Source organism: Oncorhynchus masou, chromosome 3 (genome assembly GCF_036934945.1).
Source record: "Oncorhynchus masou masou isolate Uvic2021 chromosome 3, UVic_Omas_1.1, whole genome shotgun sequence".
Classification (NCBI taxonomy): domain Eukaryota; kingdom Metazoa; phylum Chordata; class Actinopteri; order Salmoniformes; family Salmonidae; genus Oncorhynchus; species Oncorhynchus masou.
In genome coordinates, this window is record NC_088214.1 from 38,965,105 (window position 1) to 39,037,193 (window position 72,089).

Sequence of the window (72,089 nt, forward strand, 5' to 3'; positions counted from 1 at the left end):
GCCAGGATTAAGGTTTCTATATTACTATGGCCTGTGCTAGTGAGACGGAGGCTGTCCTAATATGGATTCCGCACACCATTGACACTGTAGATTTGTACATAGGCCTACAGGGTAGCCGCCGCAATATGCTATATAACTTTAGTGAATGGACGGACCACAGGTAGCATTGTCTTATTTGCATGCAGAGTGAGAGGGGGTAATTATTGCACTCAATTCATTAAAGTTAATTCAGTAAGTGATTGGATAAGTGAAGTATTGTTTCCACCATATTACTCTCACCAGTCCTACCTTCTTAAATAAGTGGACGGGAAGGAAGGAACATAGGAAGTCTGCCTTTCGAAGGAATTCTAAGAGGGTCAGAGTAGCACACATAGCTATGCATGGATGCAGAAGAGCCTTGATGTTAAAGTGATCTATGTCTCATTGAAGATCTAGATAACTTGTCTGGGCTCTGGACTAAAAAGTATACAATATTACATATTAGATCTTTAAAAAATACAACTTTTACATTACCCTGCAGTTTACCTATAAAATGGGCTGACGATGAAGTAGAGACATCCTTGGTATTCATATCACAAAGATATAAATGAGCTCTCTACAATTAATTTCAATAGAAAACTTGTAAAAATAGACAATATCATACAACCATGGAGAGTGTATTTACCTGTGTATTTATGGAAAATTGCCCTGATAACTCCTTAGTCAAATATCAGTTTACTTACTTATGGTGCGGCCTACTCCTGATAATTCGATTTTTCAAATCATATGGGCAACATTGTTTCCGCTTTATCTAGGATGTTAAACCAGAGAAGATAAAGGATGCCTATCTATATAATGAATATAAACTGGGTGGATTGAGTTTATTTAATATAAAAGCACCAAAACTCTCTTAAAGCTTCACTTATCCAAAAGTTTTACCTGAACCTTAAATGGTTCTCAAGTAAATTACTAAGAAAAGCTCATCCATTGTTTAAAAATAGCCTTTTTGTCTTTGTCCTGATTACCATGTCTCCTGAGTACCATGTCTCATTTTCAATTAATTGAAAATGAATCATTTTTCAAAGTGGCTCTCTTTCACAAACAAGCTGGATACAATCTCAATTTCATCCCCCTGAAAACATAGAACAAATATTACAAATGTAATGGCAGGTTGATAAAATACTTGTATTTATGGAAAATATGTTTGAAAAGGGTATTTTGTTTTTAAATTATTGTAAATTGGAATGGTAGAGTTATGTCTTGTATTGGAGTGATCAGAATTGTATTGGAAGGTCTGCTCAATCCAAGATTACAACCAATTGATTACAGCGTTACCCCAAAAATGGAGGAGGCTGGTGGCAGCAGGATGTAGGGAACTGGTCTGTCTGCCCAATATGAAGGATAAAAACTGGCGGACTAATAAAAATAGCATAAATTGGAAAGTATACCAGTTTCATTTGAGGACCAGGATGTTGACAGCTGTGCCATACAGATTACAAAATAGTTGGGAAGAGATTTTTGATTTTTGACACGGTGTATGATTCGATATATAAAATGGGGAATGGAATTTATTCTTTTTCGGGGACTGTGGGGGGGTGGGATCTCAGATGGATAAGGGGCATCTCTTGGGGAACTGTAGGGGCGATCTTGGAGGGCTGGTGACCTAGCGGTTGGGAGCTTGGGCCGGTGGCTGATTGGTCGCTGATTCGGGTCCCCGTTTTTGACCTCGGGTCCGGAACGGCGACCCCAAATCCGGCCCACGGCCAATCCTTGTGGAGGCATGCCCTGCTGTCAGGGAGCCTACCAAGGTAAACCACAAGAGGGGGGAGGGGGGGGCACAACGGTGATCACCAACCAGGACATCCCCTGGCCCTCCCTGGGGTACTTTGCAGCTTCCAGGGAACCTACCAAGGTACATCACTAGAGGGGACCGCAACGGCGATCACCAACCGGACATCAACTGCCATCCTTGTGGTGGACTGCTCTGCTTTCAGAGAAGCCTACCAAGTTCAACCAACATAGCCGTCTTTGTATCTAAGACAATTGTGTAGTCTAGAGTGATTTTCTAGGTTAGCTAGCCAGCTATTGTCGTTCTTTTAACGTAACGTTACGTAATCAACACTGCTAGCTAGCCAGCTAGCCAGCTAGCCCCCGAATAGCAGCACTGTAGAAACTATTACACTCGACGGAACGACTTGATTAGTGTAGTGTCAACAACGCAGCCACTGCCAGCTAGCCTACAAAGTCAACAACGCACCCACTGCCAGCTAGCCTACTCCAGCAGTACTGTATCATTTCAATCTTTTTAGTCAATAAGATTCTTGCTACGTAAGCTTAACTTTCTGAACATTCGAGACGTGTAGTCCACTTGTCATTCCAATCTCCTTTGCATTAGCGTAGCCTCTTCTGTAGCCTGTCAACTATGTGTCTATCTATCCCTGTTCTCTCCTCTCTGCACAGACCATACAAACGCTCCACACCGCGTGGCCGCGGCCACCCTAATCTGGTGGTCCCAGCACGCACGACCCACGTGGAGTTCCAGGTCTCCGGTAGCCTCTGGAACTGCCGATCTGCGGCCAACAAGGCAGAGTTCATCTCAGCCTATGCCTCCCTCCAGTCCCTCGACTTCTTGGCACTGACGGAAACATGGATCACCACAGATAACACTGCTACTCCTACTGCTCTCTCTTCGTCCGCCCACGTGTTCTCGCACACCCCGAGAGCTTCTGGTCAGCGGGGTGGTGGCACCGGGATCCTCATCTCTCCCAAGTGGTCATTCTCTCTTTCTCCCCTTACCCATCTGTCTATCGCCGCCTTTGAATTCCATGCTGTCACAGTTACCAGCCCTTTCAAGCTTAACATCCTTATCATTTATCGCCCTCCAGGTTCCCGCGGAGAGTTCATCAATGAGCTTGATGCCTTGATAAGCTCCTTTCCTGAGGACGGCTCACCTCTCACAGTCCTGGGCGACTTTAACCTCCCCACGTCTACCTTTGACTCATTCCTCTCTGCCTCCTTCTTTCCACTCCTCTCCTCTTTTGACCTCACCCTCTCACCTTCCCACCTACTCACAAGGCAAGCAATACGCTCGACCTCATCTTTACTAGATGCTGTTCTTCCACTAACCTCATTGCAACTCCCCTCCAAGTCTCCGACCACTACCTTGTATCCTTTTCCCTCTCGCTCTCATCCAACACTTCCCACACTGCCCCTACTCGGATGGTATCGCGCCGTCCCAACCTTCGCTCTCTCTCCCCCGCTACTCTCTCCTCTTCCATCCTATCATCTCTTCCCTCTGCTCATACCTTCTCCAACCTATCTCCTGATTCTGCCTCCTCAACCCTCCTCTCTTCCCTTTCTCCATCCTTTGACTCTCTATGTCCCCTATCTTCCAGGCCGGCTCGGTCCTCCCCTACCGCTCCGTGGCTCGACGACTCATTGCGAGCTCACAGAACAGTGCTCCGGGCAGCCGAGCGGAAATGGAGGAAAACTCGCCTCCCTGCGGACCTGGCATCCTTTCACTCCCTCCTCTCTACATTTTCCTCCTCTGTCTCTGCTGCTAAAGCCACTTTCTTCCACTCTAAATTCCAAGCATCTGCCTCTAACCCTAGGAAGCTCTTTGCCACCTTCTCCTCCCTCCTGAATCCTCCTCCCCCACCCCCCCCTCCTCCCTCTCTGCAGATGACTTTGTCAACCATTTTGAAAAGAAGGTCGACGACATCCGATCCTCGTTTGCTAAGTCAAACGACACCGCTGGTTCTGCTCACACTGCCCTACCCTGTGCTCTGACCTCTTTCTCCCCTCTCTCTCCAGATGAAATCTCGCTTCTTGTGACGGCCGGCCGCCCAACAACCTGCCCGCTTGACCCTGTCCCCTCCTCTATTCTCCAGACCATTTCCGGAGACCTTCTCCCTTACCTCACCTCGCTCATCAACTCATCCCTGACCGCTGGCTACGTCCCTTCCGTCTTCAAGAGAGCGAGAGTTGCACCCCTTCTGAAAAAACCTACACTCAATCCCTCCGATGTCAACAACTACAGACCAGTATCCCTTCTTTCTTTTCTCTCCAAAACTCTTGAATGTGCCGTCCTTGGCCAGCTCTCCCACTATCTCTCTCAGAATGACCTTCTTGATCCAAATCAGTCAGGTTTCAAGACTAGTCATTCAACTGAGACTGCTCTTCTCTGTATCACGGAGGCGCTCCGCACTGCTAAAGCTAACTCTCTCTCCTCTGCTCTCATCCTTCTAGACCTATCGGCTGCCTTCGACACTGTGAACCATCAGATCCTCCTCTCCACCCTCTCCGAGTTGGGCATCTCCGGCGCGGCCCACGCTTGGATTGCGTCCTACCTGACAGGTCGCTCCTACCAGGTGGCGTGGCGAGAATCTGTCTCCTCGCCACGCGCTCTCACCACTGGTGTCCCCCAGGGCTCTGTTCTAGGCCCTCTCCTATTCTCGCTATACACCAAGTCACTTGGCTCTGTCATAACCTCACATGGTCTCTCCTATCATTGCTATGCAGACGACACACAATTAATCTTCTCCTTTCCCCTTCTGATGACCAGGTGGCGAATCGCATCTCTGCATGTCTGGCAGACATATCAGTGTGGATGACGGATCACCACCTCAAGCTGAACCTCGGCAAGACGGAGCTGCTCTTCCTCCCGGGGAAGGACTGCCCGTTCCATGATCTCGCCATCACGGTTGACAACTCCATTGTGTCCTCCTCCCAGAGCGCTAAGAACCTTGGCGTGATCCTGGACAACACCCTGTCGTTCTCAACCAACATCATGGCGGTGGCCCGTTCCTGTAGGTTCATGCTCTACAACATCCGCAGAGTACGACCCTGCCTCACACAGGAAGCGGCGCAGGTCCTAATCCAGGCACTTGTCATCTCCCGTCTGGATTACTGCAACTCGCTGTTGGCTGGGCTCCCTGCCTGTGCCATTAAACCCTCCAACTCATCCAGAACGCCGCAGCCCGTCTGGTGTTCAACCTTCCCAAGTTCTCTCACGTCACCCCGCTCCTCCGCTCTCTCCACTGGCTTCCAGTTGAAGCTCGCATCCGCTACAAGACCATGGTGCTTGCCTACGGAGCTGTGAGGGGAACGGCACCGCAGTACCTCCAGGCTCTGATAAGGCCCTACACCCAAACAAGGGCACTGCGTTCATCCACCTCTGGCCTGCTCGCCTCCCTACCACTGAGGAAGTACAGTTCCCGCTCAGCCCAGTCAAAACTGTTCGCTGCTCTGGCCCCCCAATGGTGGAACAAACTCCCTCACGACGCCAGGACAGCGGAGTCAATCACCACCTTCCGGAGACACCTGAAACCCCACCTCTTCAAGGAATACCTAGGATAGGATAAAGTAATCCTTCTCACCCCCCCCCCCTTAAATGATTTAGATGCACTATTGTAAAGTGGCTGTTCCACTGGATGTCAGAAGGTGAATTCACCAATTTGTAAGTCGCTCTGGATAAGAGCGTCTGCTAAATGACTTAAATGTAAATGTAAATGTAACCACCAGAGGGGACTGCAATGATGATCTACAAACAGGACATCACATGTTCATGTTTTGAAGTTGACTTGTAACTTGCAGGACAAACCAGATCCAAACCACCAGGGGGGTATGTCATGACGTTGGCCTCTTTGGGTATAGCATGCCCCATCCCCCTCTCCCTGCCTCCCCCTTTTCTCCTTCAACTAGGTTGCTGTGGTCAGAGAGATGTCGTAAATTCCTGAGGATCTCCTCATGGACACACAGTATACATTTTCATAGAGGACAAAGGAAATCATTCCACCTCACAGAACTTGAGGTACGAACAAATTTCATGTTCCGGAGAAAGTATAAAAGATCAGTGAAGAATCCAGCTATGAACTGGTCCGTTTGTCACAACTTGGGGAAGCTCATGGGAGACGGCGTGTCCACATTACCATAAAGCTGTTTATATAATAGCCACAGATATGAGGTTTACATCTAATTGTTGTATAAGATGAATGAGTGAGTATGATACTGTTTGTATAATTGTGTAATATGATTTTGGACTGTTTAATGAAGAAAAATACAATTCCCTTTTGATTTGAACTAAATCAGAGCACCGCCCCCAAGCCCAGTTAGGGTTGATCTCATGCTAGAAAAGGTTGGAGACCAAATTCCAATGAAAAACAATGTCTGCTTTTTGGTTTATTTTTCACCTAAATGGGTTATCACTGCACTTTAAACCCTCAACAATCATTCTCATGATAGCACGTTGGTCATAGTCATTGACAAATATATGACATATCCTCATTGGAGTAGGCTCTTCCAGAATACTAAGTTTTAAGTCTTTATGTTTAGAATTGACTGATCTACACAGGGTTGAATGCACTGATTTTCATAAATGCAGGTTATGTATATCAAAACACTTTTAGGGTGAATAATCACTTCCGGTTGCTTCAGAAAGCTTAGAATCAACACAGGTAGACCTCATAGTGGCCTGATGGATTGTCATCGAAGACAGGTTCATACGGCATTCATAACCCACATAGATTTCAGGTTGAATTTAGGGGTGCAGGCAATGTATTCCTATGGGGAGAGAAGTCAGTGAAAACTGTTTGATGGAAACACCTTCTTTCAACTGTTTACCTCTTGGAACTCTAGCGGCAGTATTTCATTTTTGGATAAAAAAACGTTCCCGTTTTAAACAAGATATTTTGTCACGAAAAGATGCTCGACTATGCATATAATTGACAGCTTTGGAAAGAAAACACTCTGCAAAGATATTATCTGTGAGTGCCACAGAACTGATGCTACAGGCGAAACCAAGATGAAACTTCAAACAGGAAATGAGCAAAATATTTGAAGCGCTGTTTTCCAATGTCTCCTTATATGGCTGTGAATGCGCCCTGAACGAGCCTACAATTTCTGACGTTTCCCCAAGGTGTCTGCAGCATTGTGACGTATTTGTAGGCATATCATTGGAAGATTGACCATAAGAGACCACATTTACCAGGTGTCCGCCCGGTGTCCGCCCGGTGTCCGCCCGGTGTCCGCCCGGTTTCCGCCCGGTGTCCGCCCGGTGTCCGCCCGGTGTCCTGCGTCGAAATTGGTGCGTAAACTTCCATGTGATTTCAGAGGAGAAAGCAGACTTCCACGAACGATATATCAATGAAGAGATATGTGAAAAAAGGATTGATTCTAAACAACATTTGCCATGTTTCAGTCGATATTATGGAGTTAATTTGGAAAAAAGTTTGGCATTTTGGTGACTGAATTTTCGGGGTTTTTTTTGGTAGCCAAACGTCATGTACAAAACGGAGCGATTTCTCCTACACAAATAACTTTTCAGGAAAAACTGAACATTTGCTATCTAACTGAGAGTCTCCTCATTGAAAACATCCGAAGTTCTTCAAAGGTAAATTATTTTATTTGAATGCTTTTCTGTTGCCCGCTAAATGTTGCCCGCTAAATGCTACGCTAAATGCTGCAACTGGATCTGTAACTTTTATTTTTTTGAACATCATCAATTGTACATTGTACGATTTCTCTTAAATTACGATAGATAAAATGCTGGTTCTTTTTTTATTGACCCCGTAGGTTCATTTACTTTGACGTGAAGCCGGAAAAATTAGCTCTCTATTTTCATTTTGGACCTTTAATCGCAGAACTCAAAAACCGTTGAGGCCTCGTTGGCATCTGGTTCGGGGCCAACTGCCCATTATGCCAAACCTATGCTCATCAAGTTTCGTCTTCAAAGTATTTTCCGTTTAGGAGAAAGGTCACGTCGTGATTGGTGATGTTTTGTACATTTGCAATATGATTCCACTCGCCCTCTTGTGGGATTTACCGGGACAGCGGAAAAATGACCAAAATTAGAACATTTTATAAAACGGAAACAGAATGTCCGAGAGACTTCGTTTGATGACACGGTCCGCTGCCGTCTGCGAATTTTAGAAATGTTGTCGGAAATGTTGTCTAGTAAGGGACCGTACATTTGCAATGTGGACTTTCTCACTAACCATAACCACTAACCATTGTCAAAATGTTCTCTTAAGTTATGTTAACCCTCGCAAGGCTGCAGGCTCAGACGGCATCCCCAGCCGCGTCCTCAAAACATGCGCTGACCAGCTGGCTGGTGTGTTTACAGACATATTCAATCAATCCTTATCCCAGTCTGCTGTTCCCACATACTTCAAGAGGGCCACCATTGCACCTGTTGCAAAGAAAGCTAAGGTAACTGAGTTAAATGACTACCGCCCCGTAGCACTCACGTCCGACATCATGAAGTGCTTTGAGAGACTAGTCAAGGACCATATCACCTCCACCCTCCCTGACACCCTAGACCCACTACAATTTGCTTACCGCCTCAATAGGTCCACAGACGACGCAATCGCAACCACACTGCCCTAACCCATTTGGACAAGAGGAATACCTATGTGAGAATGATGTTCATCGACTACAGCTCAGCATTTAACCTCTTTGGGACAGGGGGCAGCATTTTCACTTTTGGATAAATAGCGTGCCCAATTTCAACTTCCTGCTACTCATGCCAAGAATATAAGATATGCATATTATTGGTATATTTGGATAGAAAACACTCAAAGTTTCTAAAACTGTTTGAATCATGTCTGTGAGTATAACAATATAATAAATAATAATATATCCCATTTAGCAGACGCTTTTGTCCAAAGCGACTTACAAGTCGGCTGGGGCCACTACTTTTACATATGCGTGACCCCAGCGGGAATCGAACCCACGACGCTTGGCGTTGCAAGCGCCATGCTCTACCGACTGAGCCACACAGGAGGGGGGAGGGTCTCTGTAAAGGTGTGTGTGTGTGTGTGTCAGGGTCTCTGTAAAGGTGTGTGTGTGTGTCTGTACGAGTGTGTGTCAGGGTCTCTGTAAAGGTGTGTGTGTGTGTCTGTACGTGTGTGTGTGTGTGTCTGTACGAGTGTGTGTCAGGGTCTCTGTAAAGGTGTGTGTGTGTACAGGTGTGTCTCTGTAAAGGTGTGTGTGTGTACAGGTGTGTCTCTGTAAAGGTGTGTGTGTGTACAGGTGTGTCACTGTACGAGTGTGTGTCAAGGTCTCTGTAAAGGTGTGTGTGTCAGTGGAAGCCGATGCGCAGCGCCTTGTTCTTGACCATGGTGAATTTGGAGACGAACACGGCGGCGTGGGAGGGGCTGACCAGGTAACGGTAGGTCTTGGTGACGGCGGGCGGAGGCTCGGCCGGGGTGATGGGAGGAGCCTGCTGGAGGGACGAGGCCGACGGGGAGAGGAACGCAGAAGCACGAGTCACATAGTCCACCAGGCGACCGTACTGCTGCTCTGACAACCACTCCCTCCCACTGTCACCCTCTACATCGTTGAGTCTCTGCTGCTGCAGCGTGAGGGTCAGCGCTCCCAGGTGGTGGGGGTCTTGTTGACAGGCCACCTCGGTGATGGGGAAGGCCTGCTGCTGTGTGTCTTCAGACAGACTGACCACAAACACCACCTCCCCTGTCAGCAGCAGACACCCAGCATGCTCCTGACCCGACCCGGACACGATCACCACCTCCAGGGACATGTGAACCTCTGGACGACCCAGGGACTGGAGCATCTTCCAGACGTATTTAACGTGACTGTTGGGCGCGAGGGCTGACTTCTGGTCTACTGGGAGGTACAGCTGTTTGGGGAGCTGCCAGAGACCAGCCCCATGAAGGATACCGTATCCCGTCTGCGAGACCAGCTCTGCAGCGCCCCCTATCGGTTTGGTAAAGACCCCCACAATGCCTTTCCCCACCCCAGAGATGACCCCTTTGGCCTTGGTGCCTGCTGAACTCTGCATCTCTGAACCCCGCTGGAAGTTCTGCATGGGCTGGTCCACGATGCCAGCTATCGCTCCCAGTAGGCTGATGAACAGAACTTATGTAGCAGGCAAAACCCCGTTCAGAATTTTTATTCTGTCTGTTCAGTGAAGTCTCGTTGGCAAACAATATTTCTTAGGAACTGGTTCAGTTCCTACCGCTTCCACTGGATGTCTCCAGTCTTACGAATTTTGTTGAGGTTATTCATTTGTGCAATGAAGAAGTAGGCCATCTAGGAACTGAGTAACACTGTTGAGAGTTGCTAAGACGTGAGAAGTAGCATGGTTTGCTGTCTTCCTGTATTCAACACAGATAGACCCGTCTACAATTTGATCAATTATTAACGTTTAAAAATACCTAAAGTTGTATTTCAAAAATAGTTTGAAATATTTTGGCAAAGTTTATAGGCAACTTTTGAAAAATTTTGTAGTGACGTTGCACATTTTGGAAGCTGTTTTTTTCTGGATCAAACACGCTTTATAAATTGACATTTGGATACATATGGATGGAATTAATCGAACAAAAGGACCAATTGTGATGTTTATGGGACATATTGGAGTGCCAACAAAAGAAGCTCGTCAAAGGTAATGCATGTTTTATATTTTATTGCTGCGTTTTGTGTAGCGCCTGCAGGGTTGAAATATACTACCCTCTTTGTTTACTGTTGTGCTATCATCAGATAATAGCTTCTTATGCTTTCGCCGAAAATACTTTTTAAAATCTGACATGTTGGCTGGATTAACAATGAGTGTAGCGTTAATTGAGTATCTTACGTGTGATTTAATGAAAGTTTGATTTTTATATAATATATTTTTTTTTTCCCGCGCTGCATTTTCTCTGTTATTTTGCCCAAGTGGGACGCAACCGTCACCTATACCATAAGACGTTAACACCATAGTACCCTCCATACTCGTCATCATGCACGAGACCCTGGATCTCGACCCCGCCCTGTGCAACTGGGTACGGGACTTCCTGATGGGCTGCCCCCAGGTGGTGAGGATAGGTAACAACATCTCCACCCCACTGATGCTCAACACTGGGGCCCCATAAGGGTGCGTTCTGAGCCCTCTCTTGTACTCCCTGTTCACCCATGACTGCGTGGCCATGCACGCCTCCAACTCAATCATCAAGTTTGCAAATGACACTACAGTGGTAGGCTTGATTACCAACAACGACGAGACGGCGTACAGGGAGCAAATGAGGGCCCTTGGAGTGTGGTGTCAGGAAAATAACCTCACACTCAACATCAACAACATCAACAAAACAAAGGAGATGATCATGGACTTCAGGAAACAGCAGAGGGAGCACCCCCCTATCCACATCGAAAGGACAGTAGTGGAGAGGGTCGAAAGTTTTAAGTTCCCCGACGTATACATCACAGACAAACTGAATTGGTCCACCGACTCAGACAGCGTGGTGAAGAAGGCGCAGCAGCGCCTCTCCAACCTCAGGAGGCTGAAGACATTTGGCTTGTCACCAAAAGTACTCAAACTTTTACAGATGCACAATCGAGAGCATCCTGTCGGGCTGTATCACCGCCTAGTACGGCAACTGCTCCACCCAAAACCGTAAGGCTCTCCAGAGGGTAGTGAGGTCTGTACAACTCATCACCGGGGGCAAACTACCTGCCCTCCAGGACACCTACACCACCTGATGTCACAGGAAGGCCATAAAGATCATCAAGGACAACAACCATCCGAGCCACTGCCTGTTCACCCCGCTATCATCCAGAAGGCGAGGTCAGTACAGGTGCATCAAACAGGGACCGAGAGACTGAAAAACAGCTTCTATCTCAAGGCCATCAGACTGTTAAACAGCCACTACTAACATTGAGTGACCTCGCCTTCTGGATGATAGCGGGGTGAACAGGCAGTGGCTCGGATGGTTGTTGTCCTTGATTATCTTTATGGCCTTCCTGTGACATCAGGTGGTGTAGGTGTCCTGGAGGGCAGGTAGTTTGCTTCCTGCCAGGATGCTCTCGATTGTGCATCTGTAGAAGTTTGTGAGTGCTTTTGGTGACAAGCCGAATTTCTTCAGCCTCCTGAGGTTGAAGAGGCGCTGCTGCGCCTTCTTCACGATGCTGTCTGTGTGAGTGGACCAATTCAGTTTGTCTGTGATGTGTATGCCGAGGAACTTAAAACTTGCTACTCTCTCCACTACTGTTCCATCGATGTGGATAGGGGGGTGTTCCCTCTGCTGTTTCCTGAAGTCCACAATCATCTACTTAGTTTTGTTGACGTTGAGTGTGAGGTTATGGTGGTCAGTGGCTGTGGTCAGTAGGTTTTGTTGTTTAGTAATTGTGTTCAGAAGTTGTGTGGTTGTGGTCAGTAGCTGTGGTCAGTAGTTGTGGTCAGTAGTGTTGAATCCAAAATTGAATCTAGAATCAGCTTCCGATTTCACAACAAAGCATCCTTCACTCATGCTGCCAAACATACCCTCGTAAAACTGACTATCCTACTTCGGTGATGTCATTTACAAAATAGCCTTCAACACTCTACTCAACAAATTGGATGCAGTCTATCACAGTGCCATCCGTTTTGTCACCAAAGTCCCATATACTACCCACCACTGCAACCTGTATGCTCTCGTTGGCTGGCCCTCGCTTCATATTCGTCGCCAAGCCCACTGGCTCCAGGTCATCTATAAGTCTTTGCTAGGTAAAGCCTCACCTTATCTCAGCTCCCTGGTCACCATAGCAGCACCCACCCGTAGCACGTGCTCCAGAAAGTATATCTCACTGGTCAACCCCAAAGCCAATTCCTCCTTTGGCTGCCTTTCCTTCCAGTTCTCTGCTGCTAGTATCTCTACTTGCACACTCATCTTCTGCACATCTGGCACTCCAGTGTTTATTGTTGTATTGTAATTATTTCGCCACTATGGCCTATTTATTGCCTTTATATTGCCTGTATATAGACTTTTTCTATTGTATTACTGACTGCATGTTTGTTTTGCTCCATGTGTAACTCTTGTGTTGTTGTTTGTGTCGCACTTCTTTGCTTTATCTTGGTCAGGTCGCAATTGTAAATGAGAACTTGTTCTCAACTAGCCTACCTGATTAAATAGTGAAATATATATATATTTTTAAATTGTTCATTAAATTGTGGTCAGCAGTTGTGTGCTTGTGGTCATTAGTTGTTTGGTTCAGTAGTTGTGTGGCCAGTAGTTGTGGTCAGTAGTTTTCATTAATTGTGGTCAGCAGTTGTGTGCTTGTTTTGGTTCAGTAGTTCTGTGGTCAGTAGTTTTGGCCATTAGTTGTGGTCAGTAGTTGTGTGGTTGTGGTCAGCAGTTGTGGTCACTAGTTGTGGACAGTAGTTTTGTGGTTGTTGTCAGTAGTTGTGGTTCCATTGCCATGGCTCAATTTTGTCTGATAAGGATAATTCCTGTTAAGGATATGCACAATACTGCCCCCTTTGGAGGAATTGCGTGCCCATAGTAAACAGAAAAGAAATCTGTCCAAAATTGCTAATATATGCATATAATAATTATTATTGAATAGAAAACACTCTAAAGCTTCTAAAACCGTTCGAATTATGTCTGTATGTAAAGCAGAACTCACAGGGCAGCCATTCTCCCAAACTCTCTCTCTCATCAGGAAAGTTACCCAAACTTTGACGTCATCGCCCCCAACCTTCCCAACCAGCTACGGATCTGGGAACAATTTCTGTGTGTTCAGCGTGCTGTGTCCTTTCAATGGGGCGAGTAATGGAAAAAATCCCTCGAGCTTTGACCGGTTGGCGGGCAAAATAGTGACGTGTCACTGGAAAATATCTGTGCATCCGTCCTGGTGCAATTGTATACAGCCTATTCTTTTGTTCCATTTCGTTTGAGAAGAGTTGCGTTCATTCGGTCAAATCGCCAATTGTTTTGTACGCGTAGAACATCCTAAAGCTTGATTCTGCACTTAGTTTGACCAGTTTAGTCAACATATAATATGTAATTTTGAAGTTTTGATGCGCAACTGTTCGTGACCAGAAGTAATTTTTGGTAGCATTTCAGCTGGAACTTGCAGCATATGCTAATACAAAGACACACGAATTGAAACCAAACGATGTTTTGGGTAAGTATGACTTCTTCCACTACATTCTGATCGAAGACCATCAAAGGTAAGGGAATATTTATGTTGTAATTTTGTGTTTCTGTTGACTCCAACATAGCGGAGGAATATTGCTTATATGTCTGAGCGCCGTCTCAGATTAGTGCCTAGTGAACGAATTCTGTAACGTTAAAAATAAATGTAACACAGCGGTTGCATTAAGAAGCAGTGTATCTTTCTAACTATATGTAGAACATTTATATTTAGTCAAAGTTTATGATGTGTATTGCTGTTATCTGGCGTTATCTGGCGGAGCTATGTATAATTTCTCAGGACATTTTTGTAGCATTTTTTGAACATGGCTCAATGTAAATGGAGATATATGGATATAAATGGCATATTATTGAAAAAAACATAAATGTACTGTTCAACATGTCCTATTACTGTCATCTGATGAAGATTTTCAAAAGGTTACTGAATTATTTTTCTTTTAATCCTGCGTTTGTGATTGTGTTTTTTGCTTGACAATATGGGGCGGCAGGGTAGCCTAGTGGTTAGAGCATTGGACTAGTAACCGGAAGGTTGTGAGTTCAAACCCCCGAGCTGACAAGGTACAAATCTGTCGTTCTCCCCCTGAACAGGCAGTTAACCCACTGTTCCCAGGCTGTCATTGAAAATAAGAATGTGTTCTTAACTGACTTGCCTGGTTAAATAAAGGTAATATTAAAAAAATATGGCTACATATTGCATGTGGCCTAGTGGTGGTTTGATATACATATATGCTATGTTTTTGCCGTAAAACATTTTAGAAATCTGACTCACTGGGTAGATGAACAAGGTGTTTATCTTTCATTTGAGCTATTGGACTTGTTAATGTGTGGAGGTTAAATATTTCTAAGAATATTTTTGCATTCTGTACGCCATCTTTTGAGTTGAGCTTGGGGGGGGGTGCCTTTGGGAAACGTGTACCGTGATGTAGATAAGACAGAGAGCTGTCAACTGATGTTACCTAACTTGTCACTCTAATCTTCGACAAAAAGCTTTAACTTTTTATTGGTAGAAGACATTTCTCTTCCCATTTATTTTGAGAAGCAGAGAAGTAGAGGGAGATTTCATATGCTCTAATATTTTGTCTGACTTGTTTGGGGAGTTGTCTAAATTGCTGTTGTTTGCAAAAAGATGTGTCAATGAGATTACTGAAACCGCTGTATCGTTAGATCCGTAGAATATATTTTTGTTCTGCAAACAGATTTGAATAGCAGAGATGTAGATGAAGATGTCATACCATCTAACTTTTTGTCTACCTTGTTGAGGAAGTGATCAAAATGTCAGTTGTTTGTAGAAACAGAAAATGTTGTTGATGCGGTTACTTAAACAGCTGTCATTTTCTGTCAGAATAAGATATTTTTGTTCAAATGCAAGATCTGAATAGCAGAGAAGTAGACGAAGATTGTATTGATTTGTGCAGGCATGATAGGAATGCTATATAATAATGACTATGCCTATGCATTGCGTGCAGAACCTAAGAATGAGTAACAATCAATATCGTCAGAGAAATATAGGCTAATCATGAATTATACTTGTGAGCCACTACCAGCAGCATATATAGTTCCTTCAGAAAGTATTCACACCCCTTGAATTTAAAATTGATTAAATTGAGATTTTGTGTCACTGGCCCACACAAAATACCCCATAATGTCAAAGTGGAATTATTTTCATAGAAATTTTTACAAATGAATTAAAAATGAACAGCTGAAATGTCTTGAGTCAATAAGTATTCAACCCCTTTGTTAAGACAAGCCTAAATAAGTTCAGGACTACAAATTTGCTTAACAAGTCACCAAATAAGTAGCATGGACTCACTCTGTATGCAGTGATAGTGTTTAACGTGATTTTTTATTGACTAGCTCATCTCTGTACCCCACACATAGAATTATCTGTAAAGTCCCTCAGTCAAGCAGTGAATTTCAAACAGAGACCACAAAGGCCAGAAAGGCCAGGGAGGTTTTCCAATGCCTCCAAATGAAGGGCACCTATTGGTATATGGGTAAAATAAAAAAGCAGACATTAAATATTCCTTTGAGCATGGCAAAGTTATTAATTACACTTTGGATGATGTATCAATACAAAGTCACAACAAAGATACAGGTGTCCTTCCTAACTCAGTTTCCAGAAAGGAAGGAAACTGCTTAGGGATTTCACCATGAGGCCAATGATGACTTTAAAACAGTTACAGAGTTTAATGGCTGTGATAGGAGAAAACTGAGGATGGATCAACAACATTGTAGTTACTCCACAGTGTTAACCAACACTAAACAAAATATAAACGCAACATTTAAAGTGTGGGTCTATTGTTTCATGAGCTGAAATAAAAGATCCCAGAAATCTTCCATGCGCATTAAAAACGTATGTCTCTCAAATGTTTTGCACACATTTGTTTACATCCCTGTTAGTGAGCATTTCTCAGTTGCCAAGATAATCCAACCACCGGACAGGTGTGGCATATCAAGAAGCTGACTAAACAGCATGATCATTCCACAAGGTGCACCTTGTGCTGGAGACAATAAAAGGCCATCTTAAAATGCCACAATGACCGGAATGCCACAGATGTCTCAAGTTTTGAGGGAGTGTACAATTGGCATGCTGACTGCAAGAATGTCCACCAGAACTGTTCATTTCTCTATCAATGTCGTTTTAGAGAATTTGGCAGTACAACCAATTGGCTTCACAACCACAGGCCATGTGTCGTGGCAGAATCAGAAACCTTTAGGTAACATTTATAAATAAGATATTTTATTAATTTTCATGTGTAAACGTATCTTTTTAACATGTGAAGGGATGATTGAGGGGGAACCAATTATCTCTTGGCTCCACAATGTCTGTATGCCAGTCACTCCCTACTTTTCCCATTGGGGAGACACTGAATTGATCTTTGCTATAAAGGATCTCAGTTGTAATGTGTAAGCACTCTCAGAGAATTCATTTATAGACACTGAATTGATCTGAGAGTCACAGGCTTGTGATGAGCTCATATAATTAAAGATGGACTTTGTGATAACTCTGACATGTGTGGGTGTTGCTCTCTCATGATTTGGTAATACAGGAAATTTCCACTACACATGCCAACCCAGGACCTCCACATCCAGCTTCTTTACCTGCAAGACCGTCTGAGACTAGCCATTGACCAAGTTTGGGAGCTCTGGATCGATGTGTACGACAGCATGTTTCAGTTCCCGCCAATATCCAGCAACTTCGCACTACCATTGAAGAGGAGTGAGACAACAGTCCACAAGCCATAATCAATAGCCAGATCAACTCTATGCGAAGGGAATGTGTCCCGCTGCATGAGGTAAGTGGTCGTCACACCAGATACTGACTGGTTTTCTGAGACACACCCCTACCTTTTTTTGTATCTGTGACAAATAGATGCATATCTGTATTCCAAGTCATGTGAAGTCCATAAATTATGGCCTAACACTTTGTAGTAAAACGCCAAATGGATCTACCTCCTGGTCCTCTTCCCCTGTCTTACCCACCAAGGGTAGAGACAGAGATGACCTCGCCTACTGAAATACCGGATTGGGCAAAGCCACCAGAAGACGACTCAAGCCAACCAACTACTGAACCTGACTGGTGTCAGGAAGAATCACCCTCTGCCTCAAGTGACACCTCTGAATGGGAACAGCTGATAGACTCATTGCTGATAGAGTAAGGGCACTGTCATAACCAGAGGCCCATATATGCACTGTAAGAAAAGTATTTCCTGTTGTAAGATATGTCATCACCCTCTCTGCTCTGAGGGAATGGGAGGAGCAGCAGATCGGGTGCAGAGAATCAAAAGGTATATAAAGAGACATTTGCCATTACTTTGGCGCTGACTTCTTGAATTCTGAATTCATTTAGGCAACCATTTGACTTCGGGTAAATTGACACCTGACTCAAATTACTTAAAAGATTCTAACTTGTTGGATCTGAGAAGTGACTCTCCGATATACCGTTTAACTATCGATCAGCTGTTTTGTCGCTTTGCGCCAGGTACGTGGGTGCTGATGCAAATATATCCAGAGAGTTCTCTGTAGCCTCTCGATTGAGCTCAGCATCTCGACCTCGTTGCGAGCCGCTGACACTGCGGTAGTTCAACGGGGTTGAGAGGCACTCCAGTCCTTAAGGTTATCCCTTGCTTTCTCTTATGGATGTCTGAATTGACCCTGTGATTTTGCGCCAGGTACGTGGGTGCTGATGCAAATATATCCAGAGAGTTCTCTGTAGCCTCTCGATTGAGCTCAGTATCGCGACCTCGTTGCGGACACAGACTTTTTTGATATTCCATTTGGGGCAGGGAATCACCAGCGGGTGCTCTTATCCAGTCCAAACTTGAATCTCTCAATTTAGCAAAGCACCGACTCCAAGTCAACCTCTCAGCCAGTAGAGGGGAGTCGCTACTAACTAAATTCTAAAAGAACTCTGACCGATTGAAACTCTGCTCCTGATCTTGTGGGTCTCCTCGTCATCTCTCAAAGGTAATTAAATAACTATTATACGAATTTAATATAGAGATAAGTGTTATCATTGTACCAGGCATCTTATAAGAGCATTAAGTCAATTGCATGTTTTTGATTAACGCTGTGTGTGACCGAGTAACAATTGTGTATTTTGGAGTGTGTTTGATTGTAAAAGACAAAAAACAGAGTGTTTTTAAAAATAAACGGTAGTCTTATTTTGTCTCGAGTAAACGGTTCTCTCAAAGACAGTTAACGGCACGGGAGATAACAACTCTGACACTCCCCGCTACCGGGACACTGGAAACGGAGATCAGTGTTCGATGACAGAATGAGTTACCATTAAAAGACAAGGAGGAAGGTGTGTCCAGTAGTGACTCATTTAATTGTCTTATCGATCTATCTAAGTTTTATTTTCCAAGCGATACATAGCCGACGGGCAGAGTAGTGAGACTAAGTTGACTAAAGGTCTTCACACTTTAAACTAGATACATCACAGAGGGGAAACACTCAACCACAGGGAAATGATATAGAGACTGGTAGGACTAGTGCTTAATAATAACTCAAGGACCAATTAGTGGTGAAACAAAGAGTCTAGAGGATAAAGGTGGGGTTCACACATCCCAGCTAGAGCCAGACCGTTGAGAGTGACAAGGCAAAAGACCTCTCTACGCGGTCAACGCTTCGATATAGAAAGAGAGGCAGGGCTACGCGAGCGGTCCTGGTTATACCGAGATAACCTGAAGTACCTATAGTGCCCTGTCCAATCCAGGGAACGGGACGCTAACCACCTCTAGCACCCCGCTGCCGGCCAAGGGGCGGGGCTGAAGGTTTCGTATCGCGACAACTTCTCAATTGACTGATTTTCTTATATGAACTGTAACTCATTGAAATTGTTGCATGTTGCGTTTATATTTTTGTTCAACATACAGTGAAAAAAAGGAATTCTGTATCAAAAAAATCTAAAACGTGCATCATGTTTGCAATAAGGCACTAAAGTAAAACTGCAAAAAGAAAGGAATTATCTTTAAGTCCTGAATACAAAGTGTTATGTTTGGGGCAAGTGCAACACAATACCGAGTAACATTCTTAATATTTTAAAGCATGGTGGTGGCTGCATCATGTTATGGATATGCTTGTCATCCTCAAGGACTAGGGAACTTTACGAAAAAAAATCCTAGGCACAGGCAAAATGCTAGAGGAAAACCTGGTTCAGTATGCATTCCAACAGACACTATGAGACAAGTTCACCTTTCAGGAGGATAAGAACCTAAAACACAAATATATATATATATATTTTATATAAATATATATAAATATAATATAAAACACAACATAACAAATATATGCGAGTTGCTTACCAAGATGACATTGAATGTTCCTGAGTGGCCTAGTTACAGTCTTGACTAAAATCTGCTTGAAATTGTATGGCAAGACTTCAAAGGGCTATGAATACTTTCTGAAAGCACTGAATGCACCTTTGTCCCTGCAGAGGTTATAGAAATAACTCGCTCCCTACAAAATAAAGTTTATGGCGCATACATATCGCATACATATAGACAACATATCGTTTAGCAAACAGTCATAGTAAAATATTAATGAATCTCGGATGTAAAGAAAGCCTATCGGTTGAGTATTTTCCATGACTATGCGTAAAGTGAGCATTAACAATAAATCCAACTGGATCTGTCAGCTGAAGTTAATTGAATATATACCAACGTGGAAGGACGCTAACTTTAGTAATAAGAATACCCCTCTCCCGGCCTCCCGGGTGGCGCAGTGGTTAAGGGCGCTGTACTGCAGAGCCTGGGTTCGCGCCCAGGCTCTGTCGTCCGTGGGGCGACGCACAATTGGTCCAGCATCGTCAGGGTTAGGGAGGGCTTGGTCGGTAGGGGTGTCCTTGTCTCATCGCGCACCAGCGACTCCTGTGGCGGGCCGGGCGCAGTGCGCACTAGCCAAGGTGGCCAGGTGCACGGTGTTTCCTCCGACACGTTGGTGCGGCTGGCTTCCGGGTTGGATGCTCGCTGTGTTAAGAAGCAGTGTGGCTTGGTTGGGCTGTGTATTGGAGGACGCATAACTTTCAACCGTCATCTCTCCCGAACCTGTATGGGAGTTGTAGCGATGAGACAAGATAGTAGCTACTACAACAATTGGATACCATGAAATTTGGGAGAAAAAGGGGTAAAATTCTAAAAAAAAATATCCCTCTCCCCACCGGTGTGATTACTACCTCTGAGGGTTTAGAGCTTAAAGTAGTCACCTAGGAATGGGTGCTTTCGAGCGGCTGGATTTTCTTTACCCTTCGGCCATCAGATTTGCCACCAATGCTCCTCATAGGACACATCACTGAACTCTATACTCCTGTGTAAAGTGATCATCTCTGTATACCCTTTGCAAGACCCACTGGTTGATGGGGGTTGCACATTTTGGGGAATATTCAGAGGTGGAAACTTTCCTTGGGAATTTACGGATATATATGCAAATTAATATTAATACCATGTAAATGCAGATATTTTTTGTATTGGATATATTTACCATATTATTGAACTTTAATTAAATGTGTTGACTCTTCACATGGATGATTTCACGGAACAACAAAAGAAAGGGAATAATGAATGATCACATTTCCACACACATCTTATAGTCTAGAAACTAAAGCTTTGATTGTCTTTCTCTCAGGCTTCCATGTCTTCTCCCTGGACATCCTCAATGTCCACCTTTTGAACATCAGACTCTGAGGCCTAATTTTCACTGTCACTTTCCAACCTTGAGGATGGCTCATTGTCAGGCTCAAAAAGCCTCAAATTTGCCCAATTTTTCAACCCTTATATTGGTGAGCCTGTTGCGTGTGTGTGTTCCCAAACAAGGACCAGTTGTGGGCTGAGGTGGCTGATGTTGTTCGTATTTGGAGGATGATGGAGGCAACAGCGGAAAGAGCCTCAGATCCACAAAGTCCCTTCCACCATGTGGCTGATGAGATATTTTGGCACGACTGCCATATTGCATCTCCAACCCAAAGCCCTTGCTTGGAAGTGTACTTCGCCAGCCTGCCAAGAACCTTGCCCTCATCCAGGCCAAGGTGGCGAGACACGGAAGTGATGACACCATAGGTCTTGTTGATCTCTCCACCAGATAGGATGCTCTTGCCGGCATACTTGGGGTCCAACATGTACGCTGCATCGTGTATGGGCTTCAGGCAGAAGTCTTCATGCTTTTGATGTATTTCAGAACTGGAGCAACAGTGAATTGGGCAAGGGCAGTATTGATTTAGTCTCTTACATCTGCAAGCAGAGTCATCATCAACATCAGACAGGATGACATTGTATCCCTCAATCTGTGCAATGGCTTCTGCTATAGGGTTCAGGAGTTTCCAGCTGCTTACCACTCAATCATGGACACTGTTAATGACAGTTGTGGCTGCTTCGCATGATGTATTTTTGTCTCTGCCTTCCTGCCTTTGTGCTGTTGTCTGTGCCCAATAATGTTTGTACCATGTTTTGTTCTGCTACCATGGTGTGCTGCTGCCATGTTGCTACCATGTTGTTATCATGTGGGATTGCTACCATGCTGTGTTGTCATGTGTTGCTGCAATGCTATATTGTTGTATTTGGTCTCTCTTTATGTAGCGTTGTGGTGTCTCTCTTGTCGTGATGTGTGTGTTGTCCTATATTTTTATTTTTAATCACAGCCCCCATCCTCGCCATAGGCCTTTTAACTTTTTGTAGGCCGTCATTGTAAATAAGAATTTGTTCTTAACTGACTTGCCTAGTTAAATAAAGATTAAATCAAGTAAAATAAAACACGCCCGCAAACCTTACAGAGAGATGTAAATATCAAGCTCTCTTCTCCTGGGGTTAAACATGGATCTAAACCTTGCAGCAATTGATACATGTACCAAAAACTGCAATGAAAAGGATATGCTGTAGTGTGGGATCAGAGGTTTTAAAGACAACTGGCTGGCCGCGAGCGCCGGTTCCTTGGGGCCCAGCGAGAGGGGTCTGGGTGGAGGAGGCCGGAAGTCTTGAAATATACATTCCAAGATTTACACCCATTGGTTGAGAGACAGAAAATTGATAATTGTAAGATTGAGCCCATAGGTTACACAGCAAGCGTGCAGAATATGCATTATTGTTTCTTTTTTATAAACTAAAGGTAAATTGTTGAATGACGTTTTGCACAGGCTAATAGGAAAGAGAAGAAGAACAAGACACTATGCTGATGATACATTTGTATTCATTCCCACTATACCAAACAGAGGGAATTATTTTATGCTTACGGAATAAAGTTAAATGAGCATACAGACCAGCCTTCCAGATTTAACTTCGAAAACCTCATTTTATGGAGTTGTATAGGGGATGATGCAGATACATTTCAATTGCCTAGTCATTGTTGACTTACAACTGAACAAATCAAATCAAATGTATTTATATATCCCTTCGTACATCAGCTGATATAACATAACAGAAATGGATGGTGTTGTAATATATTGGTGATAATTGCAGTTCTCATTCATGCCACAAGGTTTTGTAGACCTACCAGGTTTATTACAAAATCTACTACAATTATGACCTAAGTCAGAGCTTTAAAATCTTTCTTGGATAACAATTGGCTTCCCAAAATAAGGCTTGTAGGAGTTTGGATCAGCCTGAAATATGAAACAAATGTTAATTATGTTCTATTCTTACCTTGATTGTCACCTGTGACCACACATGGTTTTGATGTTACTGATGGACCGCTCTGAAGGCCCTCCAGAACACGGTGCTCCACTGGCAAAAAAAACAGTGCCGACATGGCTACACACCTAACATCACAGAGTAAGTTACTTTTTGTTTGATTAGACAGTGTGTTGCACATGTAAGTTCTAGTAAGACGCCCAATGAAACATAGCTAGCTAGCAAAGTAAACCAAAATAACGTTACTTACCCTGCCTTACATGTGCGTGTTGTAACGGTTTTGACTTGAGGTTATTATTTATAGGGGTGCCAGGTAGGTTGTGGGTAACGGAGAAAACATTGGTTTCTCCTTTTGGTTTGGGAGGGAATGAGTCCCATCTGGTCCGTCAAGTCTACACCAATACGAAGGACTTATGTAAAAGTCAGGAAGGAAATAAACTTTTCATAAACCCTTAAAACATTGGAAATAACTTCAAAAACAACTATATTCTTTTGGGTGGGTTGTATTAGCAACATCAATGATTACACACATATAATAATATAACAATGAGTTCTGGTTCCTCCAGAAATGTCCTGTACCTCGGGCCTAAAAAGAGTCCAGCCCGGTAAAGGAGTTCAGGGAACTCAAGTGACTTCTGTCACGCAATGTTTGTCCGTTCATTCAGTGTAGCGTAAACCCAGTATTAATCATACAATCAATATAACAATTTTACTACAGAACTTTAAAGCGTATCAACTCTTACTAAGTCCTCAACTACAACTAACTACATAAATCATCACCGTATACATGACATCAAAACAAATGAAATACCGTATACAAAAAGGTTGTAGTCAGTCAGTCAGACAATCCAATCCGCCAACAGATCTCCAGCGGAGAAAGGCCACGGAGAACAGAGAGGTGTAGTCCACGGAAGCAAAGAGTGGATCCGATCCTGGGTAAACTCTATTAGGCTACAAAACAACGGAATAGAGAAGCTTCGGAACGGAGGCTTGACCACATCCTCATTCACGTCTCCATCAAAAACCCCACTTTTGCGCAGCTGATGCTGGCTATTTAATTGGGAATTAAAGGGAAAGTGCCCTATTGGAAGGAGCTGCACTGAGACGGTTCAGAAAAATTCAGCGCCGGCACAGTGTGTAGCAAAATGTTTGTGTTTCTAGCTCCAACAGTGCAGCAATATCTAACAAGTAATATCTAACAATACACACAATCTAAAGTAAAGGAATGGAATTAAGAATATTGTAACGCTCGTCATTGCATGAAGAAGGAGTGGACCAAAGCGCAGCGTGGTATGTGTTCATGATAAACTGAACACTGAGACAAAATAACAAAATGGACCAAAAATGAAACAGTTCTGTCTGGTGCAGACACAAAACAGAAAACTACCCACAAAACACAGGTGGGAAAAAGCGAGACAACGATAAACAGCTGCCTCTGATTGAGAACCACACCTGAACGAAAACATAAAAATAAAGAAACTAGAATGCCCACACTAGTCACACCCTGGCCTAGCTAAACTAGAGAATAGAACCCTCTCTATGGCCAGGGCGTGACAGTACCCCCCTTGCCATGACTACTCACTGGAGGCTTCTTGCCATGGATCATCACTGGAGGCTTCGTGACATGGATCTTCACTGGAGGCTTCATGCAATGGATTATCACTGGAGGGAGGAGACGTATGGGCAGTCTGGTACGTGGAGCTGCCACAGGGCTCACCAGGCTGGGGAGACATACAGGAGGCCCTGTCCTTGGCAGAGGCACAGTGCGCAGAGCCGACGCAGGATATCCTGGGCCGTAGAGATGTACTGGAGGTCTGGGGAGCAGGGCTGGCACCATCCGTCATGGCTGGATGCTCACCCTAGCCCGGCAGATGCGGGGAGCTGGGATGTAGCACACCGGGCTAAGAACGAGTACTGGAGACACCGCATAGCACGGTGCCTGACCAGTACGATGCCCGCCACGGTGAGCATGGGAGTTGGCTCAGGTCTCCAACCCGACTCTGCCACACTCTCCGTGTGTCCCCTCCCAAAAAATGTTTGGTGCTGCCTCTCGGGCTTCCTTGCCAGCTGTGTTTGTCTCGCCGACTCCATCCTCCGGTATCCCTCTTCGCACTGCTCCATAGAATCCCAGGCGGGCTCTGGCACTCTCCCTGGGTCAACCAACCACCTTTCTACCTCCTCCCAGGTTGTCTCATACCTCTGACCATGCTGCTCCTCCACCCTGCTTGGTCCTTTGGTGGTGATGTGTAGTTCTGTAATGCTCGTCGTTGCATGAAGAAGGAGTGGACCAAAGCGCAGCGTGGTACGTGTTCATGATAATCTTTTTCAACTGAACACTGAGACAAAATAACAAAATGGAACAACATGAAACAGTTCTGTCTGGTGCAGACACAAAACAGAAAACAACTACCCACAAAACACAGGTGGGAAAAAGCTGCCTAAGTATGATTCTCAATCAGAGACGATAGACAGCTGCCTCTGATTGAGTACCACACCCGGCCAAACACAAAGAAATAGAAAACATAAAAATAAAGAAACTAGATTTGCACACCCTCGTCACACCCTGGCCTAACCAAACTAGAGAATAAAACCCTCTCTATGGCCAGGGCGTGACAAATATATAAATATTTGGATGAGCAAAATCAGAGCGGCATAGACTATGACACAGAACAGCAGTCTCAGTGTGATGATGTGGCAGGTGGCAGCGTGGTAGGCACAGCTTGTCCCACGAATTAATCATAAAAATTGAGGATTAGCTGATAACTGCAAAACAAGCATTCTGAATAATATAGAGAATCTGGAACTATTTATTGATCGGCATTTTGATATGCTTGAAAAAGAAACCGATACATCGAAGCAAACAAGAGAAGACCTTTCTTCAAGTTCTGCTAGCGAAATGGAAGGGAAGCCTTCGTCTAAAATTAAAAATGTAACATTGGAGGGCGATGTTTTTATCTCCAGAAGATAGAGCATTGCCTGCATCCATGAGCTGGATCTATTGCCTGGCTACCGAGGGACGTTGAGGCCTTATAATCAGGAATGGATTATAGTAATAAAATGATGGAAGAAATACGAGTGGAAATTAAGATATTGAAAGCTACTGTGGACTCCCTAAAAGACACTACAGATAGGCTACGGTATAATAATAAAACAATGAAAGCCAAATTACTTGATCTAAAGTGCAGAATTATGAAAAATAATATTTTGTATAATGGGAATAAAGGAGGATGAAAATGAAAACTATCAGTCAACGGAGGAAAATTCAAGGTGTTTATGAAACGTAATCTCAAGATGACCGACGAACAGGTGGAAACAATTGATTTGCAAAGGGCTCACCGTATTGGTGACAGAGCAGAGGCAAGGCCCCATCCGATCATAGCTATGCTAACCCACTACAAAATGAAAATTGCCTCATTACAACAGGGTAGGGAATTGAAGAACACCCTATTCTCTATAATGATCCATTTCTCCATTAATTAGTGGAGAGACGACGTGCCCTGTACCCCACTTTCAAAAGACTCCGAGCAGAGATGCAGAATGTTAGTCTCGTGGTCGATAAATTTTATGTAAACAATCAAATGTTCAAGGACTCGAATATTACAACGAAGCAGTCTCCGATACATATTTGCAGCGCATTACACAGTACAAATATGGATGAATTCGTTTTTTACCAAAACATTTGTTTGCATGATGGACTTTTTAAAATGTTTTATTCATGCAGCATGGAACCGTGGACTATGTGGAATTAAATTAAGGTTGGACTTGGTAATGCAGAATGGCTATGATGAACTAATCCTTTTTCTATTTAGGCAATATGGAACTTTGGACTATATGTACTTAAAATCAGGTTTTGATTTAGGGGAAGGCAAAGATGGCAGCAAAGGCTGACCTTTTTTCTTTATGGATGTTTATTTATTTCATTTGAAGATTGTACATTAGAAATACCAAAGTTGTTTTTTGTTTTTGTTTGATATGATATGGCCTAATTGTAGATGTTGGGTATATTGTGACTTAAAATCTGTTAGTGCAGCCCTTGTTCACGGATGTGAATCTGACCGATTAGCTTTTAAGATAAAACATAATAACATTACATTACATTACATTTAAGTCATTTAGCAGACGCTCTTATCCAGAGCGACTTACAAATTGGTGAATTCACCTTCTGACATCCAGTGGAACAGCCACTTTACAATAGTGCATCTAAATCATTAAGGGGGAGGGGGGTGAGAAGGATTACTTATCCTATCCTAGGTATTCCTTGAAGAGGTGGGGTTTCAGGTGTCTCCGGAAGGTGGTGATTGACTCCGCTGTCCTGGCGTCGTGAGGGAGTTTGTTCCACCATTGGGGGGCCAGAGCAGCGAACAGTTTTGACTGGGCTGAGCGGGAAATAATAAATATGAATAGATTTATTGTAGGGCTAGGATAAAGGATTATAGAATTTAATACCTGCCTAGGTTCAATCCTAAAATAATTGGTGTCATTACTCTTTTACAATTAAAAAATAAATCTCAATATAAAAATGTAAAAGATGATTATTGTTCCGATACACACGCAAAGGGAATAGGTATTGTCAACAGGGTTGTTATTGTCAACAGGGTTGTTGTCTCTATTAGTGTGTGGCGTGCTGGTTAACACGGGGATAAACTGATTAACGTTCGAAATAACACAATAACTGGCTTAGGGAAGCAATTCTCTAAGCGAGAGATAAGTATATTACATATTTCTATAAGCTTTTTATGCTACCTTTTATATTCTTGATCCTAATGATATAGGCCTAGGTGTAAAACAGCCGAGGTGATATAGCAACCACCATGGAATAAAATACTAAACGTGGGTGGTTAGAGAGAGGGTTGGTTTTACAGGTTTCCTCGCTCTGGATTATCAATACTGTATTCTTGGCTATCATTCCATGGCTGTGTCAGAGTTGAGTGTAAGTTAAACTTGGGTATTCCTTTATGGGCAGTGTGATGCCTAAGACAAATTTTTACTTGCAGTCATTAGCGGCCGTTAGAATCTATGTTAATTTATCCTTTTTTGTCGGAATACAACATGATACAATGAGGATTACATTGTCACGCCCTGGTCTTAGTATTTTGTGTTTTCTTTATTTATTTGGTCAGGCCAGGGTGTGACATGGGTTTTGGTATGTGGTGTGTTTTTGTCTTGGGGTTTTTCACAGGTATTGGGATTGTAGCTTAGTGGGGTGTTCTAGCTTAGTCTATGGCTGTCTGAAGTGGTTCTCAATCAGAGGCAGGTGTTTATTGTTGTCTCTGATTGGGAACCATATTTAGGCAGCCATATTCTTTGAGTGTGTCGTGGGTGATTGTTCCTGTTCCTGTGTTAGTTTGCACCAGTATAGGCTGTTTTGGTTTTCGTGTTACATTTGTTGTTTTTTGTATTGAGTTGTGTTCCTTGTTTCATTAAAACATGAATATAAATAGCCACGCCGCATTTTGGTCCGACTCTCCTTCACCTAAAGAAAGCCGTTACATACATGAAAAATGTATTGCAGTTGTGGACATAAAAAAGGACTGGTCTTGCGTTATATTTAGTTTGTTTTCTATAAATTTTTTCCCAAAAAATTTAACAATTGAATCCAATGAACTGAGCATGCTGGGCTGACATGCTTATATCCTTTGCTAGGACATTCTAAATATGAGCATGCATTTATAAGATTGTGCTGTTGTTATTTCTATTAATAGGATCTATTAATAGAGATATTACCATTTATTTTTTGCGGTTTCCATGTTATTTGGTTAGTTCTCTTAAAAACTTGTTGGGATAGGGGGCAGTATTTTCACTTTGGATGAATTGCGTGCCCATAGTGAACTCCATGCTACTCTGTCCTAGATTGCTAATATATGCATATTATTATTACTATTGGATAGAAAACACTCCGAAGTTTCTAAAACTGTTTGAATTATATATGTGAGTATAACATAACTCATAGGGCAGGCTATCTTCCAAACAGGAAGTGAAATTCTGAATGCGGGTCTAATTTTAAGTCATTGTCTCTTCACTTCCAAATAAGATATGGATCTGTTAGCACTTCCTACACCTTCCACTAGATGTCCTCATTCAGTAGAATGTGGAATGGAGCCTCTGGTGTGAACTTTGACCGAATGGGAGGGGAATGAGTCACTGTCCCGACAGAATGCCATTTCCTGGTTGCGCATTTGTCTGTAGATATCACCATCATTCCATTTGGCTGCAGACGAAAACGTATGCTCCGGTTGGAACGTTATTGGATATATATGAAAATAACATCCTGAAGATTGATTCTCTACTTAGTTTGACCAGTTTATTCAACCTGGAATATATATTTTTGAAGTTTTCGTCCGAGTTCTCCTGGACCAGCGTCAGCTTTTGGGCACGTGAGCTGAAAGTGCTAGCAAATGCAGCTAATTGGACACTAGTATTGGACATTATGGAACAAAACAACGATTTATTGTGGAACTAGGACTCCTTGCACAGCATTCTGATGAAAGATCATCAAAGGTAAGGGAATATTTATGATGTAATTTCGTATTTCTGTTGACTCCAACATGGCGGAGAAATATATTTACGTCTGAGCGCCGTCTCAGATTATTGCATGATAGGCTTTTTTCGTAACGTTTAAAATAAATCTGACACAGCGGTTGCATTAAGAACCAGTGTATCTTTAATTATATGTAGAACATGTATCTACATATATGTAGAACATGTAATTCCTCCAGCTATTTTGGAGGCATTTCTGAACATGGCGTCAATGTAAACCAGAGATTTGTGGATATAAATATGCATATTATCGAACAAAACATATATGTATTGTGTAACATGTCATATGAGTGTCATGTGATGAAGATTATGAAACGGTTAGTGATTCATTTTATCTCTAATTCTGCTTTTGTGACTCTTTGGCTAGGAAAAAATGGCTGTGGTTTTTTTTGGTGGTGGTCTAACATAAATATGTTGTGTTTTCGCTGTAAATCATTTTAAAAATCGGACATGATGGGTAGATTAACAAGTTGTTTATCTTTCATTTGCTGTATTGGACTTGTTAATGTGTGAAAGTTAAATATTTTGAAAGAATATTTTTGAATTCCCCACGCCACCTTTTCAGCTGAATGGGAGGGAGAGAGTTCCCCTAGGGGAACGCCTCGCCATAACAGGTTTTAAAAAGCACCCTCTTAGATATTTATGTTATCATGGGACTGCCCATATATCCCTCTGGCCAATGGCAATTGGTAGCCAAGGGTTTGCCTTAGGACGAAGAGGTGTGTCATGAGTCAGGGAGATGGGAGGATGTTTTAGTGGGTGGAATATTAGGACAATTGGAGGGTTACAAATTTGCAGCTTTTAGTAACACCCTGTTCAGGCTAGGGACAATACTGCCCCCTTTGGATAAATTGCGTGCCCATAGTAAACTGAAAAACAATCTGTCCAAAATTGCTAATATATGCATATAATAATTATTATTGAATAGAAAACACTCTAAAGCTTCTAAAACCGTTTGAATTATGTCTGTATGTAAAGCAGAACTCACAGGGCAGCTATTCTCCCAAACTCTCTCTCTCATCAAAGAAAGTTGCTCCAACTTTGACGTCATCGCCCCCACCCTTCCCAACCAGCTACGGATCTGGGAACAGTTTCTATTTCTTCAGCGCGCTCTCGTCTTTCAATGAGACGTGGAACGGAGAAAATTGTACGAGCTTTGACCGGTTGGCGGGAAAAATACTGAGGTGTCACGAGCATTTAGCTGCGCGTTCTGGCAAAAAGGGTCTCTTTGTTCCACATCGCCTGAGGAAAGTTACGTTCTTTTGATTTAATCGCCAATTGTTTTGTACGTTAATAACATCCTAAAGGTTGATTCTGCACTTAGTTTGACCAGTTTAGTCGACATATAATATGTAATTTTGAAGTTTTGATGCGCAACTGTTCGTGATCAGAAGTCCTTTTTGGTGTAATTCACCTGAAGCTGTTAGCATATGCTAATACAAAGACACACCAACTGAAACCAAACGTTATATTAGGTAAGTATAACTCCTTCCACTACATTCTGATCGAAGACCATCAAAGGTAAGGGAATATTTATGTTGTAAATTTGTATTTCTGTTGACTCCAACATAGCAGAGAAATATTACTTATGTCTGAGCGCCGTCTCAGATTATTGAATAGTGAACGAATTCTGTAACGTTAAAAATAAATGTAACACAGCGGTTGAATTAAGAAGCAGTGTATCTTTCTAAATATATATAGAACATGTATATTTAGTCAAAGTTTATGATGTGTATTGCTGTTATCTGGCGTTATCTGTCGGAGCTATTTATAATTTCTCTGGACATTTCTGTAGCATTTTTTGAACATGGCTCAATGTAAACGGAGATTTATGGATATAAATTGCATATTATTTAAAAAAACATAAATGTACTGTGTAACATGTGCTATTACTGTCATCTGATGAAGATTTTCAAAAGGTTAGTGAATTATTTTAATTTTAATCCTGCGTTTGTGATTGTGCTATTTGCATGACAATGTGGCTACATATTGTATGTTTTCCTAGTGGTGATTTGATATACATATGTGCTATGTTTTCGCCGTAAAACATTTTAGAAATCTGACTCGCTGGGTAGATGAACAAGGTGTTTATCTTTCATTTGAGCTATTGGACTTGTTAATGTGTGGAGGTTAAATATTTCTAAGAATATTTCTGTGCGCCATCTTTTGAGTTGAGCATGGGGGGTGTGTCCCTAGAGACCCCTGTATCCTCAACAAGTTTAACAGTGCAAGTATTATGCTACAGCTGTATGGACACCATCATCATGGTGCTTTCTAATGGTAAGTTTGCAAACATTGGTTGTGGTAAGTATAATTGAAAATGGGGTATCATTATGGTAAGTGGGGAAATAAGTATAGCCAGTTGTAATTCTAATGGCTAAGCAGATCATAAAAAATAAGATACATTTTTACATGGCTAAAAGAGAAAGAATATAATATCTATTGTTTACAGGAAACTCCTACAAATATAGATGAGGTTGGGTGATGTAAGGGATTTCCTCCTCTTCGTCTGAAGAGGAGAGGTGAGAAGGATCGGAGGACCAATATGCGGCATGGTACCGTAATTGCTGGACTATTAAGCGCACCTGAATATAAACCGCACCCACTGAATTATTAAAAAATATGTATTTTGTACATAAATAAGCCGCACATGTCTATAAACCGCAGGTGCCTAATGGTACATTGAAACCAATTAACTTTACACAGCCTTTAAACGAAACACGGCTTGTAACAAAAATAAATAGGCTTTAACAAAACACGGCTTGTAACAAAAATTAAAACAGTAGCCTACCAAGAAAGTCATTGGTCACTATCTTCCTCCTCCTGTGCACTGAAACCACTGAAGTCATCTCCTTCGGTGTCGGAGTTGAATAGCCTCAGAATTGCTTCATCCGATGTTGGATCATTTTCATTGTCGCTCTCGTCACTTTCATCCAGAGGCAAATACCCCGCTGAGCTCATGCTGCCCCTTCAACACGCAGCAGTCCAGCCTTTCGAAACCCGTTGATGATAGTGGATTTTTTTACAATGCTCCACGCTGTCAGGACCCACCGGCAGACTTGACCATAAGTTGCTCTTCGCATGCGGCCCGTTTTAGTGAAGGATTTCTCCCCACTTGACATCCAAACCTCCCACTGAACACGGAGCACCACCTTAAATGCACGATTTACACTGATGTCGAGTGGCTGCAAATACTTTGGGCCATCTGCTTTTCTTCCCTCTGAAAGGTTTGTTGTCTTTTTGCACTGAGTCAGTTCCTCACGCTGCTGTTTACAAAGTCTTATAATCGACTCATTAAGGCCAATCTCCCATGCAGCAGCTCTATTTCCTTTTCCAACAGCCAGATCGATCGCCTTCATCTTGAAAGCTGCATCATATGCATTTCTCCGTGTCTTTGCCATGATGAGGATGACAAAATTACTACCGTAATCAGAATGATGGGAAGTTTGAGCGCGCTCGATTTACGTCACATTATGTGACGGTGCTCAGTTTTTTGGCAGCATGAATCTTGTGAAAGCGGGAAAAATCCATAAATTAGCCACGTCATTGTATAAACCGCGAGGTTCAAAGTGTGGGAATAAAGTAGGGGCTTATAGTTCGGATATTACGGTAAGTGTCCATGGTTCCTTTTAATAAGAAATTCTCAACATGAACAACTGAATACAAAAACAATAAACGTGGAACGAACGAAAACCCAAACAGTACCGTGTGGTGAAAAACACAGACACGGAAACAAACACCCAAAAACAAACAGTGAAACCCAGGCTACCTAAGTATGATTCTCAATCAGAGACAACTAATGACACCTAATGACACCTGCCTCTGACAAGGCCAAAACATAGAAATCCCAAAATCATAGAAAAACAAACATAGACTGCCCACCCTAACTCACGCCCTGACCATACTAAATAATGACAAAACAAAGGAAATAAAGGTCCAAACGTGACAGTACCTCCCCCCCTCAAAGGTGCGGACTTTGGCCGCAAAACCTTAACCTATAGGGGAGGGTCTGGGTGGGCATCTGTCCGCGGTGGCGGCTCTGGCACGGGACGTGGACCCCACTTCACCACAGTCTTTCTCCGCCTCATTGTCCGCCTCCGTGGCCTCCTAAACACGGTGACCCTTCTAGTGAGGGGCAGCTCGGGACTGAGGGACAGCTCGGGACTAAGGGGCAGCTCGGGACTGAGGGGCAGCTCGGGACTGAGGGGAAGGTGGGGACTGAGGGGCAGCTCGGGACTGAAGGCCAGATCCTGGCTGACTGACGGCTCTGGCAGATCCTGGCTGACTGGCGGCTCTTGCAGATCCTGGCTGACTGGCGGCTCTTGCAGATCCTGGCTGAATAGCGGCTCTGGAAGATCCTGGCTGACTGGCGGCTCCGGCGGCTCCATGCTTACTGGCGGCTCCGGCGGCTCCATGCTAACTGGCGGCTCTGGCGGCTCCATGCTGACAGGCGGCTCTGGCGGCTCCATGCAGACTGGCGGCTCTGGCGGCTCTACTAAATAATGACAAAACAAAGGAAATAAAGGTCAGAACGTGACAGGTGGAAAAAGGACTGGGAGGGAGAAAAGAAATTCTAAGTGTTTCCTTTCAAATGGTACTAAGAAAATGCATATCCTTGCTTCAGGGCCTGAGCTACAGGCAGTTAGATTTGGGTATGTCATATTAGGTGAAAATTGAAAAAAGGGGTCTGATCCTTAAGAGGTTCATATACGGTGGGGCAAAAAGTATTTAGTCAGCCACCAATTGTGCAAGTTCTCCCACTTAAAAAGATGAGAGAGGCCTGTAATTTTCATCATAGGTACACTTCAACTATGACAGACAAAATAAGAAAAAAAATCATGGTGGAAAAATAAGTATTTGGTCAATAACAAAAGTTTATCTCAAGTTTATCTGAAAAATTTGTAATATACCCTTTGTTGGCCATGACAGAGGTCAAACGTTTTCTGTAAGTCTTCACAAGGTTTTCACACACTGTTGCTGGTATTTTGGCCCATTCCTCCATGCAGATCTCCTCTAGAGCAGTGATGTTTTGGGGCTGTTGCTGGGCAACACGGACTTTCAACTCTCTCCAAAGATTTTCTATGGGGTTGAGATCTGGAGACTGGCTAGGCCACTCCAGGACCTTCTTACGAAGCCACTCCTTCATTGCCCGGGCGGTGTGTTTGGGATCATTGTCATGCTGAAAGACCCAGCCACGTTTCATCTTCAATGCCCTTGCTGATGGAAGGAGGTTTTCACTCAAAATCTCACAATACATGGCCCCATTCATTCTTTCCTTTACACGGATCAGTCGTCCTGGTCCCTTTGCAGAAAAACAGCCCTAAAGCATGATGTTTCCACCCCCATGCTTCACAGTAGGTATGGTGTTCTTTGGATGCAACTCAGCATTCTTTGTCCTCCAAACACGACGAGTTGAGTTTTTACCAAAAAGTTCTATTTTGGTTTCATCTGACCATATGATATTCTCCCAATCTTCTTCTGGATCATCCAAATGCTCTCTAGAAAACTTCAGACGGGCCTGGACATGTACTGGCTTAACAAGCCATAAAACAGAAAAGATAGAACAAATATTACAACAAATGTTATGGTTAAACTCAAATATACTGATTAATGAAAAAACATTCATCTAACATTCAGCCATCAATCCACGGTTTCTGTTTAGGGTAGGTTTTAATAGTCAAATTGGGTACAACATCTCATTTACATTTACCTTTAAGTCATTTAGCAGACACTCTTATCCAGAGCGACTTACAAATTGGTGAATTCACCTTCTGACAACTCCTATACACTTCCTGATAAACTCTGTCACCGTATCAGTATATTTGTCTATGTTGTTCTTGTGGGCTGCACGACACATATCCCAGTCCGCTTGATCAAAACAATCTTGAAGCATCGATTCCAATTGGTCAGACCAGCGTTGAATAGTCATTAGCATGGGTACTTTCTGTTTGAGTTTCTGCCTATAGAAAGGGAGTCGTGATAGGCATCCCGGTAATGTTTTCCTCAAATTTGCTTTGTTGAAATCCCCAGCTACAATACATGCGGCCTTAGCATATGTGGTTTCCAGTTTGCATAAAGTCCAATAAAGTTATTTGAGGGCCATTGTGGTATAGGGTTGAGGAGGAAGATACACAGCTGTGACTATAACCGAAGAGAATTGTCTTGGGAGGTAATGTGTTTGGCATTTGATTGTGAGGTATTCTACAGTGGTTTGTCCTTTATTAAAAGTTGCAGCGTACCGCAACGCAGCTTGCATGGTGACGCAGAATTCTATGGCACGTTATTTATGTGTGAACCACTTATACCATTAATGCTAGTTAGTGCTAGTTTGACCACCAGAGGGCATCTCTGAGAAGCATTTGATAGCCTTCAATTGTCACTGTGCTAGAGCATTTAAAACATTTTTTGTAAGAACATAGTATATGGGACTGATTTTAAGAAATATTGCTTAATTAATTTGATCAATATTATGGTGTTTCTATTCCAAGAAAAATTAAAAAAAAATCATCTGGGTTTCCATTAGGATGGAATGAAAAATATGGTGCTGTACACTGTGACGGTCGCGAGTAGGCTACAGTACTGGGCTATTTAGCTAAAGAATCCCTGTGTTGTGCGGGCACATGGGAGACCGGGGTTCAATTCCCCAATGGAGAGGAAGGAGTAGGCTGCCCTTGAAAAAAAAAATTCTTAACTGACTTTCCTAGTTAAATAAAGGTTACTCTAAGAACATAACATTTCTACACGCTAATTGTATAATTGTAGTCTAACCAATACACAAACAGATATCCATTCAAAATAAAATCTCATTGATTTGTCAAGATCAGTCCCCATGCTTGTCTCAGAGCAGTGTGAAATGGTGCTAAAATAGTTGTAGGTTATTGCTTCAAATCCTTTTGCTTCTAACTTCAATTTGCTCTTCAAATAAATAAACCTACACCACTTTTAACAGCACATTGCTCAACACTAGTGAGACTCATATCGCCTAGGCCTACAGCATATCGGCCTACAGCATATCGAAAAATATGACGTGAATCTCCGCCAATAATTACATATGGAGGATTGGAGGATATTCCCCCCCCCTTCCCCATGGGCTAGGTCTGTCTTCTGTGCATGGCTCTGCGGCTCATCCCGTGCCCCCGGCCTTGAACCTCCCTTGCTTTCAGTGGATACACCTGGAGAACTGCAAGGCAATCCTGTTGTGCGCCACATGGGAGCCATGACCAATAAGACCAATATATATTGTCCTGCTGTCCCTGACCATAGTTTGCTTTGTATGTTTCTATGTTTTGGTTGGTCAGGGTGTGATCTGAGTGGGCATTCTATGTTGGATGTCTTGTTTGTCTATTTCTATGTCTGGCCTGATATGGTTCTCAATCAGAGACAGGTGTTAGTCATTGTCTCTGATTGGGAACCATATTTAGGTATCCTGGGTTTCACTGTGTGTTTGTGGGTGATTGTTCCTGTCTCTGTGTTTTCACCAGATAGGACTGTTTAGGTTTTCACACATTTATTGTTTTTTGTTAGTTATTTCATGTCGAGTTCCTTTATTAAAGAACATGAATAACCACCACGCTGCCTTTTGGTCCACTTCTCTTTCACCAGAGGAAAACCCTTACACCTGCTACTAACAGGGTAAATAATATATCTCTGAGAACGTCCAAGGAGCTTTTATATAAATTAATCATAATAATAATCACTTTGTTTCAAAAAATATATATATTTTGGAGATTATTTTGTTTTCAAATAACATAAAATGAGCGATAAAAAGGCCATTCTTGAACATGGGGTGAGACATTGTTACATTGTTATTTGTAAATAAAGCTAGTTTGTTATTTAGAATTATTTATTTCTGTTTCTAGGGGGAGAGAAACTAAAAAACTACAGTCATCTCATGAGTCTCCCAGTCGAGGCTGACACAGGTATTGAACCAACATCTGTAGCAACACAGCTTGCACTGCCTTAGACCGTTGCACCACTCAGGCACTGTACAACATGACCGGTCGGGAGTGGGCTACACTACTACAGCAAGAGCAAAATAATCCTAACAAAATTAAAAAAATAAAAAAACCTTAGTGTGATAGTTTTAGTAAGTTATACTGAAGTCGTGTACAATATTCAGTTCCTATTTAGGCTTATGTCGCCCATTCATTGTCAGTTAGAGACACATTAGGACCCAAAAGCATAATCAATGCTCTAACTCCCCCTTGCGCTGGTCTGGAGCAATGAAGTGGTGACACAGGGTACAGTACTAAATCACAAATGACCTCTATGTCCAGAGAGGCTCAATTGCTCAAAGTATTTGAAAGGAAACACATACTGTTTGAACCCAGGTCTGCTTTTCATACAGGACTTGTATGTGTCATGATTTTCTGCTTCCTACAGTTTTCTTCGCAGTATGCAGATTTGAAAATCAAACAGTTAACCCCAGATGCAGTCCTGGATAGTTTTATTTCCGGCTGAATGGTTGGCCTCGAGTTCTCCAGTAGCTCCTTATTGCAAGGACCCCTAATGTCACTAGGATCAGATCATTTAAAATACAGTACATATCAAATACTTGATTAATCAAATTAAATAACAAACAACATTTCTGAACTTGTGTGTGCTTGTATGAATTCTGCATGCATATTTAAAAGGGACAACTGTAGGGGCTAAAATACTATTATTAGTTTGTATATAAAGCACTGAATATTCCAAGCTCCCTATTATAAGGAGCTCCCCCCATCTAACCAGGGGTCCACGTTGCTTGGAGTTGGTTTTGGCCGAACCTCCTATATAACAGTATAACAGTAGAGTGAAAATATTAAACAGCCTGCAAATAGAGAGTCATTCAAATCCTTCTTAGTACTAAAGTGAGGTTTGTCCACACTCATGCCAAATTATTATAGTATAGCTTAATATTCTGTGGCAGGGATGGTGAAATGCTTGAGGTTGAAAATGACATTTCCGTATCATCCTTGGGAATAGAATGGAATGAAAAACGACATAGATGCTCAAAAGGACAGTGTGTTCCCACTTTTCACTTGACTCAAAACATATGTGGATTAGAACGAGGACATTTTCACATCTGCCCTATGGAAAAAGGCTGTGAAAATTAATACATGTCGTTTTTTTAAAGTTCTAGTAGAAAGAAAAGAGCAGACAAACCACCAGAGAGCAATTACATAATTGTGAAATGTTTAATAAGTAACGAGGGCTTCCAGACATGTACCTCTGATGTCTGAGGTGTGCATTCTGTAGTACGGTGTACATTTTAGGACCTCAGCAAGGATGGGTGAAACCTGAGGCTGTGGATGCCCACAAATGTAAACCGTACTGCAGACCAGTTGCAAAGGCTTTTTCAATTGATTACGTTGAGAATATTAGAGGAACAAGATTTTGTCACTACCTTGACTATTACCCAACGCATCACCGGGGGCAAACTACCTGCCCTCCAGGACACCTCACCACCCGATGTTACAGGAAGGCCATAAAGATCATCAAGGACAACAACCACCCGAGCCACTGCCTGTTCACCCCGCTATCATCCAGAAGGCGAGGTCAGTACAGGTGCATCAAAGCTGGGACTATCTCAAGGCCATCAGACTGTTAAACAGCCACCACTAACATCGAGTGGCTGCTGCCAACACACTGACTCAACTGCAGCCACTTTAATAATCGGAATTGATGGGAAATTATGTAAAATATATCACTAGCCACTTTAAACAATGCTACCTAATATAATGTTTACATACCCTACATTATTCATCTCATATGTATACGTATATACTGTACTCTATATCATCTACTGCATCTTTATGTAATACATGTATCACTAGCCACTTTAACTATGCCACTTTGTTTACATACTCATCTCATATGTATATACTGTACTCGATACCATCTACTGTATCTTGCCTATGCTGCTCTGTACCATCACTCATTCATATATGCTTTATCCCCTTACACTTGTGTGTATTAGACAGTAGTTTTGGAATTGTTAGTTAGATTACTTGTTGGTTATTACTGCATTGTCGGAACTAGAAGCACAAGCATTTCGCTACACTCGCATTAACATCTGCTAACCATGTGCAGGTGACAATTTAAATTTGATTTGATTTGATTTTGAAGTGATGTTGTCTTTTGGCCATATACATGGATGAGATTGTGGTCCTGTAGATATATGGTAAAAAGCTGAGGAATACTTCTGTTGGGGAAAGTGTAGGCCCTTTCTTTCTTGGACTGTGACTCATTTGTCATGACGAAAGGGGGCAGCTTTGCACGCGAGGTCACCTTGATCTTCTAGAGGTCAGTGGAGGGCGTGAGGGACGTCATTGCTGACCCAGATGAAAAAGAGCCATTGATTGAAAGTGTTGCCTCTGATGATTGAGGTGGTGGGTATATGGCGCCCTTTGTAGAGAGAACGGAGGTGAGGAAAAATAGCAGCAGGGACCTTACCTGATCAAGGAGAATATGAATGGCCCATGATAGATCACCAGCAAGACTAACGTCATCGCCAGCAGTTCAGTGATGGTACTTCACTAAACGCCTCTGTTGCTGACCAACTACGGAAGAAAGCTATCTTTACCAGTAGTATGGGCTTATAATGGGTACATCACTCACATAATAGTGTGGTGTTTGCGTTTCCATTCTTTAGCTAGCTAACTAACTAGAAGAACGAGAAAACAGTAGGCCAAGTTGAACTGGTGAACCAGGTTTTAAGGCCCTTAAAGCATAGGCTAATAGAGGTTATTAGAGTAAGCATCTGACTTACTCTAATAACTTGGTGGAACTCAGAGAAAAGGTTATCACTGTTCATTCAGTCTCGGTCTAACTCACTCTTGCTCATATCCCCCTCAACCCCCAAAACTAGTGGCCTATCAGCTATCTGAACTAGGGGCAACATCCTCCCCCATTCTTTCCCCATGAGCAGGGCATGCTCACCAGTTTCTTCAGATTGTAAACTACTCATTGTAGTGTTGTTGTGTGGAAGTAGAAGGCAGTACTAGTAATGTCACGTTATATAAGTAATGGTTTTTAGAATGACTTCTATGCACAGTTAAATGTTATTGTAGCAAACCACTAGAACTATCATGTGGGGGACATGATAGACCTAGTGGGTCGCTACAATAGCTTTAGACTGTGCAAAGAAGTCAATCAATCAATCAAATGTATTTATAAAGGCCTTTTTACATCAGCCAATGTCACAATGTGCTACACAGAAACCCAGCCTAAAACCCAAAACAGCAAGCAATGCAGATGAAGAGGCACGGTGGCTAGGAAAAACTCCCAAGAAAGGCAGGAACCTAGGAAGAAACCTAGAGAGGAACCAGGCTCTGAGGCGTGGCCAGTCCTCTTCTGGCTGTGCCGGGTGGAGATTATAACAATAAATGGCCAAGATGTTCAAACGTACATAGATGACCAACAAGGTCAAATAATAATAAGAATCACAGTGGTTGTAGAGGGTGCAACAGGTCAGCACCTCAGGAGTAAATGTCAGTTGGATTTTCATAGCCGAGCAATCAGAGTTAGAGACAGCAGGTGGGGTAGAGAGACAGAGCCGAAAACTGCAGGTCCGGGACAAGGTAGCATGTCCGGTGAACAGGTCAGGGTTCCATAAGCCACAGGCAGAACAGTTGAAACTGGAGCAGCAGCACGAACAGGTGGACTGGGGACAGCAAGGAGTCATCAGGCCAGGTAGTCCTGAGGCATGGTCCCAGGGCTCAGGTCCTCCGGGAGGGGAGAGGGAGAGGGAGAAGGAGAGGAAGCATACTAAATAACTTCTTGACGCTACCCATCCCTTAAGCGGGATAATTGTCATCAGCATCCGCTGAATAGCATAGCGCCCCAGTCAAATAATATTACTAAAAATATTCATATTCATGAAATCACAAGTGCAACATTGCAAAATACAGCTTAGCCTTTTGTTAATCCACCTGTCGTCTCAGATTTTGAAATTATGCTTTACAGCGAAAGCAATCCAAGCGTTTGTGTAAATTTATCGATCGCATGACAAAACATTAAGTACACTTAGCATCAGGTAGCTTGCTCACAAAAATCAGAAAAGCAATCAAATTTATCGTTTACCTTTGATGATCTTCGGATGTTTTCACTCACGAGACTCCCACAACAAATGTTCCTTTTGTTCCATAAAGATTATTTTCACATCCAAAATACCTCCGTTTGTTTGGCGCATTATGTTCAGAAATCCACAAGTAAGAGCGGTCACGACAACGCAGACAAATTCCAAATAATATCCGTAATGTCCACAGAAACATGTCAAACGTTTTTTATAATCAATCAATCCTCAGGTTGTTTTTAAAATATATAATCGATAATATATCAACCGCAACGGTCTTGTTCAGTAGGAGAGGGAAACGAAATGGCTGTCCGAACTCTTTTGCGCAAAACTCATGTGACCACCTGACGTGATGTTATCTTTCTGGCTCATTTTTCAAAATAAAAGCCTGAAACTATGTCTGAAGACTGTTGATACCTTGAGGAAGCGATAGGAAAATTAATCTGGTTGATTTCCCTTTAAATGGAGCAATGGGAGGCTATGGAACATGGAGTTTTCAAAATAGATGCCACTTCCTGGTTTGATTTTTCTCAGGGTTTCGCCTGCAATATCAATACTCACAGAAAATATTTTGACTGTTTTGGAAACTTTAGAGTGTTTTCTATCCTAATCTGTCAATTATATGCATATTCTAGCATCTGGTCCTCAGAAATAGGCCATTTACTTTGGGAATGTTATTTTTCCAAACATAAAAATAATGCCCCCTAGCTTCAAGAGGTTTTAAAACAGGACACACTATAAGACAGGAGAAATACTCCAGATATAACAAACTGACCCTAGCCCCCACCATATAAACTATTTCAGCATAAATACTGGAGGCTGAGACAGGAGGGGTCGGGAGACACTGTGGCCTCGTCCGACGATACCCCCGGACAGGGCCAACCAGGCTGGATATAAACCCATCCACTTTGCAAAAGCACAGCCCCCACACCACTAGAGGGATATCTTCAAACCACCAACTTACTACACTGAGACAAGGCTGAGCATAGCCCACGAAGATCTCCCCTATGGCACGAACCCGAGGGGGGCGCCAAACCCGGACAGGAAGATTACGTCAGTGACTCAACCCACTCAGATGATGCTGCACCCCTCCTAGGGATGGGATGGAAGAGCACCAGTAAGCCAGCCTCCCATAATAGGGTTAGAGAAAAAGAATCCCGTTGGAGAGAGGGGAACTGGCCAGGCAGAGACAGCATGGGTGGTTCATCGCTCCAGTGCCTCTCCATTAAACTTCACACCCCTGGGCCAGGCTACACTTAATCATAGGTCCTACTGAAGAGACGAGTCTTCAATATAGACTTAAAGGACGAGACCGAGTCTACGTCTCTCACATGGATAAGCAGACGATTCCATAAAAATTGAGCTCTATAGGAGAAAGTCCTGTCTCCAGCTGTTTGCTTAGCAATTCTAGGGACAATAAGTAGGTCTGCGTCTTGTGACAGTAGCGTATGTAGAGATAGGTAGGAGCAAGCCCATGTAATGCTTTGTAGGTTAGCAGTTAAACCTTGAAATCAGCCCTAGCCTTAACAGGAAGCCTGTGTAGATAGGCTAGCACTGGAGTAATATGACCACATTTTTGGGGTTCGTGTCAAGATTCTAGCAGCCATTTTTAGCACTAACTGAAGTTTATTTAGTGCTTTATCCGGGTAGCGGAAAAGTGGAGCATTGCGGTAGTCTAATCTAGAGGTTACAAAAGCATGGATTAACTTTTATGCATCATTTTTGGACAGAAAGTTTCGAATCAAATCAAATGAAAGTGACATCAAATGACAGTAGAAAAAAAAGAAAAAAAGAGAGTCTATAGGCATGAGGAGGAAGGCGAATAATTACAATTTTGCAGATTAACACTGGAGTGATAAATGATCAGATGGTCATGTACAGGTAAAGATATTGGTGTGCAAAAGAGCAGAAAAGTAAATAAATATAAACAGTATGGGGAAGAGGTAGGTAAAATTGGGTGGGCTATTTACCGATAGACTATGTACAGCTGCAGCGATCGGTTAGCTGCTCAGATAGCAGATGTTTGAAGTTGGTGAGGGAGATAAAAGTCTCCAACTTCAGCGATTTTTGCAATTCATTCCAGTCACAGGCAGCAGAGAACTGGAACGAAAGGCGGCCAAATGAGGTGTTGGCTTTAGGGATGATCAGTGAGATTCACCTGCTGGAGCGCGTGCTATGGGTGGGTGTTGACATCGTGACCAGTGAACTGAGATAAGGCGGAGCTTTACCTAGCATGGACTTGTAGATGACCTGGAGCCAGTGGGTCTGGTGATGAATATGTAGCGAGGGCCAGCCGACTAGAGCATACAGGTCGCAGTGGTGGGTGGTATAAGGTGCTTTACTAACAAAACGGATGGCACTGTGATAAACTGCATCCAGTTTGCTGAGTAGAGTGTTGGAAGCTATTTTGTAGATGACATTGCCGAAGTCGAGGATCGGTAGGATAGTCAGTTTTACTAGGGTAAGTTTGGCGGCATGAGTGAAGGAGGCTTTGTTGCGGAATAGAAAGCCGACTCTAGATTTGATTTTAGATTGGAGATGTTTGATATGAGTCTGGAAGGAGAGTTAACAGTCTAGCCAGACACCTAGGTACTTATAGATGTCCACATATTCTAGGTCGGAACCATCCAGGGTGGTGATGCTAGTCGGGCGTGCGGGTGCAGGCAACGAACGGTTGAAAAGCATGCATTTGGTTTTACTAGCGTTTAAGAGCAGTTGGAGGCCACGGAAGGAGGGTTGTATGGCATTGAAGCTTGCTTGGAGGTTAGATAGCACAGTGTCCAAGGACGGGCCGGAAGTATACAGAATGGTGTCGTCTGCATAGAGGTGGATCAGGGAATCGCCCGCAGCAAGAGCAACATCATTGATATATACAGAGAAAAGAGTCGGCCCGAGAATTGAACCCTGTGGCACCCCCATAGAGACTGCCAGAGGACCGGACAGCATGCCCTCCAATTTGACAAACTGAACTCCATCTGCAAAGTAGTTGGTGAACCAGGCAAGGCAGTCATCAGAAAAACCAAGGCTACTGAGTCTGCCGATAAGAATATGGTGATTAACAGAGTCGAAAGCCTTGGCAAGGTCGATGAAGACGGCTGCACAGTACTGTCTTTTATCGATGGCAGTTATGATATCGTTTAGTACCTTGAGCGTGGCTGAGGTGCACCCGTGACCGGCTCGGAAACCAGATTGCACAGCGGAGAAGATATGGTGGGATTCGAGATGTTCAGTGACCTGTTTGTTGACTTGGTTTTCGAAGACCTTAGATAGGCACGGCAGGATGAATATAGGTCTGTAACAGTTTGGGTCCAAGGTGTCTCCCCCTTTGAAGAGGGGGATGGCTGAGGCAGCTTTCCAAACCTTGGGGATCTCAGACAATATGAAAGAGAGGTTGAACAGGCTGGTAATAGGGGTTGCAACAATGGCGGCGGATAGTTTCAGAAATAGAATGTCCAGATTGTCAAGCCCAGCTGATTTGTACGGGTCCAGGTTTTGCAGCTCTTTCAGAACATCTGCTATCTGGATTTGGGTGAAGGAGAACCTGGAGAGGCTTGGGCGAGTAGCTGCGGGGGGGGGCGGAGCTGTTGGCCGAGGTTGGAGTAGCCAGGAGGAAGGCATGGCCAGCCATTGAGAAATGCTTGTTGAAGTTTTCGATAATCATGGATTTATCGGTGGTGACCGTGTTACCGAGCCTCAGTGCAGTGGGCAGCTGGGAGGAGGTGCTCTTGTTCTCCATGGACTTCACAGAACTGTTTGGAGTTGGAGCTACAGGATGCAAATTTCTGCCTGAAGAAGCTGGCCTTTGCTTTCCTGACTGACTGCGTGTATTGTTTCCTGACTTCCCTGAACAGTTGCATATCGCGGGGACTATTCGATGCTATTGCAGTCCGCCACAGGATGTTTTTGTGCTGGTTGAGGGCAGTCAGATCTGGAGTGAACCAAGGGCTATATCTATTCTTAGTTCTGCATTTTTTGAACGGAGCATGCTTATCTAAAATGGTGAGGAAGTTACTTTAAAAGAATGACCAGGCATCCTCAACTGACGGGATGAGGTCAATGTCCTTCCAGGATACCCGGGCCAGGTCGATTAGAAATGCCTGCTCACAGAAGTGTTTTCGGGAGCATTTGACAGTGATGAGGGGTGGTCGTTTGACTGCGGATCCGTAGCGGATGCAGGCAATGAGGCAGTGATCGCTGAGATCCTGATTGAAGACAGCGGAGGTGTATTTGGAGGGCCAGTTGGTCAGGATGACGTCTATGAGGGTGCCCTTGTTTACAGATTTAGGGTTGTACCTGGTGGGTTCCTTGATGATTTGTGTGAGATTGAGTGTTAACTTCTTCGATATAGGGGGCGCTCTTTTAATTTTTGGATGAAAAACTTTCCCATTTTAAACAAGACATTTTGTCACGAAAAGATGCTCGACTATGCATATAATTGACAGCTTTGGAAAGAAAACACTCTGACATTTCCAAAACTGCAAAGATATTGTCTGTGAGTGCTCATGTTATAGAACTCATGTTACAGAAAAAACCCAGATAAAAATACAATCAGGAAGTGCCACATTTTTTGAAACCGCCTCATGGCAATGACTCCTTATATGGCTGTGGAGGAGCTAAGAGTCAGCTTACCTTTTCCACGTTTTCCCCAAGGTGTCTGCAGCATTGTGACGTATTTGTAGGCATATCATTGGAAGATTGACCATAAGAGACTACATTTACCAGGTGGTCGCTTGGTGTCCTCCGTCGCAATTATTGCGTAATCTCCAGCTGCAGTATTTTTCCGTTTTCTTCTGATGAGAAGCCACTGATAGATTGTCGAATAGATATGTGAAAAACACCTTGAGGATTGATTCTAAACAACGTTTGTCATGTTTCTGTCGATAATATGGAGCTAATTTGGAAAAAAGTTCGGCACTGTAAGTGACTGCATTTTCGTTTTTTTTTTCTTAGCCAAACGTGATAAACAAAAAGGAGCTATTTCTCTTACACAAATAATCTTTTTGGAAAAACTGAACATTTGCTATCTAACTGAGAGTCTCGTCATTGAAAACATCCAAAGTTCTTAAAAGGTAAATTATTTTATTTGAATGCTTTTCTTGTTTTTGTGAAAATGTTGCCTGCTGAATGCTAGGCTTAATGCTATGCTAGGCTATCAATACTCTTACACAAATGCTTGTGTAGCTTTGGTTAAAGCATATTTTGAAAATCTGAGATGACAGTGTTGTTAACAAAAGGCTAAGCTTGTGTTTCAATATATTTATTTAATTTCACTTGCGATTTCCATGAATAGGAAACGTTGCATTATGGTAATGAGCTTGAGGCTATGATTACGCTCCCGGATACGGGATTGTTCGACGCTAGAGGTTAAGCATATCCCAGTTTAGGTCACCTAACAGAACAAACTCTGAAGCTAGATGGGGGGCAATCAATTCAATCAATTCACAAATGTGTCCAGGGCACAGCTGGGAACTGAAGGGGGTCGGTAGTAGCAGGCGGCAACAGTGAGAAACTTATTTCTGGAGAAATTAATTTTTAAAATTAGTAGTTTGAACTGTTTGGGTATGGACCTGGAAAGTATGACATTACTTTGCAGGCTATCTCTGCAGTAGACTGCAACTCCTCCCCCTTTGGCAGTTCTATCTTGATGGAAAATGTTATAGTTGGGTATGGAAATCTCAGAATTTTAGGTGGCCTTCCTGAGCCAGGATTCAGACACGGCAAGGACATCAGGGTTAGCAGAGTGTGCTAAAGCAGTGAGTAAAACAAACTTAGGGAGGAGGTTTCTGATGTTGACATGCATGAAACCAAGGCTTTTTCGATCACAGAAGTCAACAAATGAGGGTGCCTGGGGACATGCAGGGCCTGGGTTTACCTCCACATCACCCGCGGAACAGACGGAGGAGTAGTATGAGGGTGCGGCTAAAGGCTATCAAAACTGGTCGCCTAGAACGTTGGGGACAGAGAATAAAAGGAGGAAATTTCTGGGCATGGTAGAATATATTCAGGGCATATTGCGCAGACAGTGGTATGGTGGGGTGCGGGTACAGCGAGGTTGTATCTATGGACATGCTGGTTGTAATGGGTGAGGTCACCGCATGTGTGGGAGGTGGGACAAAGGAGGTATCAGGGGTATGAAGAGTGGAACTAGGGGCTCCATTGTAAACTAAAACAATGATAACTAACCTGAACAACAGTATACAAGGCATATTGACATTTGAGAGAGACATACAGCGAGGCATACAGTAATCACAGGTGTTGATTGGGAGAGCTAGCTGAACCAGTCGGTGAGACAACAACAGCTAATCAGCTAGCACAACAACAGCAGGTAAAATAGCGTTGACTAGGCAGAGAGGGTCGGATTAACTACACACAGGGCTTGAGTGCGGCTGGGGCCGACAGATAAAACATAAACAAACAGAATGGGGTACCGTGATTAATGGACAGTCCAGCAGGCATCAGCTATGTAGCCAAGTGATCACAGTGTCCAGGGGGCAGCGGTGGATGGGACAGGGAAGCTAGACTGGCGAGTATTATCCAGGCTAAAAAAACTGTCTGGCTGTGCTGAAGGTAAAAGCCGCTAGCAGTGGCTAACAATGACTAAATAGCTTGTAAGTAGGTAGCTGGTTAGCTTCTGGAGGTTCTTGAATGAGTTCTAAAACTGAAAAATAATAGCGATTCGAGATCACATTGGGTGAGGCAGGTTACCGGAATGTGTGGGGTGGAGATTATAACAGAACATGGCCAAGATGTTCAAATGTTCAGAAATGACCAGCATGGTCAAATAATAATAATAATCACAGACAGAACAGTTGAAACTGGAGCAGCAGCACGGCCAGGTGGACTGGGGACAGCAAGGAGTCATCACGTCAGGTTGTCCTGAGGCATGGTCCTAGGGCTCAGGTCCTCCAAGAGAGAGAAAGAAAGAGAAAGCGAGAATTAGAGAGAGCATACTTAAATTCACACAGGACACAGGATAGGACAGGAGAAGTACTCCAGATATAACAAACTGACCCTAGCCCCCCAACACATAAACTACTGCAGCATAAATACTGGAGGCTGAGACAGGAGGTGTCAGGAGACAGATTTCAGATTTTTGCAATGTTATGAAGATGGAAAAAAGCTGTCCTTGAATTAGTGTTAATATGTTCATCAAATGAGAGTTCAGGGTCCAGAGTAACACAGAGGTCCTTCACAGTTTTATATGAGACGACTGTAAAACCATCAAGATTAATTGTCAGATCTCTTACCTAGAACTATCGTCTCAGTTTTGCCTGATTTTAAAAGTAAAAAATGTGCCACCATCCACTTCCTTATGTCTGAAACACAGGCTTCCAGGGCCTCACCATGTTTCATCGAAATGTACAGCTGTGTATCATCTGCATAGCAGTGAAAGTTAACATTATGTTTCTTAATGACATCACCAAGATGTAAATATATATAGTGAAAACAAGAGTGGTCCTATAACAGAACCTTGAGGAACACTGAAACTTACAGTTGATTTGTCAGAGGACAAACCATCCACAGAGACAAAGTGATATCTTTCCGACAGATAAGATCTAAACCAGGCCAGAACTTGTCCGTGTAGACCAATTGGGTTTCCAATCTCTCCAAAAGAATGTGGTGATCGATGGTGTCAAAGATAGCACTAAGGTCTAGGAGCACGGGGACAGATGAAGAGCCTTGGTCTGACACCATCAAAAGGTAATTTACCACTTTCACAAGTGCAGTCTCAGTGCTCTGATGGGGTCTATAACCAGACTGAAGCGTTTCATATGCATTGGTTGTCTTCAGGCAGTGAGTTGCTGAGCAACAGTTTTTTTTATTGAGAGGAATGGGAGTTTCGATATAGGCCGATATTTTCTGCGTCAAGGTTTGGCTTTTTCAAGAGAGGCTTTATTACTGACACTTTTTGTGAGTTTTATATACATCCTGTGGAATAGGGTACTGTTTATTATGGTTAACATAGGATGGCCAAGCACAGGAAGCAGCTCTTTCAGTAGTTTAGTTGGAATAGGGTCCAATATGCAGCTTGATGTTTTAGAGGCCATTTGTTACGGTTTTCTATGTGTGAAGGAGAGTCGGACCAAAATGCGGCGTGTAGATTGCGATCCATGTTTAATGAACTGAAGAAACACGAATCAAAATGCAAACACTACAAAAACAATGAATGTAACGAAAACCGAAACAGCCTAATACTGGTGCAAACTAATACACGACAGACAAAAGGACACTAAGGACAATCACCCACGAAACACTCAAAGAATATGGCTGCCTATCAGAGACAATCAGAGACAATGATAAACACCTGCCTCTGATTGAGAACCACTTCAGACAGCCATAGACTTATCTAGAACACCCCACTAAGCTACAATCCCAATAACTATGAAAAACCCCAAGACAAAACACACCACATACAAAAACCCATGCCACACCCTGGCCTGACCAAATAAATGAAGAAAAACACAAAATACTTAGACCAGGGCGTGACAGAATTCCCCCCCCCCCAAGGTGCGGACTCCCGGCCGCACACCAAAACCCATAGGGGAGGGTCCGGGTGGGCATCTGTCCACGGTGGCGGCTCCGGCGCGGAACGTGGACCCCACTCTATCAAATTCTTAGTCCCTCTTCCTCGCGTCCTCAGATAGGCCACCCTCGCCGTCGACCATGGCCTAGTAGGCCTCACCCAGGACCACACTGGACTGAGGGGCAGCTCGGGACTGAGGGGCAGCTCGGGACTGAGGGGCAGCTCGGGACTGAGGGGCAGCTCGGGACTGAGGGGTAGCTCGGGACTGAGGGGAAGCTCGGCACTGAGAGGAAGCTCAGCACTGAGAGGAAGCTCAGCACTGAGAGGAAGCTCAGAACTGAGAGGAAGCTCAGCACTGAGAGGAAGCTCAGGCAGGTAGTTGGGACTGGCAGATCCTGGCTGGCTGGCGGTTCTGGCAGAGTCTGGCTGACTGACGTATCTAGAAGAGTCTGGCTGACTGGCGGATCCTGGCAGACTGATGGCTCTGGCTGCTCCATGCTGACTGGCAGCTCAGGCTGCTCCCTGCAGACTGGCGGCTCTGGATGCTCCATGCTGACTGGCGGCTCTGGCTGCTCCATGCTGACTGACGGCTCTGACTGCTCCATACTGAATGACGGCTCTGGCTGCTCCATGCAGACTGGCAGCTCTGGCGGCTTCTTGCAGACTGGCAGCTCTGGCGGCTTCTTGCAGTCTGGCAGCTCTGGCAGCTCCATGCAGACTGACAGCTCTGGCAGCGTCATGCAGACTGGCAGCTTCTTGCAGACTGGCAGCTCTGGCAGCTCCATGCAGACTGGCAGCTCTGGTTGCTTCATGCAGGCTGGCAGTTTTGGCCAGGCGGGAGACTCTGGCAGCGCTGTAGAAGAGGAAGGGTCTGGCAGCGCTAAACAGGCGGGAGACTCTGGCAGCGCAGGAGAGGAGGAAGGCTCTGGCAGCGCTGAACAGACGGGAGACTCCGGCAGCGCAGGAGAGGAGAAAGGCTCTGGCATTGCTGGAGAGGCGTGGTGCACTGTAGGCCTGATGCGTGGTGCTTGCACTGGTGGTACTGGGCCGAGGACACGCACAGGAAGCCTGGTGCGGGGAGCTGCCACCGGAGGGCTGGTTCGTGGAGGTGGTACTGGGTAGACCGGACCGGACCGTGCAGGCGCACTGGAGCTCTTGAGCACCGAGCCTGCCCAACCTTACCTGGTTGAATATTCCCGGTCGCTCTGCCAGTGCGGCGAGGTGGAATAGCCCGCACTGGGCTATGCAGGCGAACCGGGGATACCTGCGCAAGGCTGGTGCCATGTAAGCCGGCCCAAGGAGACGCACTGGGGACCAGATGCGTAGAGCCAGCTTCATGGCATTTGGCTCGACACTCAATCTAGTCCGGCCGATACGCGGAGCTGGAATATACCGCACCGGGCTATGAACCCGCACTGGGGACACCGTGCGCACCACAGCATAACACGGTGCCTGCCCGGTCTCTCTAGCCCCCCGGTAACCACAGGAAGTTGGCGTAGGTCTCCTACCTAGCGTCGCCATACTCCCTGTGAGGCCCCCCCAAGATATTTTTGGGGCTGACTCTAGGGCTTCCATCCACGTGGCCGTGCTGCCTCCTTATACCAGCGCTCTCCACTTTCTCCGCCTCCAGTTCATCCTTGGGGCGGCGATATTCTCCAGGCTGTGCCCAGGGTCCTTCTCCGTCTAAGATTTCCTCCCAAGTCCAGAAATCCTTATTATGTATCTCCTGCTGCTGCTGCCTGTTGACACGCCGCTTGGTCCTGTTGTGGTGGGTGATTCTGTTACGGTTTTCTATGTGTGAAGGAGAGTCGGACCAAAATGCGGCGTGTAGATTGCGATCCATGTTTAATGAACTGAAGAAACACGAATCAAAATACAAACACTACAAAAACAATGAACGTAACGAAAACCGAAACAGCCTTAGACCAGGGCGTGACACCATTACTATTTTAATGAATGTGTCAAGAGATATAGGATTAAAAACGTGAGAGTCTCCCTTGATCCTAGCTTTGGAGAAATACGCAGATTTAAAGAGGAGTAATTTGCTTTCTAATGATCATGATTTTTTCTTTGAAGAAGTTCTTGAATTCATCACCGCTGAAGGGAAAGCCATCCTCTCTTGGGGAATGCTGCTTTTTAGTTAGCTTTGTGACAGCATCAAAAATAAATGTTGGATTATGGGTGCCATGTTTAGTTTTGCCCAATCTAGATTGAGACACAGACACGGATGGGGATAGCTGAGATGACTACACTAATTGTGCTAATGGCAGACTCCAAGCTGGCAGGCTGGCAGGCTGGCTAACACCCTGCTGCCTGGCCTGCACCCTCATTGTGGAGCTAGAGTAGTTCATCATTCTACCATCTAATGGACAACATGTATGAGCATTAAAAACAAATTATGTCAGTTATGGGTTGTGGTGTAATTTTTCTTTTGTTTCTGTGATGGAGGTCCTGGTCCTAAGGTTCTGGTTTTGGTTTTCTGATTCTTGAGAGGTTTGTATGCAGTGATAAGGGAGTTGAGGTTTGGAGCCAAATCTTCCTCTTGCCCTTAAAACCTCTTCACCTAAAATGACATACCTAAATCTAACTGCCTGTAGCAAGGATATGCATATTCTTGGAAACATTTGAAAGGAAACACTTAGAGGTTTATGGAACTGTGAATGGATTTTTTTAACCTTTATTTAACTAGGCAAGTCAGTTAATAACAAATTCTTATTTTCAATGACGGCCTAGGAACAGTGGGTTAACTGCCTGTTCAGGGGCAGAACGACAGACTTGTACCTTGTCAGCTCGGGGGTTTGAACTTGCAACCTTCCGGTTACGAGTCCAACGCTCTAACCACTACGGCTACCCTGCCGTAGAATATAACACAATAGATCTGGTAAAAGACCATATATAGAAAAAACGAACCATTGTTTTGTATCATCATCTTTGAAATGCAAGAGAAAGGCCATAATGTATTATTCCAGCCCAGGTGACATTTAGATTTTGGCCACTAAATGGCGATAGTGTATGTGCAAAGTTTTAGACTCAGACAATGAACCATTGCATTTCTGTTCAAAATGTTGTATCAAGACTGCCCAAATGTGCCTAATTTGTTCATTAAAACATCTAGTGACTAGGAGGCAGTATTTTAATTTTTGGAAAAATAACGTTCCCAAAGTAAACGGGATATTTTGTCAGGACAAGATGCTAGAATATGCATATAATTGGCAGCTTAGGATAGAAAACACTCTAAAGTTTCCAAAACTGTAAAAATATTGTCTGTGAGTATAACAGAACTGATATTGCAGGTGAAAGCCTGAGAAAAATCCAATCCGGATTGCCTCATGTTTTGAAAGCTCTGCGTTCCAATGCGTCCATATTGACCAGTGAATGGGCTATCAACCAGATTACTTTTTCTACGTATTCCCCAAGGTGTCTACATTGTGACGTAGTTTTACGCCTATATGTTGAAGAATACCCGTAAGCGGCTACATTGTGTAAGTGGTCACCTGATGGCTCTCAGAGTGATTCTCGCGTAAAATACAGAGGTAGCCATTTTTCCAATCGGTCCTACTGAAAAACCAATCGAATAGATATTTGAAAAACACCTTGAGGTTTGATTATAAACAACATTTGCCATGTTTCTGTCGATATTATGGAGCTAATTTGAAATATTTTTCGGCGTTGTCGTGACCGAAATTTTCGGTCGATATCCAAACGTGAAGAACAAACAGAGCTGTTTCGCCTACAAAAATAATATTTTTGGAAAAAAGGAGCATTGGCTATCTAACTGGGAGTCTCGTGAGTGAAAACATCCGAAGTTCATCAAAGGTAAACAATTTAATTTGATTGCTTTTCTGATTTTCATGACCAAGTTACCTGCTGCTAGCTGGACATAATGCTATGCTAGGCTGTAAAGCATATTTTGATAATCTGAGATGACAGGGTGATTAACAAAAGGCTAAGCTGTGTCTCAATGTATTTCACTTGTGATTTTCATGAATAGGAATATTTTCTAGTAATATTTATGTCCGTTGCGTTATGCTAATTGGTGTCAGTCGATGATTACGCTCCGGGATCCGGGATGGGGTGTCACTAGAGGTTAATAACTTTCATGTTCAAAATTGTTCACTCTCCTCAAACAATAGCATGGTATAATGTCACTGTAATAGCTACTGTAAACTGGACAGCACAGTTAGATTAACAATAATTTAAACTTTCTGCCAATATCAGATATGTTATGTCCTGGGAAATGTTCTTGTTACTTACAACTTCATGCTAATTGCATTAGCCTACATTAGCTCAACCGTCCCGTGGAAGGGACACCAATCCCGAAGAAGTTTTAAGTAAAAGGCCCTTTGTGAAGAGTTTCTGTGATCTGTGGTTTGTCATGTAAGTTGAGAAGGGTGGATCTTTGCTATAAAAGATCTCAGTTACCATTATGCTGACACTCTCAGAATTCATTTATAGACACTGAATGGATCTGAGAGTCAAAGGGCTATGGTGAAGCTCATATAATTAAAGATGGACTTTAGAAAATAACTCTGACTTGTGTGCGGTTTATTAACTCTCCTCATTTAGTAATACAGGAAATTACCACGACAGTAGTTGTTGGGGTGCCTGCTGATGCAGTTGTTTGTATATAGCATGATGAGGCTAGGACAGAGGTGGGCAACTCCAGTCATCGAGGGCCTGATTGGTGTCACACTGTTTCTCCATCCCAAGCAAACACAGTGAAACGGCCGTCGAAAGAACTGGACCAAAGGGCAGCGTAGTGAGCGTCCATTTTTCCTTTATTTAAAATGACTGCAACAAAACAATAAACCATATGAAATGACCGTGAAGCTTAAGGGCTATAGTGCCACAAACAAAGACAACTTCCCACACAGAAAGGAGGGAAAATGACAATCAGAGACAACGATAGACAGCTGTCCCTGATTGAGAACCATAACCGGCTTAAACAAAGAAATTCAAAAACATAGAATAGAACACCCAAATCACACCCTGACCAAACCCAAAATAGAGACATAAAATGCTCAAAGGTCAGGGTGTGATCCCCCCCCCCCCCCCCAAAGGTGCGGACTCCGACAGCAAAACCTGAACCTATAGGGTAGGGTCTGGGTGGGCATCTATCTGCGGTGTCGGCTCTGGTGCGGGACGTAGACTCCCGTCGCAAACCCCGGACTGGGGACCCTCGATGCGGGTCCCGGACTGGGCACGTTCGTTGCGGCATTGTCGCTGGAGGATCCGGACTGGGGACCGTCACTGGAGGCTCCGGACTGGGGACCGTCGCTGGAGGCTCCGGACCGGAGACCGTTGCTGGACTCTCAGGACTGTGGACCCTCACTGCTGGGAGGAGACGTATAGACAGCCTGGTGCATGGGGCTGCCACAGGGCCCACCAGAGACATACAGGAGGACTGGTCCTTAGAGGAGGCACAGGATGAACCGGACTGTAGGGGAGCACTGGAGAGCTGGTGCGTAGCCTTGGCACCACTCCTCCAGGCTGAATGCCCACTTTAGCCCAGCACCTCCCGAGCACAGGCACAAGTCGAACCGGGCTGTGGGGGAGCACTGGAGATCTGGTGCTTACCACGTGCACCTCTCCTTTTGGCTGCATGCCCACTTTAGCCTGGCACGTACGGGAAGCTGGAACAGGCCGCACTGGGTTCTCCTGGCGAACTGGGGATACCGTGCGTAGAGCTGGCACAGGATAACCCGGGCCGAAGACACACACCGGAGACCAGGAGCGCTGAGCCGGCACAATTCCTCCTGGCTGAATGCCAACTCTAGCACGCCAACTGCGGGGAGCTTGCAGAGAGCGCACTAGAGACACACTTCGCAGAGCCGCATAACCTGGTGCCTGACTAGTCACTATCTCCCCATGGTAAGCACAGGGAGTTGGCTCAGGTCTATAACCTGACTCAGCAAATCTCCCCGTGTGCCACCCCCACATTTTTGGGGGGGCTGCCTCTTGTGCCTGCGTCGCTGACTTGCCTCCTCATATCGCCGGCGCTCTGCTTTAGCTGCCTCCAGTTCCTCCCTTGGACGACGATACTCTCCAGCCTGCCTCCAGGGTCCCTTACCGTCCAGGATCTCCTCCCATGTCCAGGAGCCCCTTTCACCACGCTGCTTGGTCCTTTGGTGGTAGGAAGTTCTGTCACGGCCGTCGAAAGAACTGGACCAAAGTGCAGCATGGTGAGCGTACACTTTTCCTTTTTTTAAATGACGGCAACAAAACAATAAACCATACAAAACGAGCGTGAAGCTTAAAAACCTCATAGAGCTGCAATCCCGTTAACGGGATGATATGACAACAGCCAGTGAAAGTGCAGGGCGCCAAATTCAAAACAACAGAAATCTCATAATTAAAATTCCTCAAACATACATGTATCTTATACCGTTTTAAAGGTAATCTTGTTGTTAATCCCACCACAGTGTCCGATTTCAAATGTGCTTTTCAGCGAAAGCACCACAAACGATTATGTTAGGTCACCACCAAGCCACAGAATAAACACTGCCATTTTTCCAGCCAAAGAGAGGAGTCACAAAAAGCAGAAATAGAGATAAAATTAATCACTAACCTTTGATGATCTTCATCAGCATGCACTCCGAATCCCAGGTCCACAATAAATTCTTGATTTGTTCGATAATATCTGTTATTTATGTCCAATTAGCTACTTTTGTTAGCGCGTTTGGTACACCTATCCAAACGCTGGTGCTGGTCGACCATTTCTTCGGACAAAAACTTAAAAAAGTTATATTACAGGTCGAAGAAACATTTCGAACTAAGTACAGAATCAATCATTAGGATGTTTTTATCATAAATCCTCAATAAAGTTCCAACCGGAGAATTCCTTTGTGTCTTGAGGAGGAAAGGAACGCAGGAAGATATCAAGTATGACCAGGAAATGGCTCTCTGCCAGTAAGCGGACTCATTCCCCTATTATTCAGTCTCACAACACAGTAGAAGCCTCATTCAAGTTTCTATAGACAGCTGACATCTAGTGGAATCCCTAGGAAGTGAATCGTCATTCATATCCCAATGTGATTTCAATAGGGAATAGGTTGAAAATATACAAACCTCAGATTTCTCACTTTGGGTTTGGATTTCTTCTCAGGTTTTTTTCTGCCATATGAGTTCTGTTATACTCACAGACATCATTCAAACAGTTTTAGAAACTTCAGAGTGCTTTCTATGCAATACTAATAATAATATGCACATATTAGCAACTGAGACTGAAGAGCAGGCCGTTTACTCTGGGCACCTTTCAATCCAAGCTACTCAATACTGCCCCTGCAGGCATAAGAAGTTATTAACCAGTTGGATATAGGGGGCGCTCTTTTAATTTTTGGATGAAAAACATTCCCGTTTTAAACAAGATATTTTGTCACGAAAAGATGCTCGACTATGCATATAATTGACAGCTTTGGAAAGAAAACACTCTGACGTTTCCAAAACTGCAAAGATATTGTCTGTGAGTGCCACGGAACTGATGTTACAGGCGAAACCAGATAAAATCCAATCAGGAAGTGCCACATTTTTTGAAACCGCCTCATGCCAATGACTCCTTATATGGCTGTGAAGGAGCTAGGAGTCAGCTTACGTTTTTCACGTTCTCCCCAAGGTGTCTACAGCATTGTGACGTCTTTTTAGGCATTTCCATTGGAGAATGGCTGTAAGAGACCATATAGGGTGAGTGGTCACATGGTGTCTCCCGGAGAAAACCTTGCGTAAAATACTGAAGTAGCCATTTTTCCAATCGTTTCTTATGAGAAAGAAATTGCCTCGACGGATATATTATCGAATAGATATGTTAAAAATACCTTGAGGATGGATCCTAAACAACATTTGCTGTGTTTCTGTCGATATTATGGAGTTAATTTTGAAAAAAGTTTGGCGTTGTAATGGTAGCATTTTCCAGTCGATTTCTCAGCCAAGCATGATGAACAAACGGGAGCTATTTCGCCTACAAAAATATTATTTTGGGAAAAAAGGAACATTTGCTATCTAACTGGGAGTCTCCTGAGTAAAAGCATCCGAAGTTCTTCAAAGGTAAATTATTTAATTTGGTTGCTTTTCTTATTTTCGTGAAAATGTTGCCTGTTGCCAGCAGAGCTAGCATAGCATTATGCCATGATAAACTTACACAAATGCTTGTCTAGCGTTGGCTGTAACGCAGATTTTGAAAATCTGAGATGACAGTGTTGTTAACAAAAGGCTAAGCTTGTGTTTGAATATATTTATTTCATTTCATTTGCGATTTTCATGAATAGGAAAAGTTGCGTTATGGTAATGCTCTTGAGGCTATGATTACGCTCCCGGATACGGGATTGCTCGTCGCTAGAGGTTAAGGGCTATAGTACCACAAACAAAGACAACTTCCCACACAGAAAGGAGGGAAATGGCTACCTAAGTATGGTTCCCAATCAGAGACAACGATAGACAGCTGTCCCTGATTGCGAATCATACCCGGCCAAAACAAAGAAATACAAAAACAGAGAAAATAGAATGCCCACCCAAATCACACCCTGACCTAACCCAAAATAGAGACATAAAAAGCTCTAAGGTCAGGGTGTGACACACAGCTGATTAATCAAATTGCATTCTAAACTGATGATCATGATTAGGTGGTTATTGGAGTCAGGTGTGTTAGCTGGGGCTGGGGAAAAACTGTGACACCAGTCAGGCCCTCGAGGACTGGAATTGCCCACCCCTGGGCCACATGGATAAAAAAAATACTTAATACCAAAGGCTGCTGTTGTTTGATAATGATAACATTTTCAAAATACAAAAACTGGTCTTGTGTACCAACTAATAGACTTTCTATCGACAAAGCTGGGAGAACAGTTTCCCACTTGTATTTTTTATTTTAGGTTTTAGGTTTGCTAAAAAATGTGAATAGAATACATATACGCACATTTCAGGAGAAAGTCAAGACATGTATCCCCTGCTGCTGAAAAAAAGTAACATTAAACATTGAAAATAGTCTACTTTGTTTGCAAACTCTTTTTCACAATATTTTGAAAACACCCACGCCATTGGGCTCAATTTAGATACAAAGTTAACCTTGTGGCCACCTGGTGTCACGATTTTCAACTTCCTCCTGAAGATGACTTCAACTGTCAGTAACACACCTCCCACTGGGCAGATTTTTTCAGGCTAGTGGACAGAGGACAGAAGAGGAGAGAACCACATTGGAAACGACACAGGAGGAATCCCCCTTACCATCTCCTCCCTTGCAGAGATGAGTAATGCAGAGTGACAGATGGAGAGATGTGGACAGTTTTGTCAGAGATGGCAAGCGTGTGTGGGTGTCTGCGTGAGTGGGCCAACTCAGCACAGTAATGTCTCAATTGTGTGGCACCCTCTTTTTGTCATTACTGTGCGTAAGCGTATGCACAGGTAATTAATTTCCAAACCATTCGAACAAGCCAAGAGAAAAAAATACAGTGCATTTGGAAAGTATTAATTTTCCAAATTTTGTTGCATTACAGCCTTATTCTAAACCTGATACAATTATTTGTTTTACTCATCAATCTACACACAATACCCCGTAATGACAAAGTAAATTTTTTTGTTGTTGAAATTTTCGCACATTTAAAAAAAAGAATAACAAAAATACCTATTTAGATAAATATTCATACCCTTTGCTATGAGACTTGACACACACACACACACACACACACACACACACACACACACACACACGCACACGCACACGCACACGCACACACACACACACACACACTCAGAGACTAAAACATACACTCACTCTCCTCTCACACACACAGACACATGCACACAGATTACACACACCACAACACATCAGAGGGAGAGCCCCCCCCCCGGCTAGTGCAGCTTGTGGCACTTGTTAATAATTTTCCAGGTTCTCTCTCATCTCTTGGACTCAGATATCGAACCACACATTTGCCCCCACTCTCTCCACAATCCTTAGTTCTGCCTAATGAACATGTTTGGTCAGTTCCAAGCCTATAGCTTTAAGGCACTGATACCTATTTTTTTCCAATACAAAATTTGTTTTCAATAACTTCTCCCTCATCATTTATAGATTTTATCTTCGTTTATTGTTAAATGGTCTGCTATCTTACACTGTAAGGGAGACCGGTGGCTTGTTACCATTGGTGTTACCAGGTGTTTACTCACCATTTTAGTTATACACAAGCGTTTACCCACCTACGGAAAATTCCATTGTTTTTAGATGTCAAAAGTAGTCTGTCACGATAAGTCCATGTTCTGAGATCTAAAATGAATGGACAAGATGAGCCGTGTTTAATTTATAGATTTGTGGTGCTTATATTTCCCATTCAACGTCAAACCATTATATTGTCGTGATTTGGCAAGCCCATCCTGTTGTTTCTTGCATTCTGTTTAGCTCAAACTACCCAACGCTGTCATTAATTGCTATTTCTGCTGTTTCATGGTGAGTGGTCTTACCAGTATCAGTCACTCTTTGATGCAGGGCGATATGAGTTAACTTCTCAAGGCTGGAATCCCCTTTTAGGGTTTCATGTGGGTCAGAGGGGTAGCTGTAATGTGGGATACCAGTGTCAGAGAAGAAAGTTTTCGTCTTTAGATGAATTTTGTGGCAGTGGTGGGATACAAGGACATGTGGCAGTATAGTATGCAGGGCCAGCTCCAGCTATAAGTGACATAAGCGATCACTTAGGGCCCCCGGGCAGCTAAGGTACTGAATTATTATTATTTGAAACATACAGTGCCTTGCGAAAGTATTCGGCCCCCTTGAACTTTGCGAACTTTTGCCACATTTCAGGCTTCAAACATAAAGATATAAAACTGTATTTTTTTGTGAAGAGTCAACAACAAGTGGGACACAATCATGAAGTGGAACGACATTTATTGGATATTTCAAACTTTTTTAACAAATCAAAAACTGAAAAATTGGGCGTGCAAGATTATTCAGCCCCTTTACTTTCAGTGCAGCAAACTCTCTCCAGAAGTTCAGTGAGGATCTCTGAATGATCCAATGTTGACATAAATGACTAATGATGATAAATACAATCCACCTGTGTGTAATCAAGTCTCCATATTAATGCACCTGCACTGTGATAGTCTCAGAGGTCCGTTAAAAGCGCAGAGAGCATCATGAAGAACAAGGAACACGCCAGGCAGGTCCGAGATACTGTTTTGAAGAAGTTTAAAGCCGGATTTGGATACAAAAAGATTTCCCAAGCTTTAAACATCCCAAGGAGCACTGTGCAAGCGATAATATTGAAATGGAATGAGTATCAGACCACTGCAAATCTACCAAGACCTGGCCATCCCTCTAAACTTTCAGCTCATACAAGGAGAAGACTGATCAGAGATGCAGCCAAGAGGCCCATGATCACTCTGGATGAACTGCAGAGATCTACAGCTGAGGTGGGAGACTCTGTCCATAGGACAACAATCAGTCGTATATTGCACAAATCTGGCCTTTATGGAAGAGTGGCAAGAAGAAAGCCATTTCTTAAAGATATCCATAAAAAGTGTCGTTTAAAGTTTGCCACAAGCCACCTGGGAGACACACCAAACATGTGGAAGAAGGTGCTCTGGTCAGATGAAACCAAAATTGAACTTTTTGGCTACAATGCAAAACGTTATGTTTGGCGTAAAAGCAATACAGCTCATCACCCTGAACACACCATACCCACTGTCAAACATGGTGGTGGCAGCATCATGGTTTGGGCCTGCTTTTCTTCAGCAGGGACAGCGAGGATCAGGGACAGGACCATTCTGGAAGAAAACCTGATGGAGTCTGCAAAAGACCTGCGACTGGGACGGAGATTTGTCTTCCAACAAGACAATGATCCAAAACATAAAGCAAAATCTACAATGGAATGGTTCAAAAATGTTAGAAAAGTGTTAGAATGGCCAAGTCAAAGTCCAGACCTGAATCCAATCGAGAATCTGTGGAAAGAACTGAAAACTGCTGTTCACAAATGCTCTCCATTCAACCTCACTGAGCTCGAGCTGTTTTGCAAGGAGGAATGGGAAAAAAATTCAGTCTCTCGATGTGCAAAACTGATAGAGACATACCCCAAGCGACTTACAGCTGTAATCGCAGCAAAAGGTGGCGCTACAAAGTATTAACTTAAGGGGGCTGAATAATTTTGCACGCCCAATTTTTCAGTTTTTGATTTGTTAAAAAAGTTTGAAATATCCAATAAATGTCATTCCAATTCATGATTGTATCCCACTTGTTGTTGATTCTTCACAAAAAAATACAGTTTTATATCTTTATGTTTGAAGCCTGAAATGTGGCAAAAGGTCGCAAAGTTCAAGGGGGCCGAATACTTTCGCAAGGCAATGTAAATTTAAAAAGGAACTCATTTGGGGCCGTTAGAATAGTGGAATACAAAAGGTGCCGTTTCGAAATAATTTGGATGTGCATCAGCAGTTTTCCTTTTGTTTGTGCTAGACAATCAGACTCACTCAGTTGTCACTCACAATTGTTTTTGGGATTGGTAACCTAGTCTAACCAGCTATCTAAACTTGTAGTAATCATGGCCGAGTTCTGTGCCCAAGGCCCCTTACATCTGGGGATTTTGTTAGCCACTCTCACTCAGATATCATTTTTAACATGGCTAAATGTCTTGAATTTCAGGAAATTACCTTTAAACTGGAAAAATATCTCTCCACCCCATGGCAAAATGTGCAGAACTGAAGAAAAGGCTGATAGTATGACACGATAGTGAATGTTCGACAGGTTGTGCAGCCATTTGCCCCACAGCACAATTAATTATCTGGGGATTTTGACTTTTGTAACGTGTGACTGGTAAAGTCCCCCATAACCTCAAACATTTGCTGTATAATTTAGGACAGCCTCACACCTAACACCTCCTTGAGTCAATCAACAAACTATAATGTACAAAAAACTAACCTGCCATCCAGCATGTCATTATGACAGAGTGACAGACATCTGTCATAATGAGAGAAATTTTTGCAAATTGATTTTTTTAAATTGACCTTATTTACTTATTCAGACCCTTTAATATGAAACTCTAAATTGAGCTCACGTGCATCCTGTTTACATTGATCTTCCTGGAAATGTTTCTACAATTTGATTGGAGTCCACCTGTGGTAAATTGAATTGATTGGACATGATTTGGAAAGACACACACCTGTCTATATAAGGTCCCACAGTTGAAAGTGCACGTCAGAGCAAAAACCAAGCCACGAGGTTGAAGGAATTGTCTGTAGAGCGCAGAGACAGGATTGTGTGGAAGGCACAGATCCCAAGAACACAATGGCCTCCATCATTCTTAAATGGAAGAAGTTTGGAACCACCAAGACTCTTCCTAGAGCTTGCTGCCCGGCTAAACTGGGCGACCTGGGGAGAAGGGACTTGGACAGGGCGGTGACAAAGATCCCGATGGTCACTCAGACAAAGCTCCAAAGTTCCTCTGTGGAGATAGGAGAACCTTTCAGAAGGACAATCATATCTGCAGCACTCCACCAATCAGGATTTTATACTAGAGTAGCCAGACAGAGCCACTCTTCAGTAAAAGGGACACGAGAGCCCGCTTGGAGTTTGCCAAAAGGCACCTAAAGGATTCTTAGACCATGAGAAACAAGATTTTCTGGTCTGATGAAACCAAGATTGAACTTTTTGGACTGAATGCCAAGTGTCACGTCTGGAGGAAACCTGGCACCATTCCTTTCGCCACTATGACCTATTTATTTCCTTATCTCCCTTATCCTACCTCATTTTCACACACTGTATATAGACTTTTTCTATTTTATTATTGACTGTATGTTTGTTTATTCCATGTGTATCTGTGTGTTGTTGTTGGTGTTGCACTACTTTGCTTTATCTTGGCCAGGTCGCAGTTGCAAATGAGAGCTTGTTCTCAACTAGCCTACCTGGTTAATCCCACTAAAGTGTCCAATTTCAAATAGGCTTTTCAGCGAAAGCACTACAAACGATTATGTTAGGTCTCCACCAAACCACAATAAGCACAGCCATTTTCCAACAAAATATAGCATTCACAAAAACCAGAAATAAAGATAAAATGAATCACTAACCTTGAATTATCTTTATCAGATGACACTCATAGGACTTCATGTTACACAATACATGCATGTTTTGTTTGATAAAGTTCATATTTTAAAAAATCTGAGTTTACATTGGTGCGTTAGATTCACTAATTCCAAAAACATCAATTGATTTTGCATAGCCACATCATTCAACAGACATACTCATCATAAATGTAGATGATAATATAGTTATACACATGGAATTATAGATATACCTCTCCTTAATGCAACCACTGTGTCAGATTTCAAAAAAACTTTACAGAAAAAGAAATAATAATCTGAGACGGCGCTCAAAAGTAAAAACACCACAGCCGCAAAGATGGCGTCAACATAAACAAGAAATTACATGATAAATATTCCCTTACCTTTGATGATCTACATTAGAAAGCACTCCAGAAATCCCAGGTCCACAATAAATGTTTGTTTTGTTCGAAAATGTCCGTTATTTATGTCCAAATACCTTCTTTTTTTAGCACGTTTGGTATACATATCCAAACGCTAATTCTGATCAGCGTTATATCGGACAAAAACTTCAAAAAGCGATATTACCGGTCGAAGAAACATTTCAAACTAAATACAGAATCAGTCATTAGGATGTTTTTAACATATAGCTTCAATAAAGTTCCAACCGGAGTATTCCTTCTTGTCTTCGTAAGCCATGAGGAAAAAGTGCGATCATAAAATGGCTGCTTGATGGACATCTGATATATTCTGCTCTCATTGATTTCAACTCAGGATTTTGCCTGCCAATATGAGTTCTGTTATACTCACAGACATCATTCAAACAGTTTTAGAAATATCAGAGTGTTTTCTATCCAATACTAATAATAATATGCAAATATTAGCAACTATGACTGAGGAGCAGGCCGTTTGATATGGTCACCTTTTATCCAAGCTACTCAATACTGCCCCTGCAGCCATAAAAAGTTAAATAAAGGTGAACAATTTTTTTTTTAATGATGGTGGCAGCATCATCCTGTGGGGATGATTTTCAGCGGCAGGGACTTGTAGACGAGTCAGGATCATGGTGAAAGATGAATGGAGCAAAGTACAGAAAGATCCTTGATGAAAACCTCCTCCAGAGTGCTCAGGAACTCAGACTGCGGTGAAGGTTCACCTTCCAACAGGACAACGACCCTAAGCACACAGCCAACACAACACAGGAATGCCGTAGGGAGAAGTCTCTGAATGTCCTTGAGTTGCCCAGCCAGAGCCCGGACTTAAACACAATCTAACATCTCAGGAGCAACTTGAGAATAGCTGTGTAGCAACACTCCCCGTCCAACCTGACAGAGCTTGAGAGGCTCTGCAGAGAAGTATTGGAGGAACTCCCCAAATACAGGTGTGCTAAGCTCGTAGTGTCATACCCAAAAAGACTTGAGGCTATAATTGCTGCCAAAGGTGCTTTAACAAAGTGCTGCGTAAAGGGTCTGAATACTTATGCAAATATGATATTTCAGCTGTTTATTTTTAATACATTTAATTTAATAAAAGTGTTTTTGCTTCATCATCATGGGGTATTGTGTGTAGATTGATAAGGGGATTTAAACAATTATTTAAATTTCATTTTAGATTAAGGCTTTGGGATAGGGTTGTGCCGTGGCGGAGATCTTTGTCGGCTATCCTCGGCCTTGTCTCAGGATGGTAAGTTGGTGGTTGAAGATATCCCTTTAGTGGTGTGGGGGCTGTGCTTTGGCAAAGTGGGTAGGTTATATCCTGCCTTTTTGGCCCTGTCCGGTGGTATCGTCAGATGGGGCCACAGTGTCTCCCGACCCCTCCTGTCTCGGTCTGCAGTATTTATGCTGCAGTAGTTTATTTCTGCTGTCTTATCTGGTGTCCTGTGTGTATTTAAGTATTTTCTCTCTAATTCTCTCTTTCTTTCTCTTTTACTTTCTCTGTTTTGCCTGAGTTTAAAAGTAAAAAATGTGCCGCCATTGTCACGCCCTGGCCTTAGTATTTTGTGTTTTCTTTATTATTGTGGTTAGGCCAGTGTGTGACATGGGTGATTTATGTGTCTTTCCTTATCTAGGGGTTTATTAGATTTATGGGGTTGTGTTTAGTAGAGTTGTCTAGGAAAGTCAATGGTTGCCTAGATTGGTTCTCAATCAGAGCATGTGTTTATCGTTGTCTCTGATTGGGAACCATATTTAGGCAGCCATATTCTTTGGGTATTTCGTGGGTGATTGTTCCTGTCTCTGTGTTTGTTGCATGAGAGCCCTCTGTTTCGGTTTTTCACGTTTCTTGTTTTGTATATTGTTCATTTTTCATTTTTTATTAAAGATGTATTTTAGATAACCCCGCTGCATTTTGGTCCTCCTCTCTTTCACCAGAAGAAAACCGTAACAGAATCACCCACCACAACAGGACCAAGCGGCGTGGTGACAGGCAGCGGCAGCAGGAGCAGCGAAATCAAGATTTCTGGACTTTGGAGGAAATCTTGGACGGAAAAGGACCCTGGGCACAGCCAGGAGAATATCGCCGGCCCAAAAATTTCTTAGGGGGCGGCACAGGGAGAGTGTGGCAGAGTCAGGAGTCAGACCTGAGCCAACTCCCCCTGTTTATCGTAAGGAGCCAAGGAGGAAACCAGAACCAGAGCCGGTGTTGGAGGTGAGCGAAGCAGAGACTGTGAAAGAGTTAATTGGGAAATTGGAGGAGAGAGTTATGAGGGAGTTGCTGTGTTGGTGCATGAGGCACGGAATTCGCCCGACGGAGCGTGTCGGGATTTAATGGCACCTGGGTCAGCTCTCCATACTCGTCCTGAGGTGCGTGCTGTTCGGCTGGTGAAGATTGTGCCAGCCTCATGCACCAGGCCTCCTGTGCACCTCCCTAGCCTTGCACGTCCTGTGCCAGCTCAGCGCTACAGTGCGCCTAGCAGTGCTAACCGTGGCGGGCGTGGTACTGGCCAGGCATCGTGTTATGCGGTGGAACGAACGGTGTCCCCAGTACGCGTGCTTAGCCCGGTACGCTACATCTCAGCTCCTCACATCTGCCGGGCTAGGGTGAAGATCCAGCCAGGGCGGTTGGTGCCAGCCCTGCTCTCAAGATCTCCAGTACGCCTTCATGGTCCGGTCCATCCAGTGCCACCTCCACACACCAGCCCTCCGGTGGCAGCTCCCCGCACCAGGCTTCCTGTGCGTGTCCTCGGCCCAGTACCACCAGTGCCAGCACCACGCATCAGGCCTACAGTGCTCCTCGCCTGTCCAGCGCTGCCAGAGCCTTCCTCCTCTCCAGCGCTGCCGGAGTCTCCCGCCTGTCCAGCGCTGCCGGAGTCTCCCGCCTGTCCAGCGCTGCCGGAGTCTCCCGCCTGTCCAGCGCCGCCGGAGTCTCCCGCCTGTCCAGAGCCGCCAGAGTCTCCCGCCTGTCATGATCCGCCGGAGTCTCCCGTCTGTCATGAGCCGCCGGAGTCTCCCGTCTGTCATGAGCCGCCGGAATCTCCCGTCTGTCATGAGCCGCCAGAGTCTCCCGTCTGTCATGAGCCGCCAGTCAGCATGGAGCAGCCAGGGCCGCCAGTCAGCATGGAGCAGCCAGAGCCGCCAGTCAGCATGGAGCAGCCAGAGCCGCCAGTCAGCATGGATCCGCCAGAGCCGCCAGTCAGCCAGGATCCGCCAGAGCCGCCAGTCAGCCAGGATCCGTCAGTCAGCCTAGATCTGCCAGATCCGCCAGTCGGCCAGGATCCGCCAGTCAGCCAGGATAGGCCAGATCCGCCAGTCAGCCAGGATTTGCCAGTCAGCCAAGATCTGCCAGATCCGCCAGTCAGCCAGGATCCGCCAGTCGGCCAGGATCCGCCAGCCGGCCAGGATCCGCCAGTCAGCCAGGATCCGCCATTCAGCCAGGATTCGCCATTCTGCCAGGATCCGCCATTCAGCCAGGATCCGCCAGTCAGCCAGGATCTGCCAGAACCGCCATTCAGCCAGGATCTGCCAGAGCCGTCAACCTACCTGAGCTTCCTCTCAGTCCTGAGCTTCCTCTCAGTCCTGAGCTTCCTCTCAGTCCTGAGCTTCCTCTCAGTCTTGAGCTACCCCTCAGTCCCGAGCTACCCCTCAGTCCCGAGCTACCTCAGTCCAGAGCTATCCCTCAGTCCGGAGCTGCCCCTCAGTCCAGTGGGGTCCTTTGTTAAGATTAGTAGGCCAAGGTCGACGGCGAGGGTCGCCAATCTAAGGACGCTAAGGAGGTGGACAAAGACTATGATGGAGTGGGGTCCACGTCCAGCGCCAGTGCCGCCACCGTGGACAGGCGCCCACCCAGACCCTCCCCTATGGGTTTAGGTGTGCGGCCGGGAGTCCGCACCTTTGGGGGGGGGGTACTGTCACGCCCTGGCCTTAGTATTTTGTGTTTTCTTTATTATTGTGGTTAGGCCAGGGTGTGACATGGGTAATTTATGTGTCTTGTCTAGGGTTTTATTAGATTTATGGGGTTGTGTTTAGTAGAGTTGTCTAGGAAAGTCTATGGTTGCCTAGATTGGTTCTCAATCAGAGGCAGGTGTTTATCGTTGTCTCTGATTGGGAACCATATTTAGGCAGCCATGTTCTTTGGGTATATTGTGGGTGATTGCTCCTGTCTCTGTGTTTGTTGCACCAGATAGGGCTATTTCGGTTTTTCACTTTTCTTGTTTTGTATATTGTTCATTTTTCATCTTTTATTAACCTCTAGCGTCGAGCAATCCCGTATCCGGGAGCGTAATCATAGCCTCAAGCTCATTAGCAAAAACCAACGTTAACTATTCATGAAAATCGCAAATGAAATGAAATAAATATATTGGCTCACAAGCTTAGCATTTTGTTAACAACACTGTCATCTCAGATTTTCAAAATATGCTTTTCAACCATAGCTACACAAGCATTTGTGTAACAGTATTGATAGCTAGCATAGCATTAAGCCTAGCATTCAGCAGGCAACATTTTCACAAAAACAAGAAAAGCATTCAAATAAAATAATTTACCTTTGAAGAACTTCGGATGTTTTCAATGAGGAGACTCTCAGTTAGATAGCAAATGTTCAGTTTTTCCAAAAAGATTATTTGTGTAGGAGAAATCGCTCCGTTTTGTTCATCACGTTTGGCTAAGAAAAACCCCCGAAAATCCATTCAAGACAACACCGAACTTTTTTCCAAACTAACTCCACAATATTGACAGAAACATGGCAAACGTTGTTTAGAATCAATCCTCAAGGTATTTTTCACATATCTATTCGATGATAAATCATTCGTGGCAGTTGACTTTCTCCTCTGAACCTAATGGAAAAGTGGACGCAGCTGGAGATTACGCAATAATTTCGACGGAGGACCCCAAGCGGACACCTGGTAAATGTAGTCTCTTATGGTCAATCTTCCAATGATATGCCTACAAATACGTTACAATGCTGCAGACACCTTGGGGAAATGACAGAAAGTGTATGCTCATTCCTGGCGCATTCACAGCCATATAAGGAGACATTGGAACACAGCGCATTCAAATTCTGGGGCATTTCCTGTATGAAATTTCATCTTGGTTTTGCCTGTAGCATTAGTTCTGGGGCACTCACAGACAATATCTTTGCAGTTTTGGAAACGTCAGAGTGTTTTCTTTCCAAAGCTGTCAATTATATGCATAGTCAAGCATCTTTTCGTGACAAAATATCGTGTTTAAAACGGGAACGTTTTTTTATCCAAAAATTAAAAGAGCGCCCCCTATATCGAAGAAGTTAAAGATGTATAAAGATAACCACGCTGCATTTTGGTCCACCTATCTTTCACCAGAAAGATAGTCTGTAATTTGCTTTTTAATGATCATGATCCTTTCTTCAAAGAAGTTCTTGAATTTATCACAGCTGAAGGGAAAGCCATCCTCTCTTGGGGAATGCTGCTTTTTAGTTAGCTTTGCGACAGTATTCTCCTCAATTAAGTTGAAAAAAATAGGATGATCGAACAGCAGTGAGGGCTCTTCGATATTGCACAGTAATGTCTTTCCAAGCTAGTCGGAAGACTTCCAGTTTGGTGGAAGCTTGCTTCAGGGCTCGGGTATTATCTCTTTACCAGGGAGTGGGTTTCTTATGACAAATGTTTTTTTTTTTTTAGGGGTGTGACTGCATCTAGGGTATTATGCAAGTTTAAATTTAGTTATTCGGTTAGGTGGTTAATTGATTTTTGTACTCTGGCGTCCTTGGGTAGGTGGCGGGAGCCTGGAAGGTCATCTAGGAAGTTTTGGGTTGCCCAGAGAATTTATAGCACGGCTTTTGAGGATCCTTGGTTGGGGTCAAAGCAGATTATTTGTTGCGTTTACAAACGTAATAAAATGGTGGCCCGATAGTCCAGGAATATGAGGAAAACATTTAGATCCACAATATTTATTCCACGAGACAAAACTAGTTCCAGAATATGACTATGGCAGAGAGTAGATCGTGAGACACGTTTCACAAAACACACTGAGTCGATGATGGCTCCGAAAGCCTTTTGGAGTGGGTCTGTGGACCTTTCCATGTGAATATTAAAGTCACAAAAAATGTTAATATTATCTGCCATGGCTACAAGGTCCGATAGGAATTCAGGGAACTCAGTGAGGAATGCTGTATATGGCCCAGGAGGCCTGTAAACTATAGCTATAAAAAGTGAGTAGGAAGCATAGATTTTTTGTTCTCTGAGAATATGGTCACAAGTGTAACCAGGAGGTCTGGCCTCCAATTCATCAGGCTTAAGCCAATCAGGTCAATCACATCAAGATTATGATCAGTGATTAGTTCATTGACTATAAATGCCTTGGAATTGAGGGATCTAAAAGTAAGTGGCCCTATTTTGAGATGAGAGATATTACAATCTCTTTCAATATGACAGCAATGGATGAGGTCTTTATTCCAGTGAGATTGTTAAGCCGAACAGCTCCATGTTTAGTTTTGCCCAAACTAAATCGAGGCACAGACACGGGTCTCAATGGGGATAGCTGAGCTGACTACACTGACTCTGCTAATGGCAGACTCCACTAAACTGGCATGCTGGCTAGAGAGCTAGAGGAGCTAGAGGAGTTAGAGCCCTGTCTCTGTTTATTTTTTAAGTGTATGGTGAATTTTTAAAACTCTTAGCACAAAACTCCAAACTGGTAACACTTGTAAGCCATTCTTCCCTTCACAAGCTTTTATAGTGCATTCATGTTGTTTGTAGACATGTTTAACCACACAACCATTGATCAAAAATATATAAGTTTACTGTGAAACATTGGTTTAATCACCAAAACACAACATAATGATATCTTCTCAATTTAGTGGTATTAACTTCTTGGATATAGGGGGCGCTATTTTAATTTTAGGATGAAAAACGTTCACGTTTTAAACAAGATATTTTGTCACGAAAAGATGCTTGACTATGCATATAATTGACAACTTTGGAAAGAAAACACTCTGAGGTTTCCAAAACTGCAAAGATATTGTCTGTGAGTGCCACAGAACTGATGTTACAGAAAAAACCCAGATAAAAATCCAATCAGGAAGTGCCGCATTTTTTGAAACCGCCTCATGCCAATGACTCCTTATTTGGCTGTGAAGGAGCTAGGAGTCAGCTTACGTTTTCCACGTTTTCCCCAAGGTGTCTACAGCATTGTGACGTATTTGTAGGCATATCATTGGAAGATTTACCATAAGAGACTAGATCTATCAGGTGGTCGCTTGGTGTCCTCCGTTGCAATTATTGCGTAATCTCCAGCTGCAGTATTTTTCCGTTTGCTTCTGATGAGAAGCCAACTGCCACCACTGATAGATTATCAAATAGATATGTGAAAAACACCTTGAGGATTGATTCTAAACAACATTTTCCATGTTTCTGTCGATATTATGGAGCTAATTTGGAAAAAGTTTGGCGTTGTAAGTGACTGCATTTTCTGGTCTTTTTCATAGCCAAATGTGATGAACAAAACGGAGCTATTTCATCTACACAGATAATATTTTTGTGAAAAATTAACATT

The 72,089-nt window shown here is 43.6% G+C and overlaps 1 protein-coding gene and 1 long non-coding RNA gene across 2 annotated transcripts; one reads left to right on the forward strand and one right to left on the reverse strand.

Annotated features, from left to right (window-relative positions):
* Positions 1 to 8,887: 8,887 nt before the first annotated feature.
* Positions 8,888 to 10,029, reverse strand: LOC135507250 (intermembrane lipid transfer protein VPS13B-like). The gene is made up of 4 exons (XM_064926851.1): positions 9,984 to 10,029; positions 9,050 to 9,855; positions 8,962 to 8,997; positions 8,888 to 8,931 (listed from the first exon to the last, which is right to left on the reverse strand). The coding sequence occupies exons 1-2, from the start codon at positions 10,027 to 10,029 to the stop codon at positions 9,059 to 9,061; spliced, it is 843 nt and encodes a 280-aa protein (XP_064782923.1). The 3' UTR covers positions 8,888 to 8,931; positions 8,962 to 8,997; positions 9,050 to 9,058.
* Positions 10,030 to 17,001: 6,972 nt separating this feature from the next.
* On the forward strand, positions 17,002 to 22,618 carry LOC135516321 (uncharacterized). Its single transcript, XR_010451922.1, has 3 exons — positions 17,002 to 17,179; positions 17,316 to 18,350; positions 21,009 to 22,618. It is a non-coding gene; the product is annotated as an uncharacterized LOC135516321 (long non-coding RNA).
* The last annotated feature ends 49,471 nt before the right edge of the window (positions 22,619 to 72,089 follow it).

Bases quoted from the DNA above. Each gene is read 5' to 3' on its own strand.
- LOC135507250 (XM_064926851.1), bottom strand. From the start codon at position 10,029: ATGGCCTACTTCTTCATTGCACAAATGAATAACCTCAACAAAATTC. The intron at 9,856-9,983 runs GTAAGACTGGAG...CTGCTACATAAG, and splicing joins GAATAACCTCAACAAAATTC to TTCTGTTCATCAGCCTACTG.